The following is a 60,948-nucleotide window of genomic DNA, read 5'->3' on the forward strand; positions in this document are numbered from 1 at the left end:
TACACCCTCTAGTGACAATAAACACAAGAGGACTGTTTTCACATGGAAAATGGAAAAAACCAGTGCACAATTAAATTTGTGCTTAATGCAAATATCTGGCTTAAAACCCCTGCACTGGCATTCCTTTTGCTTCTGTATTTTGTCCTGCTGTGTTTATAATGAAAGGCAGAAGAGCTAGGCTCAGGAATCAGCCCAAGGTTTTAGATGATTGGAAACAGTTTTGCAAAAGACGGAAGACTGGGCTCCGAGAGGAGAAAAATTGGTTGATAGAAAAGGCAATGCTTTTAGCATTTTAGAGGCCCCCATAGGGGGTCACTCAACTTGGTTTAGTAAATGGGAGCATTTAGACAGAAGATGAGTGCAACAGTTTAAGGGTGCTAGAAAAGCATTTGCTACTTGCAAGGCAATTGTTGTGAATGTATGTTCAGACCATTCAGGCTCACTTCCTCCATGTGCTTTAACCATCCTTTTATTCCTGGGGAAATAAAAGGGGAGGAGATGGTCAAAAGAACTAACCAAGGAAGTCGTCTCTAAGTAGCATAGCAACTGCAGTCTTGCACACTTTTACTAGGAAGTGAAATCTAAAGTCCTACTGATATGCTAAAGGGGTTTCTCTCTCTAGTAAATGTGTTTAGATCTGCAGCTTGTACTATTTTTATTCCAGGGCGGCCCTTGGGTGATCACAGATAAGATGAGATGAAGATTTAATTGCTACAATCATAATTTGCTTCAAGACTTCAGGACAGGGCCGGATAAGTTATAAACAGACTTTTTCTGTTTTCTGAGTAAGGGAAGAGATTATAGCACAGGGGCGAAAATCAGTCGTTGCTTTCTGAAGACTTAAAAAGAAGGGTGTTTAAAGAACATCTGTTGAAGGGCCATTTTATCTTCTCTGGAAAAGTCCTTACACAGCTTTAGTAACCTAGACCGGGGCTGATCAATGGGGGATGACAAAATAGTACTCTTATGAATGGTAATTGCTCTCTTGCCATATGGGGGCAGGGTGTCTCTTCTTACTATGGGCTGTTGTATTACACCTTATGTAGCAGTTCAAGTGCATTAGCTTTTTCTTAAATTAAGAAAAAAAGGTTACATGGCAGCTACTAGCTGACCTTGAACTGAAAAGGCGAAGCAAGCTGGACCTGCATAATGCATGGATAGGAGACCACTGGGAAATCCCTCGGCTGTACACTAAATTGAGAAGTCCAAACAAAACAAAACCAGAAGATCGCAGTGGGAAACCATTTCTGTACTGCTGCCAAGATAACTATGGGGTGTCTCTATAAAGTCACCAAGAGTTGTCTTTTTGGATGATACAACTGATACATATATCTCATCCATAATTATGTATATCACATTACCAACTATGATAACAAATCTGCTAGCTTTGCATAACCCAGAAGAGCAGGAGTTTCAATTTACCCAATTTTGATCAAATATGTTTTGTGCAAATCCACAGCCAGAATAACTTCCCTATAAAGGAAAGACGTGTAGAGATTCAGTGCAGTACACAGCACTGGACTGGGACTGAGAAAATTCAGATTCAAATCTATCTCCAGCCATGAAAGCTCACTGGATGACTGTGGATCAGTCACAATCTCTTAGTCAAACCTACCTGACATGGCTGTTGTTGTAAGGACTACTTGGAGGAGGAGGAAATGTCATGAACATCAACTTGAGCTCCTGGAGAAAAAGGTAAATATACCCTCAGCTGGTACTTATCTTTTCCCATCTACATGGACACAATCATCCAAATTTACTGGCAATAATACATACAGGAGTAATTTGCCACTGCCTTCTTCCAGGATTTTTGAGGGGCAAAAATATGGAAAATTGCATCTAATATGGGCAGCATGCTCTGCAAAAAAAGGAGGATCATGTGTCCATTGATCAGGGCTGCTCAACCCTACCATAAACCCAGAGGGCACTATTTTAAGCAAGAGTGCTAAAGATCATGGCTCTATATAGCCCATTTCTGTGATTGTGTCTTTTTTTTTTTAAGTCAACAGGACTTATTCCAAGTAAGTGCATTGGCTTGCACTAAGCAGCCCAAGCCTACATATGTCTAGTCAGAAATAAGGGTTGTTTGGGCTTACTCAGAGGATGGAAATCCGGCAGCCAGATAAGACTTATCTTGCTCAAACAACAGACTAAGCCATTGCAGAATGTTAATAAGCAGCAAATGAAAGGGGTGAGATAGCACTGCAGTGCAGTTTGTCATCTTTTATTGGCCATGCTTGCATGACATGCCAAAGCACTGATTAACCAGCCACATTTGAGGCTTGGGTGTTGTGTGAAGCCTCCCACCCTAGCCCAGCTAACCATGGCTAGCTTAGGGTTCACTGCCTGGCACCAACCCAGAAAATCGGGTTAGCTGGTAAAGTGAGGTTCAGTTAAACACAGCTAAGCATGCTCTAGGTACAGAGCCTTGTGGCGTAGAATGGGAGGCACACACGGCCACCCAGTTCCAAAGGGTAGGACCCCGTTTCAAGCAAGTTTGCAGGGGCCTGCAAGCTGTAGCCAAGTAGCCCAGTTCCTCAGAGATGTCCTGTGGGTTAAACAGCCTTCTCAGATTGTAGAATCCCAAATAGAAAGCAATGCTTCAATTTCAGACTAATCACAGCAACACAGTTGCTTCCCAAGTAGCTGGCAAATGGAGCTACACAACCATCAAACTATTCCCAGCAAATCTGCTTTGGTCCAGCCAAATTTGTGGGGGGGTTTCCAATTATTTTTCTTAAGTGGAGGGCTGGAGAATAACTGAGCTGCAATTCCAGTCCCCCTACTGTTACACTGCCGGCATTAGCTTGTCTGCGGAAATGTATTTAAAGAAGTCTGGGAATAGGAGGCAATGTATCTCACAGTAACTGTAAGGAAGGGCTGGGGTGGGGGGAACCATATTGTACTTTACACATATATTTTCCAAAAGGTATCCTTTTCATGGTCCATCATGAAATATTTATGCATACAAGTAAGACATTTTAATGTTATTGGCAGTTTTGCATGGAATTGGTGAGAAGAATGCATTACGTTACACACAGTGGACCTAGCCCAGTCCACCTGGTCGTTCCTGCATCAGTTCCACTGAAATGAACCAAGCTCCCATTCAGTTCAGCAGGATTCAAGCAGAATAACTTTCCTGGACCAGAACAGTTGAGGATAGGTTACCTTATTGTAGCATTTAAGAATTCCTGTGATTAACCATTTTATACTTTAGTGTAGTCTGTTGTGTAAACCCAGTACTTATGGCTAGCCTTAGGGTTAGCGTGCTATGCACAACTCAAGCAATTATATTAAGTAAACTAACATTAAGGTGACCGTGGGTTGGCATGTCCTTGTGACAATCTCCATAAAGCTTCATGTGCACCCTCACCTGGTGGCATGAGCTTTTATGTCAGATGCATGGCATGAACAGAGAAAATCCATCTGCCTGCTTGAGGAGGAGGAGGACCTTAGTATTCATGACAGTTTACAAAGAACTGAAAATATAATACCCCAAAGCAGCCTTTCTCAACTTTTTGACCCTGGAGGAACCCTTGAAATATTTAATAAAGACATTTAACGGGATAGTGAAGATCTCAATCCCAAATCCTTGAATTGCCTGTGAGAGTTCTGAAGAGCAGTTCAGGTTCTGAGCGCAGTGGCCTGGTTGTAACCCTTGATGATTATAAGGGATCACTTAGGCCATTGAGCACCAGATTCCAAATTAAAGCATCCCAGACCAATAGTTTTCTAGCCTCTGTTTGAGAATATTCAATGAAGGGGAACTCAGACACTCTATGAGTAATTGGTTCCATTGTTGAACTGCTGTTATTATTAAATAGTTTTTTTCTAGGATTTTATTGTAATCTGTGTTCATGTAACTTAAATTAAACTTAAATTCCATGTCATGTATGCTGGGATGAGAAAGAAGAAGTCTTGACTTTCTTCTACGTGGCAACGTTTCAGGAGTTTGAAGAGTGCTGTTAAATCCTCCTTGGTCATCTTTTCTCAAGGTTATACTAATATCCTTCAATTTCTTATTATGCTATGTCATTTCTAATCCCCTGATTATCCTAGTTGCCCTTCTCTGAACCTGCTCAATTTCTCAGAATCCTTCTTAAACTGTAGTTCCCAAAACTGGACCCAATACTCAAGATGGGTTCTGATCAATGCAGAATAAAGTATAACAATAACTTCTTGTAATTTGGAAATTATGCTTCTGCGATGCATCCTAAAATTGCATGTACCTTTTTCCCCACTATTTCACACCAGTAGCTGATATTCAGCTTACAGTCAACTAGTATCCCAAAATCTTCACAAAAAGTTTGACCAAGCCAGGTATTTGTATACCTGCACACAGATACCTGTGTATTTGATTTTTTTTTCCTAAGTGAAGGACTTTGCACTTGTCTCTGTTACATTTCATGCTATTACTTTTAGCACATTTCTATAACTTGTAAAGAACATTATGATTACTATTTCTGTTTTTTATAAAAAGTTTATTAAACATTACAATTAAAAAGATAAAAATTAATACAAGCTTAAAAATAAAAGAAAAAATAGGAAGTGTAGAAAAGAAAAAAAGGAAAAATAGAAAAGAAAGAAAAAAGAAAAATATAGTAAAGAAAAAGAAAAGAAATATCTAAAGAAATGACTTCCCCCTTCATCACAAGTATAAACGATTTAGTAACTTATCACCTTCTCTTAAAATACAACGAACAATCTCAGGTCTCTTTTGTAAATCTAATATAGGAAAGTTATCCAGGTCACTCTCTTGGTTTGTTACTCAAGCTTCTGAAGGCTCTCAATGCTTTCATCACAATGAGTATCATGGTGTCACAGTGTCACAGTGCAACTTCCATTTCTTTGAAGCACATCATGATGCACATAGAAAAGGGGTGGGGCTTGCATCACAGTGCTGCAATGCCACTTTCATCAGTCTGACCCTTTTTTTCTCCCTGCCCCATGGATGCTGCTGTGGACATTTGAATATAGGGTCATTTGCTCCCCAGATGGTGCCAGGATTTCCCAAGCAAACCCCACACAGTGGTTAAGCATGACATCACATGATTGCCATTTGTGACTCCCTGCTGGCTGCCACATTGACTTTGCTTGTCGGAAGCCAGCAGCAAAGGTCGCAAATGGTGATCACATGACCGTGGGATGCTGCGACCATTGTAATTGCAATCCCAAATTGTGATCATGTGACCTCAGGGACACTGCAACAACCACAACTATGAGGACCAGTTGTAAGTCTCCTTGTTCAGCGCCATCGTAATTTTGAAAGGTCGCTGAATGAATGGCCATTAAGCAAGGACTACCTGTATGTATGCACCTTTTTCTCATCCCTAGCCTACAGCTGAAGTTAGCTAACTGGGTTTTTCCAGTATGACATAGAAGTAGTGTTTTCTATCTTTTCCTGTCATAAGTCTTGCCATCTACACAATTTGTGTAGCATTAGCAGCAACCGCAGCAGATTGGCTGCTTTCAGTGCTGTGAGCACAGCTATTCCTCTCCAGTCACTGCCAACTTCCCTTTATGGCCATTTTTGTTTGTGCTGCTGGACTGAGATAACACCAGGAGAGGAACAGGACCACTATCTCTAGAGGAAGTGGGAGACCAGGATGTCGCTAAAACAACCTATCTGTCTGAGAGACCCTGCTGTATAGTTTTATCTAGGGGCTTTGGCACTGCTTTAAGGAAGCAGAGGTTCTGCTCTACATGCTATCATCAAAGTAGCAGCAGATTGCTTGAGAATGTAGTAGACCAGGACCTTTCTAAAGCAGCCTGTCAGTTGGCACATTTTATTCCTACATGGGTCTGATAAGCAGTTCACATCAGGATTACTATGCTCTGTCACAGTACCTGCTTTCTGGAGATTCAGATGGCCCAACCCTGTTGGTCTTCCATAAAGCCCTGAAACCTGGCTTTCCCCCTGAGCATTGGGCCAGAGCATTGGATGAGCTTGATCTGTCACGGTTGGGGGATTGGAATATGCCTGTGGCTTGGCCTTGGTTGTGTCCTGATTACCAGGAAACACACTGAGACGAGGACTTGGTCTCTAATATTTATTAGTAGTACTTAACAAGAATCCTAACAAACTGAGAAGGCGTGGGAAAACCCAGCCATATAAACCCCAAAGGTTAAGGCGGTCCCGATCTGTGTCTCTTTGAATGGCTGAACAGTTCCTCAGTGCTACGCATGCGCTTGACAATCTGGGTGGGAGCCCCCTGCTCGCCATCCTTACTCATGACAGGTTGTGCTGTATTGTGGTATGTTTCTGTGTCTTCACACTGGTAATTTCGCTTTGATATTTCTAACCCTATGCTAGCCACCCAGAGTTGCTATCTGCGGGTTGAGTGGCCATGTAAATCATATCCATAAATACATCATTAGACCAGGGTATCTTACATTTAAAGGTTCTGACAGAAAGCTGAACGTGGTGTTCTAGCCATCTGTCAAGATGTGCCTCCTGTCCCAGCCTAAGTTAGGGAAAACAGGTGTATTCCTGAGACTTGGTTGGGACAATGATGGGAATGTTGCCCTGTGAGAAATCTGACTTCCTGGATTTCAGGTCCTGCAGCAACCATGACCCAATGGGCAGGAGAGGTAGCTATGATTGTGCGAGAAACGCTCACAGGGATCAGTAGCACTGCATTAGAGCTAACCAGCTGCAAGTGCTATAGATATCTGGAGGCTCTGAGAGACTGGAAGGGAAAAAGAAACTCACACTAAACCTTAGCAAGACAGAGTCGTTGTGCATCTATAGGTATCAGGGTTAGCTGATGGCATCAGACTTAGTAATTGATCTTGACAGGGTCATGCTTCTCCTAAAGGAGCTGGTGTGTGACCTGGGGGTCTTCCTGGAATCATGGCTCCTGCTTGCGCAGCAGGTGGAGGCCATGGCCCAGGGCACATTTGTCCAGCTTTGCCCTATCTGGACCAGAATGCTCTGGCAACAGTAACCTATGCCTTGATAACTTTGCAGTTTGACTAGTGCAAATGAGTTCTCTGTGGGTTGCTTTTGAAGATGATCTGGAAGCTGCCATGATACAAAATGCCAGAACCAGACTTAGTATTGCAGAGTCATGACCATCTTGAGGTAGCTGCATTGGCTACTGATAAGCTTCCAGTCCCCATTCAAAGTATCTGTTATATCTTTAGAGCCATATATTGCAGGGGGGGGGTATTGTTTTTTGATGCCTTCAAGTCAGTGTTTACCTCCACCTTCTGAAGGAGAAAGGTGTCCACAAGACAAGTCTGGAATTTTTGGATGGATGATGTTTGGTACTTCATCTGCCCATAATGATCTCCCAGTACTACAACCTCATGCCCCTTGGAAACATCCACAGTTTGTTTTTGTAAGTCCACATCTTCTGCTTGATTGGGCAGACAGTAGTAGATATCAACAACAGTACTGATTTTATTTGTTTCTGCACTAATTTTCACCCAATGCTATCTGCAGCATTGCCAGGTTTGTTCATTTCGCTTTCTGAATAGGAATAGCTATTTTTAACATGTGATGCTACTCCTCCTCCATTTCTTTTGCTTCTATTCCTTATGAATACATTATATCCTTTAGTTGGTACATTCCAGTCATGAGAATATCCCAACCAGCTCCAAGGTGGTTCTCGATAATATGGATCTATTGGAATCTATTCCCAACCCAGTGTCCTTCTGATATGTTAGACTACAACTGCCGTCATTCTAAGGGAATGGTTTTCTGATACATCTGAGAATGGCTGTGACAGATGATCGGTTCTCAAGGCAATTGCAAAAGCAGAATTTTAAAGCAACAAATGACCTACAGCAGAACCAAAGTTAATATACCTTAGGAGTAGTTATCATGGCCTCAGTGGAGCATAACAGTAAGCTGCAGCTGTTGATTTTTTGTATTAAAGACACAGGAACTCTGTCAGTAAGAAAGGTGGCAATTTGAATGGGGATGGACTCCAAGTGATGATCACACTGGGCGTTTTCCTGGACTCTTCAGCTTGTCTAGCAAGGTTCCTCTATTGATCTTTATCCAATTAGCACCAAAGTCTTCTAGCCACAAGTAGGCAGATCATCTTATCTCCGGGACAATGTTTAAGTGACATTTACCCTCCCCCCATTACAGTAACTGCAGGACAGTAAGTTCAATGGTGATGGTGAATGGTCCCCTGTGCAAGCACCGAGTCATGTCTGACCCTTTTTGGGGATGCCACTTTCACATTTTCTTGGCAGACTATAGCGGGGAGGTTTGCCATTGCCTTCCCCAGTCGTCACCTTCCTCAGCAAGCTGGGTACTCATTTTACCAACCTCAGAAGGATGGAAGGCTGAGTTGACCTGAGCCGGCTACCCAAGAATCCAGCTTCCACTGGGATTGAACTTGGGTCACAGGGAGAATTTTCAGTTGCAATACTGCCGCCTACCACTCTGCGCCACACAAGGCTCTTGTGTAAATTCAATAACTATCCCCAAATCCTATCTAATCTAATCTATTTTCATGTAATCTATACAACTAACCCATCCTATTGTGTGCCTCCCTAATCCCAAGAGTTTGGAATGGATAGCGTTTTGATAGCCTAATCACTAATGATTAAATAATCCACTCAAGGACTGCAAAAATCAAGAAAACCACCCAAAGGCAGCAAGGAGTTAGTTTTCTGTATCTCTTTGCTGCCATCTAGTAGATTGCCAGATGTTGCAGTGCAGGCATAGTAGCCTTGCCCTATTCCCACCTGATGGCTTCCAGATGTGTTGGCAGAATAACTCTTAGAATTCCCTAGGCAGCCTAGCCAACAAAGAAGCTGGCTGTGGGAGAACTGGTTTAACCATAACGTTCTCCCTGGTGACTATCGAAGTGTTCAGCATCACTTAAACTCTTACTGAAAAATGTTCAAGTCTTCAGAAGAAGGAGATTCCAAAGCTGATTTTTGTTTGTTTGTTTTTTAAGAGAGGAGGGGATAACTGACTTTACACATCTATTCAGTTTCTTATTTTGGTAAAGAAAATTGAAAAATCACGTCACTGAATTATGGCACTTGGCCACCAGATTTTAGCAGAGCAGCATGGACAGTTTGGGAAGGACACACAGTCCATGAGTCATAGGCTGCCCATCCTCATTGGATATGCATTTTTAATTGCAGAGGATGCTTAGATACTAAATTCTATAAGATGGGATGGGATGCTTCGAGGTCATGCCAGAACATACAAGTGGATGTTACCTTTTAGGAATGCTGGAAATAGGTTTTATTATGAAGGAATTCTGCAACATTTCAAACAAGACCTATGGCTAATTGTTCAATTAGAGACCTCCATGAGGAAGGTAGTTTGGATATACAAAGTATCCCATTCTTGAGACTTAGATTATCTATTGGGACCCCTTACACCTATACAGTTCTATTAACCTCCTTGGAAATATTATCTTGTTTTTTTCATTTACCAGCAGATAATAATCCTGTTTATTGTTATCTCTTTGCATCATAATGCAGTTAAAGGGAATTATGCAGGTGTTAGTTGTGTTTTTTATTGTTCCCCATTTAAACATTTTCGCATGTGCCAAAAACTATGGGTTCCAACTGTCTTAATGTCTTAGCTTTAACTCATAAGCAGATGATGATGATGATGATGATGATGATGATTAAAATCAGTCAGAGCATAGATTGTCAATATTCTCATTTATCCTTTACTTGATCTACCATTGCTTTGCCTCTCTGGATCACTCCAGTTGTTGTCAAAACAATTATTTCTTTTGGCATGTAAGTGGGAGATACAATTAATTCTTTTTAAAAAAGGTTTAGCTTCTGAGTAATGCTGAATTTTAATGAAAGGGAAGGAGAATCAAATGTATAAAACAGTGTATCATTTGGAGAAAGTGGGTAGAAGTGGGGCAACAGATATGGATTAGTAAGAGAATGTAAACTTTGCAATCCTTATGATGGGTTGATGACTCCCAACTTAGACATCTTTATAAGGGGGTAGACTGGGACCATCCCTAGCATCTGGCAGAGTGAAGCAGCCCACTCAGGTGGTAGACTGAGAAGAACTCTAGTTCAGAATCACCCTCTGAACATTTCCAGTCTCTCAACCTGGACAACCACCTACCTTACTGGATATCACTAAAGCCCCTTCAGAACAAGGCACTCAGATGGGCACCTGGCTCTCCAGAGTGGCCACCCTCTCTGGTACCTGCCTCTGGTGATTCTCAAACCAAGGCATCAAGACAAGAAGGCAGTCATTCTGAGATCTGTTCTGGCCACTCCATGGCCTCCTTTGGGGGCACCAGAGCAGAGGTGGTGCTGCTCATTACTGCCCTCTCCAAAGTTTTGGCCTTAGGAGACTCCACAAGGACACTAAGGCCAGGATGCACTCCAGTCAGCAACTACATCACTGCAAGTGCAAAAGAGCTGTTATTACTGTGCAGTAGCTCCCTCTGAAGGGTTCTCAGACTGAGGAATTGGCCAAAAAGGGGAAGAGGAGAAACAGTTAAGACAGATGATCAGCATGGCACATGGTGGGACAACAGCAGAATCTTCTGGGTAGAATCTTCTGGGTCATCTCAGCGCTAGACAGATTGATGAAGAGCAGAACTATCAGGGCAGAGAAATTACCCTGTAGTTTTTTTCAGTTTGATGAAAAGTGATTTTCTTTTAAAATTCCTCCATAGAAGAAAAGAATTCAGTAAGTGTCATGTTATTAAACTATTTACTTACAGGGTGGCCAGAGTGTGTGTTTGCATATCCTGCTCTTCTCTGTGCAGTCATCTTTCTAGCAATCTGGATTCTCATATGTCAATTCAATCCCAAGTAAGTTATCATAAGGAACTCTTCCCATGCTTCTCCAGGAGTAATTGAGAAAAATCATCTACCCAATTTCTTCGCCTACAGATATGGTAGAGAAGGTGGAAGGGCCATTTGTGTCCTGTTATCAACAGCTATCAGGCTATATCTTCACTCCAGGAACAGAAATACCATGCTTCTCCATACTAGTTGTTCAGGAATAGGAACAGGAGGATGTTATTGCCCTCAGGTCCAGGGAAAGCCAAGTTCAAGTCCATCTTCACTCATGGAAGCTCACAAGATGACTTTAGACTAGTCACTCTCTAGCCCAGCCCAGGACTGTTATTATGACCACCTTGAGCTTCCAGAATAATAGTAGGATATATTGACCACTATTGAAGGTAAATGTGGGACTGGCTTAGTCTTTGGTTTGATTTGGCACAGCTATGTTTTTATTAGGGTTATGCTGTGCTTTGGATTTAGGATAAAGGTGTTTCAGAGCATGCCTGGTTGTGAATGTAGTTTGATTCTGCAAGTTCTTAAACCAATTGAATAATTATGGGAGCTGTGGAAGCTATTCACCATTCCCACCATTCTGAGTCAATAAACACACCACAACTGTAATTTAAGCTCTAAAACAGACTTAAACATTGCCAAGCAGAGTTGGTACACAATCTGGGGGTCCTCCTGGACTCATGGCTCCTGGTCAATGAGCAGGTGGCAGCCATGGCCAGCAGGCCCTTTGCACAAATACATCTAGTGCACCAGTTGTACCTGTTCCTAGATCAGGAGGTGCTGCTCATGGTCACTCATGCCTTAATCACCTCCAGAATGGACTATCTCAATGTGTTTTATATGGGGCTGCCCTTGAAGAGCACTCTGAGGCTTCAGCTGGTCCAGAATGCAGCAGCACATGCAGTTTTGGGTGCATCACAGTATGTTCATGTAGCACCACTGCCAAGTGATCTACATGACTTCCAATAGGCTTCTGGGTGCAATTCAAGGTGCTGGTTGTGACCTTTACAGTTATACATAGCGTGGAGCTAGATTATTTGTGGGACTACCTATCCCCGATTATTTCCATCCACCCCACCAGATCTGGTAGAGTGGGGATGCTCAGGGTCTCCTCAGTGAAGCACTGTTACCAGGTGGGTCCTAGGAAGGATGCCTTCTCTATCAAGGCACTTGCCCTATGGAACAGCCTCCCCTTAGAGATATGGACAGCCCCAACCCTACAAGTCTTTTGGACGGCTGGTTCTTCCCCAGACATTGGAGCCAGGGTTACTGGAGCTTTGGTGTGGATGTTTGTGACATGTGTACTCTGAGATATTTATTGGGGTTGAGGGGGGAGCCTCAACTTGGTTTCTGGGTAAGCATTATTGTTTTATTATGTGTTTTTTCTTTTACTTTGTTCTCCACCCAGAGTTTCATTGGATAGATGGGCAGCTATATAAATGTGATCAACAAATTAAATAACTAAATACACAATTTAAGAAAAAAAAAAAAGGAAAACTACCCGCCCACTCACCCACCTCCAAAATAAAACCTGGTTCCAACTGCCTTATATTATATGATGCCAAACTCATCCATTGAAGCCCTCAGCTTACTTGCCAACATGGTGATTCTCGATCCCCTAAAGTTGGGATACAGTTAGAGTAGGAAATACTGGGATACAGTCTGACCTGACCTAAGGTAGTGTCTTCTGTTCTTCCTAATAGCCGAGGGACTTGCTTTCAAGGATCTTCTTGTAGTTCATAAACAAAGGAAATAGGGAGATAGAAGCAAAGTAGGACACAGGCTCTCAATATTAAGCTATGCAGTTGTCACTGAACTACAACTCCCAGTATTCCCTATCCCTAACTATATAGGCTGGGGCTGCTGGGAGTTCAGCATTAACTGGAGGGTTCCTCATCCCCTGATTGATTGCCTCAAATCACAAATCCAGCCATCCTGTACCTCCAGGAGATTATGCAGTTGCAGTTTCTTTATTTAACACCTTCATCCTGTGAATATATCAAATGCGGAACTACAAGGCTGAACAAATACACCTCCTGCCGTCAAATATCTTTGCAGCATCACCCCACTGTGCTTTTGGATCCTGAGCCATAAACAGAATTCAGGAGATAAGAATATAAGGAATTATAGGCAGGAAATAAAGGAGAAGGAAATGTGCACACATAACATTTAGGGGTTAATTGGCCAAACAGCAGCACTGCAGAGAAGTGATTTGGGAGGACAGCAGGTCACAAAATGAGCATGACTCAGTCAATGTGATCCTATGGCACAAAAACCATTTGTCCTTTGGGGCTGTCAGGATATATATTGTCCAGTAGGAAAGAACATTCCTTGACAAAAACAACAGGCCTTTGCTACAGAAGGAACACGGAGCACTGCTACACAACAGCATCCCACAGTCTGATGCTCTTTGATCCAAAAAGCAGAGATTCAGTTTTAGAAAGTGGGAATGTGGATTCTTTAAAGGTGCAAACATTCAAAGGAACAGAGTCATGGAATCATAGTTTTGGAAGAGGTCATTTAGGCCACCAAGTCCAAGTCCCTGCTCAGTGCAGGAATTCCAATTAAAACACCCTCAGGAGATGACTATCCAGTTTCTGTTTAACCATATCCAGCATGGGGAACCTGCTCCCCATCTAGGTAGTGGAGAGACAGCCTTCCCAGATTTGGAAAGCTTTTCCTACATTCAGCTAGAAACTGCCTTCCTGTAACAAATACATTATCCTAATGTGGAGTTCTGGGTGCTCCGTGAGCTTGGTTGTTTACTTTCAGACATTTCATTACCCATCTAGGTAACATTATTAGTGTGAGGGAGTGTGGTGTTTGCTGTCTTTTTATATGCAGTATCCTGCCCTGCCAGTTTGGGTGGGGACAAATCCAATACTCCTTGCGCTGATGATGTTACCTAGTTGGGTAATGAAAAGTCTGCAAGCAAACAACCAAGCTCAGAGAGCACCAAGGGCACCACAGTTCAACCCTGAGCTAGATGTTCTCCTCTATTGGATATTATTCTACGTTCTACACATTGGGCTTATACAGAAGAAAAGGTAGATGTATTAGGTCTCCTTGGTGGGGATTTAAAGTAATTACCTTGAGCTGGAGTTTTAAAAATGGAACCAATGTTTATTTTATTTTTTTTTAATTTTTATCCCACCTTTATTATTTTTATAAATAACTCAAGACGGCAAACATACCTAATACTCCTTCCTCCTCCTATTTTCCCCACAACAACAACCCTGTGAGGTGAGTTGGGCTGAGAGAGAGTGACTGGCCCATGGTCACCCAGCTGGCTTTCATGCCTAAGGTGGGACTAGAACTCTCAGTCTCCTGGTTTCTAGCCCAGCACCTTAACCACTAGGCCAAACTAGCCGCCCTGTACTGCCCACTATTTCTGTACCACTAACAATCCACACAATATTCAGAGCTGTAATGGTTCCACACTTCCCAAAGTGGGTGGACAGAAAAGAGACTGGAACCAGCAGATCCTGTGTTCCAGTCCATGACTTTAGTAACTCACTGTATTTTCCTTTTCCTTTGCCTCTCACACAGGCTTGGAAACTTTTCTATAAAATGGATAATATCCATCTATTTGGATTTGCCTCTTTAGTTAAGTAATATTGTCTGAATGAGGTACAGCCTTTCTAGAGAGGGAACAACCAGTTGTATTGTGAAAGTGAACTCATGAAACATTGCAGATTGAATAGAAAAACTATCATGGTGAGGATGATGATGATGATCCTCTTCCTCCTTCCTCCAGGATTTTACTCCATTTTTTTTTCTGAGAATAACCAGTCTATGGACTAGTTTGGCCTGAGAGACAGTGACAGTCAGCTAGTGAGCTTACATGGCTGAGGGTGCACTTGAACCTGAATCTCCCTGGTCCTACACCAACACCTTAGTCACAACTGTTGAATCTGACCAATGCAAATGGCTGAGAATTTCTTTCCAATTTGTTTGGGGACAAGGAGTTAATAACAACTGCGAGTTTTTTCATAAACAATACAGGAAGTATCTGAGATAAATTCACATAGAGAAGAAAGCAAAACTGGCAACTTTTCTTCCCCCCACCCACCCCGAGTATTGTCCAAATTCCCTATTGTGCTATTTCTCATATCACCAATATAACCTTCTCCTTGACCACCCATCTCCCACTGTAGTAAAGTGGCACCTCCTCTGGGTGCAACAATAATCTTCACCCAGTTTTGCATCCAGTGACCCATCATCTCCAAGGCTAAATTACCCACAGGTATGATTGACAGAACAATAAAAGCTTCCATTTCAAGCTTGCACCTTTGTGCATTCTAGCCGTGAACTCTTGAATCTGTTTCCCAAATTACGGCCCCATCGCCTGCTCTACTGTGCGTTATCATCTGCCATTCACCTGCTATTTTCATCTAATCAGGCTGTTAATCAATCCAGCCAAATATACATTTTGGCTATTAAAGGTAGACCAACTGGAATCTTTAGTCATCTTTTCATGACATGATTTAACAAGTTTGTTTAAAATCAATAAGTTCAAGTGGGAGTAAAGGACTGTGAATTCTTGGCTCCTAATCAACTGTGAGCAATTTTTATCTTAGCTTATCTCTCTCAAGGCTCCTTCCCAGCAATTGCAAAGAAGGTTGCTAAGAGGCAGGCAATGGCTGAATAGTATCTTTTGGAATAGCGACACATTACTACCCAGTGCAAAAGCTACAGTCCAACAGAGAGTTTGGCACCCTCAGGTGTACTGAAATAAAAGCTCTTGAAAGCATCTAACTCTCTGTGGGATTGGAGTCGCCTTACATAGTGTTGCCATGAGTCGTAAACGACTTGATGGCAACTAACAACAACAACATAGTGCCATTTCACTAAGCTACATTTTGTATTAACCATGGTTTACTGAACACACCATCATGGCCAGTTTACATATACTACAGAGCAATCAGCACAGTTTACCAATTACAATGTCTTTGCTCAAATGATAATGACAATTGACATTCTCGTTGTTCAATCAAAACAAAAAAATGTCATTCTTGCTAGAGTGGAATGACTGGCTATATTCACATGGCACACTAAACCCAGGTTAACAAACCAAATTAATGTATACACATACAGGCAATGCTATAGTATGGCTTGATGTGATGCCCTGGTTCATATACCACTTAGAGTTCTCCCAGATTGAGGCGGAGATAAATTGCATGCATTGCATGCATACAAGTGGCTTGCTAAGTCAATGGTTGAGTTCTCAATCTTCCTGAACCACAAACAACCCAATTACAGATTTGTCTCATCCAGCATTTCAAACAAATCCCACTATTATGTACAAAGTAGATAATTCTGCTCTCTGACCAGAAAGGCCATGAAATGTTACTATTGTTGTTGTTACTATTATTGCAAAGATCCTACTTTGGTGCCCTCCAGATGCGTTAGAATTACCATTCCACTTTTTTCCAGCTATTGGCCACATAGACCAGGAATTCAGAGATTTATACACATGTAACATCTGAAACACTGCATGCATAGTACCCATATTAAGCAAGTAGAAGCAACTTACCTACATTTTACAGAATTCTACTCAACCCGGATTTATTTATTTATTTTCTATCCTGCCTTTTCCTGAAGAATCTGTATAACGACCAAGTAGCAACAGTAAGAACAGACCACGGAACAATAGACTGGTTTAAGATTGGGAAAGGAGTATGGCAGGGCTGTATACTCTCACCCTACCTATTCAACTTGTATGCAGAACACATCATGCGACAAGCTGGCCTTGAGGAATCCAAGGCTGGAGTTAAAATCTCTGGAAGAAACATTAACAATCTCAGATATGCAGATGATACCACTTTGATGGCTGAAAGCGAAGAGGAACTGAGGAGCCTTACGATGAAGGTGAAAGAAGAAAGTGCAAAAGCTGGTTTGCAGCTAAACCTAAAAAAAACCAAGATTATGGCAACCAGCTTGATTGATAACTGGCAAATAGAGGGAGAAAATGTAGAAGCAGTGAAAGACTTTGTATTCCTAGGTGCAAAGATTACTGCAGATGCTGACTGCAGTCAGGAAATCAGAAGACGCTTAATCCTTGGAAGAAGAGCAATGACAAATCTCGATAAAATAGTTAAGAGCAGAGACATCACACTGACAACAAAGGCCCGCATAGTTAAAGCAATGGTGTTCCCTGTAGTAACATATGGCTGCGAGAGCTGGACCATAAGGAAGGCTGAGAGAAGGAAGATCGATGCTTTTGAACTGTGGTGTTGGAGGAAAATTCTGAGAGTGCCTTGGACTGCAAGAAGATCCAACCAGTCCATCCTCCAGGAAATAAAGCCAGACTGCTCACTTGAGGGAATGATATTAAAGGCAAAACTGAAATACTTTGGCCACATCATGAGAAGACAGGACACCCTGGAGAAGATGCTGATGCTAGGGAGAGTGGAAGGCAAAAGGAAGAGGGGCCGACCAAGGGCAAGATGGATGGATGATATTCTAGAGGTGACGGACTCGTCCCTGGGGGAGCTGGGGGTGTTGACGACCGACAGGAAGCTCCGGCGTGGGCTGGTCCATGAAGTCACGAAGAGTCGGAAGCGACTAAACGAATAAACAACAACAATCCTGCCTTTATTATTTTTATAAATAACTCAAGGTGGCGAACATACCTAATACTTCCTCCTCCTCCTATTTTCCCCACAACAACAGCCCTGTGTGGTGAGTTGGGCTGAGAGTGACCGACTCAAGGTCACCCAGCCGGCTTTCATGCCTAAGGCAGGACTAGAACTCTCAATCTCCTGGTTTTTAGTCCATTGCCTTAACCACTAGACCAAACTGGCTCTTGCAGGGGCATCTGTGGAGGTAAAAAAAGTCAATATGGCAGCCAGGACCACATGATCAAAGTTCTGTCCCCTTTTTTATGCAAAGTTGCCGCTGCCATCTTGACTTTTTTTTTACCACTCCTCCCTGTAGAAACCCATGGATACATGCATAACACTGATTACTTAAGGACAATTTAGCTTGGGGAGGAGGCAAGCGGGATTTGAGCCAGGTACCACACATGGAGGAAGCTCCCCCAAAGGATGGTTTCATATTTGAAATGATCAGGTGGATTAATACTTTCACTGAAGGTGGTAAAGCTAATGGTTTAAAATTAATCCTAATAATGTTCCAATATTTTTGGTTTTCCCACATGTTCCTATTTGCTCATCCACTGACCTCTCAATGTACCCCTGCCAACCCACCTCCAAATCTATCTCTAAACTGGTTCAGAATCAGAGAGGAAACAGGGCACAAGCAGGGGCCAGGAACCTGCCAATTGGGCAGGGGCATGCCACCCACGGTGACCTGCCCAGCCCTCCTTTCCTTCTGACCTGAGTCACGGCACCTGATAACCATGGGTGACCAGAGATTCTGTGCAGGCAAGTCCAGATGCTGTTGGAGTTTTGCTCCTCTTTCACCATCCTGTTGGGTTGTCATACCAGAAGAAAGAAGTCAGATACCCTATCCTCCAGGGTATCATGGAAACACAGCAAGCTGGCAGGAGAAACATGTTTCCATGAGTTGCTGAGAAGGAGGGAAGTTCCTTCTTTGCACCCAGCACAGAAAGGCAGATTACTAACATTTGAGAATTCAATACTTTTTTTTTTGTTTGCTTGTTTCTTAAGCTAGCAAGTTCAGAGGCTGGTTTATGAAGCCAAATCTTGGTTCTCATTGGTTGCTGGAATTCTTGCAAGGAGGGCTATACTAGGTGAACCATGGTCTGATCCAACCAAGCAATGGCAATATTCTCTTTTTTAAAATCATTTTATGCTATTTTATTATTTTATTAACAGATATTTTAGAGCACAACCAAGAAGATGGCAGAAGAAAGGACAAACAAAAAATAAATAAAAAGAGATTTACAAGCTGTGTAAAACTGAACAAGACTTTCAAAGTAACTTCATATAAGATGATCGTAAAGTGTTCTTCACTTGGCCAAATGTGATCAGAATCATTAATCATAATAGATAATTAATAGGAATTGTTACCAAATAAGAAAGTCCATCCTTGTGATAGCAAAATAAGAAAGGTCTAATGTTTTAAAGCCTTATGTGAAGAGAAACCCAATTTTGGATGTAGTAAATGTCCATGGCAATAGCTGTATTCTTATGCAAGATATTTATGTAGGCTCATTTAACACAATTGATGTTAATTGTAAAAAATATAAAAAATCCTAAGTGTATCCTTTGCTTTTTCAGGATGTGAATTGTTGACTTGTTCTGTTATCTTAGGCTGCAGGGCAAGAAATAATAGTCAAGTTACATACAGTCAGATATGAGTATCTAGAAAAACATCCTAATGGTAATGGCAGTTTGATGGTGGAACACAGTTACCCATAGAGTTAGTAGACTCCTCCTCTCTAGATGGATTTAAGCAGAGACTTGAGAGCCATCTGTCAGGGATGCTTTCATATGGATTCCTCAGCTGACCAGAAGGTTGAATTTAATGGCCCAAACAGCCCCTTTTAATGCTCCGATTCTACCACATCAATACATTAGGAGATCATGCTGTTTGCTGTAAAAATGAGTGAACAAATGGGTAGATTTTGCAATGCAGAAACAAGGGCACCCTGGTGATGCTTTTTATTGATGGATTGATTGACTGAGATGAAGGAGAAATTCATTCATTCACAGTGTGTGCATATGTGTGTGTATAGTTATATAGTTTAGTGGCTGTTATACTTTAGTAGCATTCAGCGGCTTGATGATTTTACTCATCTCATTGGAGACATTGCTGTTTCTGATAACCTGTTGTTATGTTATATCAGATTGCTGCTTTCCCTATTTTTATGTCAGTGGTTTGAAAATGTGCCATAAACTCCACAGATATCCAGGGATAAGCTATGCCGAACACAGTAATTGGCACAGTAATATTCAACAATGAAGCTTTTTTTTTTTAGTATTTCAAGTACATTGTCCAGTTCTTGGGAGATTTAAAGAGAGATGTGATAGCAGTTTCTTAATACCTGAAGGGCTATTCTTCATAAAGCCATCAGTGGACAGCTAGGACCACTGAATGGAGCAGAGCTTAACACAGTGGAGAAGCTGCACACAGAAAAAGAATATTATCTAAAATAGCTTTCCTCTGTTCCCTAAACTTAATGAACTCTTAGCCCTCATAGCTAAGAGCTGCATGCGGAAAATGGGAAAAATCCTTCTTCAAGGCCCAAGCATGTGGCCATAATGGAGAGAGAGAGAGAGCAGCATGCATGCTGCCTCCTCGGTCGGTGGAAGAAGGAGGAAGAGAGAGAGAGGAAGTGGGAGTGGCAACAAACAGCTTCCTCACGTATAAATATGCTAAATGAGGCATGCTGATTTGTTAACATCTCCAACACTTCAGAAGATGGAGAAGTCTGTTCTTTATTGGTCCAGACAGCAGAGCTAATGGAAATATATTTTTCAGGGAAACAGATTTTGACTAAATATCAGGAGAAATGTCCTAGGGGTATAAGCTGTTTGACAAGCAGTCTAAAGAGGTACTGGATTGTAGATAGAAAGTAGACAGGAAGTCTGCCATTTCACGACTAACTTGCAGCAAACAGATGCAATACATGCATACATACAGTACATACATACATACCTAAAGCAGTTGCTGTACAAAGCCAAGGTGGGGAATTTAGCCATTGCATTTTGCAGTTTAGGTCCTGTACCAGACTGAAGGAGGGGGATCTAAATTATTTCCAGGAATGTTTTATTTCTGCAACTTCACTGTCTTTATATAGTCCTTCCTTCAGAGACAGCTGTGAGGCTCTGCCTGGTTGGTATCTTCAACATGGTTTATCAGTCCTCTCTTAGTAGCCATCAGCCTCCCCACCTCATATGACTGAAAATTCTTCATCTAGGGTAGAAAGTGGGCATGGTGGAATCAGAACAGCCACATCAAGCATTGCCTTTATTTACAGAAGTGCCTCCAGGCCCCATAAATGAGATAAAGACTCCCTCAAATTGAACTCAACTCCTGGTGACCTCAACTGACCAGGGTGGCCAGACTTCCAGAATTATGAAGAACCGTCCTGTTTGTTTGCTTGTTTTTTCCTTAGTTTCCCCTCTATCTATTTCCACCCTCTGGCAGTCTTACTTCCCCCCCTTTTTGGGGGGGGCTAATCTGTTTCTTTCTCTCCCACAGAACGACCATATCAGGGTTGCAAAAATTCAGGAAAACCACTGGATGGCAGCAAGAGATTAGAGTTTTCTGCTTGCTGCCCTCTAGTGATCACCCATTTTAGCAGCCCCCAGATGTTAGCATTTCTCTCTGATCTCTCTGAGACTCGGGAAAATAAGAGTACACACAGGCACAGTACTGAACTGGGCCTCAAGGAGTCTGAAAACAAAGGAGCAGGGCAGGAGGGAAGCTGGTGAGACAATACAAATGGCTGAGTCCTGGGACACCCTTCCAGGACTTTCTTCTTTCTCTTGGCAGCGGCCAGTGCAAATTTTTAGCATTCATTAGGAGAAGAACCGATACTGCCATAACCTGCTAGTAAAACAAAAAACAAAAATCCCATGTGTGTCTGTGTGTGAGTGAGGAAGGTCATATGGAGAAAATACAGAAAATTATACACTGTACTTGTGAAAGGAACTGTATGTGTCAGTGGGGAGAGATTGTGCAGGTTTGATGAATATACATTTAGCACTATTCTTTATTGTTACAAGGTTTTTTAGTTGGAGATCCATTAGTTGTAAAAAAGCATCAGTCATCAACACTGTCCTGCTTTCTTTCATCATGTCCTCTTTAGATTATTTTAACTGTCATAAAAGCTGAGGACAGTTAAGCTATGTCTAGTGTTTTTAACCCAGCATGGAGTCTTAGAATTGTGGAGTTGAAAGACACCATAAGAGTAATCAAGTCCAATGCCCTGCAATATGCAGGAAAACCAATTAAAACATTCTCAAGAGATGGCTGTCCAGCTTCTTCTTAAAAACCACCAGAGATGGAGAACCCATAACCTCCGTAGGTAGACTTTTCCACTGTTGTACAGATCTTATCATTACAGGTTGTCCTCACTTAACAACCACAATTGGCACCAGAATTTTGGTTGCAAAGCAAAGCAGTCATTAAGCAAATCCAACCTGATTTTATGACCTTTTTTGCGGTGGTCGTTTAGTGAGTCACATGGTTCCCCACTAATTTTGCTTGCCAGAAACTGGCCGGGAAGGTCAAAAATGGCAATCATGTGACCACGGGATGCTGCAACGGTCATAAATGCAAACCGGTTGCCAAGCACCCAAATTGTGATCACGTGACTGTGAGGACGCGGTGACAGTTGTAAGTGTGAGGACCAGTCATTAATCAGTTTTTTTCAATACCATCATAAGTCTGAACCATCACTAAATGAATGGTTGTTAAGCAAGGACTACCTGCAAGAAGTTTTTCCTTATGTTTAGATGAAATGTACATAGCTACAACTTATACCCTTTATTTTTGGTTCTACTTTCCATGGAAAATATTTCCTGACCATTTTCCCTATGGCATCTTTTTATGTAGTTGAACACTGATATCTTGTTTCCCATCAGTCTTCTTTCTGGACTTTTCTTCAGACTGAATATCCCAACTTGCTTCAGCATTCTATAATGGAACGTGAAGCTGTTACAGTAGCAAGGAGTATTTAGTTTCAATCCCTCCTCCTACATCCGTCTAAAAAACTGTCTGTTTGGTGTAGTGGTTCAGGCTCCAGGCCAGAAACCAGGAGACCAAAGCCACTGGACCTTGGACCAGTGACTCATTCTCAGCCCTAGAAAGGAGGCAATGGCAAACCACTTCCAAAAAACCTTGCCTAGAAAACTGCAGGGACTAGTCCAGGTAGCCACCAGGAATCAAAACTGACTCGAAGGTGCACCCATACAAAAACAAACAAACACAGCTAACCTATAATGTTTTCATAACCTTGCCTTTGACCAAATCCCTTTCCCCATTGCAACTTGCTCTTTGCAGAATCTTGCCTGATGAAGAGATTTGTAAATCCCAAAAGCTTGCACATTTGTACAACCTTTCATTAGCAGACCTAATGAAGTCATTGTTTTAATATTGATCTTGGAACAAGAATATCTGATATGCAGCCTGTTGTTATGTTAGAAAATTAGTTCCAAATGTCTCCATCTACCAGGAATATTATTAAAAAAGCACATTTCCTGATGTATTAAGTAAGAAAACTATCTTTTTAACATCTCTCTCCCTGGGGATGAGCAAATAACATTGTTGTTTTGTGCATGCTGCTTTACACAATGTTCACTTCAGTGCTTTAGCAGCAGTGAGGTAAGATTATAAAGACTTTATAAGCGATCTGTCGATTATAAGCAGAATTTCCCTGCTTCTAGGCAGGGGGCACCTTTTTTCAGTCTTCCTGTCAAAAGGCCCTGAACCTAGTTGGGAGTCATTGTTCTCCGCATTCAGTGAATTGCAGCAGAGGAATTTCACAAAAGAGAAAGAGACGGAAAGAGAAATGAAAAGAACATATTCTCATGAATACTCAACACAATTTAGCCTTTTTAACAGTCTTGGCAGAAGGCTTGCCTGGGGCAATTCTGCTAGATTAAGTGAATGTATAATTGCACAGCGCTTTCTTCCTGGATTGTTATACAAATGAAACAAGCTGAGAAGGAAGACATCTTCCACTCGCATCACCAGAGACAGGCTTTCCCTCACAATGGCTACAAGTCATTCATTGAATGTTACTCTTTGCAGAACTTGCTCACAGATTTCTTGTGTTTGCAGTAATGCTGACATCTCTCTTACCCTTCAAATCCATCCTCACAGCAAGCCTTGTTTAAGATTTGCTGGCTTAATTTTGGAGTCACCAGACCAAATTCAGCTGACCAAATGACACAGCGCGATGTTCCAGTTACCAACCTTGTAATCACAAACATGTGGAGGAAGAGATGTTTGTAGAAAGCTACAAAAGGGTCTGTTCATGAGTAGATGAGCCACTGGGCCTTTGGAAACTGAAGAGGTCTGCTTGATCTAACCCAAAACTAGTAGCAAAGCAGCCTCTGAGAGATTAACAAGCAAGATTTACTGATTGATTGTATTAGGTTTAAGGCCGCCCAACCCCAGAGCAGCTCTGGGCAGTTTACACTATAAATAATTTTAAAGCAATAATAAATAAGATATTGACTTCAAGACCATTCCTTTTCCCTCTGGAATATAGAGGTATATTGTCTCTATATAATAAAGTTCCATTTAGCTATTATACTGAATATTCATAGATCACTCCAATGGAAGTCTGTCTAGTTCCATTTTAAGGCAATCTAAAGACTTAGTTATTTCCCACAAAATAAAAGCTATAAACTCCTAGGAACTAATCTCTTTTGCTTCTGATTCCATATGCCATTGCCAGTTTTTTATAGTATCTTAATGGCTTTCAAGATTATATCTTTGCAATACGGCTAAGGTATCTGGGCTAGAAACCAGGCGGCTGTGAGTTCTAGTCCCGTCTTAGGCATGAAAGCTGGCTGGGTGACCTTGGGCCAGTCACTCACAGGGTGGTTGTTGTGGAGAAAATAGGAAGAGGGAAGAGTATTAGGTATGTTCGCCGCCTTGAGTTATTTATTAAAAAAATAATAAAGGCAGGATAGAAAATAAATAAATAAATAATAAAATAAACATTTTAGGAATTTTGCTAATTTGAAAGCCAGTAAGATACTGAAAACCTAGTGAGGATGATGTGTGATGGGTATTTGTCTATTGGGGTGTGCAGTGCTTCAGAGTAGTTTTTAAAAAGATGCTTTGGAGCATTTGAGATGCAAATGTAGCACCTGTCTGCACCTTTTAAAGTAGCTGCATTGTTTCCTGAATCACGCAACAACTGCAGAGAGGGGCTATGTTTGGTTTTTGGGTGCTCCAAGCATCTTTTCCAAATATTTCCAAAATTCTGCACAGCTTCTCTCTCTCTCTCTCTGTATAAAATGAGGGAGAACCACACAGACTGTCTTGAGCTCCTGAATGAAAGGTAGGTAGGTAGGTAGGTAGATGATAGATAGATAGATAGATAGATAGATAGATAGATAGATAGATAGATAGATATGAATGAGAGAGCTGGACTAGAAGAAGGGATATGCAGACACAGTAATTCAATATGATGCGTTATTAAACTCCCCAATAGATAGGGGATTATTATTATTATTAATATTATTATTACCAGCATAATTGGATGAATTTACCTTTATTACTTTTTTATTTAGAGTCATGCTGTTTTATTAGGACATTGAATGTACATTTACGTATATATATATAGAGCAGTGCCTTTCAGGTGTGAACCAATCCTTGCATTCACACAACATACTTAATCAGATCAAAGACTTAGAGATACATTTGCCCAGCATGGTAACCTCAGTTAGTTTTAATGGCTTAAAGCACATACCCCCAAACCCATGGATTAGTTTCAGATTCAGTGATTAAGATTCCAGTTATATGAACGAGCCAGTATGTGGCACCTTCCTTTTTCTGTGCTCAAGTATTTTCTCAGTAGTGCAGGCTAGAAATGTGGAAGCTAAACAAACAAACAAGCCAAAGCAGAAAAATGACAAATGAAGCAAAACTCACATCTCAGTTCTTTGTTTGCTTTTAGATTCAGTTCTTTTCAAAGGGCTTGAAGTATCTCTTCACTTCTGATGGTCCTCCTGTTTGAGAACTCTTCCCAGCATGGATAGGAATTTTTTGTGGATATATTTGGCATTTTAAGAACAGGTCAAGGGTGCCCTTACAAAATGGCTTCTGCGGGATGGGGGAAGACTTGCCTGTTCACAAAGTGGCTGCCGAGGTGGTCAACTAGTCACCATGTGTGAGTTGGGTGGTCGTATGCATTTATTAAATAAATGAATAAATAAATAAACAAACTAGTGAGCTTATTTCCTACCATCTTCTGAAATCCTCCAGGATGCTTGTTCTCACCTCCAGCTTACTTTTGTTTTTCTGAGGAGGTGGGCATAGTCCCAAACAAAACACTTCCTTGTAACCATCACCTTTTTATTTTCTAAAAATTCTATAGGAATGTTTTGGGGACTGGCATATTTGGCATTTTAAGAGCAGGTCAAGGGTGCCCTTACAAAATGACTTCTGGGGGATGTGGGGAGACTCATGTGGAACCAGAAGCATTGTTGGAAATAGAGGTGATGCTGGAGGATAGTATTTAGCTTGGTATGTCAGCTTCCTGAGTATTTTCATGTTAATATTTTAATGAAAAAAATCAGTTAATAAAAACCAGAGAGCAAGGTGCCTTGCAGGCACCCAGAAAGGTGGGTGTTGGCATGGTGGTGCCAATGATAGCACATTTCCAAGCTTTGTCTTACTGGAAATGACAATTCCCCAATTTCTTCTCATGTAGCTTCCAACGTGACACCATGAGGATGCTATTGTGGGGCGTCATGTCATTCTGCTTGCTTGCCTATGCCCTCAGTGACTGCCGGAAGGACTGCCTGAACTGCCACAGACATCTGTACAGCCACCAAGATGACTTCAGCCTTCTTGTGAGTAATCCCAGAAATCTTTGTTGCTTACATGTTCATGTTCTATGCATGCCACTGCCAGCTGGGCAAGCCTTTTTGTAATGCAGCTAGTTTGGTCTCAGTACACATCCCAAAAGAATCTCAGAGACTAGGGCCTCTTCCAGACAGGGATATCATCCTGATAGCAAGGTAAGATGACTCTCCTGCCATCATTGATCAAATGACATTGTAACTGAGTGCTTTCCATTGTGGTAATTCTGAAATATCCCTGTGCCATATCCATTGTGGTAGTTTTGAAATATCTCTGTGTTCTGTCCACTAACAAAGAAGTGTTATTTCAAGCAGTAAATTCTAAAAGGGGGAAAAGATGTGGGTTTAGGCATGAACATGGGTTGTGATGAAGCACTTGTCATGAGTGCCGTTGAGCTGAAGTCATCAGCGCAATGGCACACATGACAATAGCAAGGAAACAGGAGAAGGGGCTCAAGATAAGTAGCCATCAACTCACAACGACTAACGGCCAACAAACAATAACTAAACGGATCACGGAGCACACCCAAGCCATCAGCGCCAATACAACGGAGATCGCCCAGCTGACAGCAATCACCGGATGAATAGAAAACCCGATGATGGGCGATCCCGGAACGCCAGCGGGGCCTCACAACCCCTCACCCACCGGCAGGGCAACGTATTGGACAAAGGGGGGTGACGTGACCGCGAGTGAGGGGTATTTAAACCCCGCGGGGTATTTAAACCCCGCACCGGCGCGCTCCTGTCACTCTCAGCTTTTTTCTTCCGACGCTGTAACTGCGCTGTGAATAAACCAGAGCCTGATCCATCGAACCAGTGTCTGAGCATTATTCAGAGGCAGGCAGCGCATGACAGCACTGTTATTAGCCAACATGTTACAAGTTCTGCAGACGTGCAAAAATGCCTGATTTTCAGTAGGAGGAAGTGGAGGATACCTTACCCCAACTTTATATGGGTTATTTACTGTTCTCCATCATGGCCAGCTGGCATGGTGGCAGAGGAGAATCAAAATTTGCCAAATCTGAAGAATACAAGGTTGGAAAAAGTTGGTTTACTGGCAATCTGCCATCTTTTTCATCCTGAGGACCACCTTTCTAGTCAGTCGCATCGGTAACAAACCACATGTGTATGTCTGTGCGTACCTTCAAGTCAGTCTTGACTCTTGACTCCCGGTGACTACATGAAGAAGTTCATGCAGTTTTTTGGCAAGATTTTGGAAGTGGTTTGCCATTGCCTACTTCCTAGGACTAAGAGGCAGTGACTGGCCCAAGGTCACCCAGCTGTCTTTCTCCCTAAGGCAGGACTAGAACTCACAATCTCCTGGATTCTAGTCTGGTGCCTTCACCACTACAGCAAACTGGCTCTCATGTAACAAACCACAATTACATCAAATGGCAACAACTTGCATCATGACTTCATCACACAAATGATGTTATTAAGTGACATCATGACCATCTGACATAGATATGTAAGTCACCCTGTTTGTACAATGACACTATCAGAGACTTGTCATACGTATCCCACCTTGCCGCCCGCCCTGGACACCCTTGATTTTGGCTCTAACATTATTTAACATTTTCCTGCACGCTGGCTGCCATTGGTACAGGAGGGCCCTAAAAAAGTTTGACAGAAAAGCTTGAAGACCTGTAACCTTCCACCCCTAATCCCTTTGCTTATTCTCTTAACCTCACACCCTGCTTCTGATTAACTTAACACCAGAGATGTTCCCTATAAGGCTCCAGCTTGCTGGGGAAGACAATGCTGGAGAAGTAGGTACAGCAGTGATACTTTCCCATCACAGTAAATAAAGGGATATCTCTAAAAGAGGATTTTGCAATGCGCTGCAGCCATTAACATGCTTCCAATAAGGTTAAATCATTCAATTGGCCTCCAGGCTGGTAAGCTAGACAGGCAGGAAATGCATTTCTCTTTATTACACCTTTTTCCTCAACTGTTTACCAGTAGAAGTACTCTGATAAATGTATTTGCTTTCTCTGTTACTATGATCACTCCTCCTCTTTTTTTTTTTTGATGACAATTGATTTCCCTCCCCTTCCCTCTTTTGCTTGTTTTCTCATTGAATAGAGCCCAAAAGATGGATTTCTGCAGAAAGTCTTTATATTCACATCACCACCTGTGCCACCTAGAAAATGCATTCCAGCAGGAGCATCTCCTGCCTTCTACTGGGTTCAGAATAAGCCTATTTAATGGATGGTCTTTCCTTCTTCTCTTTTGGAGTCCTCCATAATTTTTAAAAGTGGGAAGGGGTCCTGAGAGAAAAAAAGCTTAAGAGACATTGTTCTATGGTATTAGCTGTCCAAACCAATTTTGTATCGTCATAAAATTTGATAAGCATTCCCTCCACCTCATCATCCAAGTTGTAAAAATGTCGAACAGTAAAGGTCCCACTACTTAAGGCTTAGAGTTTAATTTCTTTAAAAAGGAGAAAATAATGTACTGCTGGAAAATGCTGGAAAATTTTATTGGTGTAATCTTGGAGCGGACTGCAAAACTGGATCTGGAGACAGAAGATAGACATGGCACATGGACATAGATGTTTGTTTGTTTGTTTGTTTGTTTATCAAATTTTTATCATTGCCCATCTCCTCAAAGGAGGGACTCTGAGCAGTTTATACTAAAAACAAAGTTAAAATTCAAGACAGTTCTAAATACAATAAACATACAACATGACAATAGTGGTAGGGTTGTTTTACCCCTTTACCAATAAAACAATATAAATATAAATAAATATACAGCATGATAATAGTGGTAGGGTTGTTCTACCCCTTTACCAATAAAACATAGCATGGAATTTGCCTTTTCCACACACTACATATGGTTTATTCAGGCAAATATGTTATGTGAGCATAGTAATGGTATTTTGTTAAACAGGTTGAGAATTTAGTGGGAGGAAAATGAAAAGCAAATCCAACTCAGCATGGGTAAAGGCCTTTATAAAAGGTTATCTCATGGCAATAAGAGTGGCAAAACGTAACTATTTTTTCATTCTTATCAATTCTGCTGATAGCCAGCTAGTGGCCCTCTTTGAGGTAACCTGATTCATCCTGTGTGGGGATGGATCTGAGGAATATCTGCAGGGCCACTGAGAAGACTGTCAGATAAAGTCACTCAGATCTGCTCTGAGCTGGACTCTGGATCTGCAGATCCCTTGAAGTTAACTGAGGCACAGTGTAGCATGATTAGTGGGAAGAGCTTCAGCCTGTGGGTCCTGATGAAGTGGACAGGTTCCTTGGGGCTGTAAGTGTGACAGCCTGTGTGTTAGATCAATGTCCCTTCTGGTTTGTCAAGGCTTCCCAAGAGTTGGCATATACTGTAGTTAGAGCCAGGCAGAGGTGAATGCATCTTTGAGGGAGAGGGTGGGTTTCCACTGGCTCTTAAGAGGCAGTGGTCCATCACCTCCTCAAGAAATTATCTCTGGATCCAAGAGTTCTGAACAATTTTAATCCTGTCTCCAATCTTTCCATTTTGGGGAACTGTGCCCCCTGGATTGGGAGGACCTGTCAGTCACCTCCTGCTTGGATTATTGCAATGACCTTTACATGGGGTTATCCTTGAAGACCATCCAGAAACTACAGTTGGTCCAAAACACAGCAATGCAAGTAGTTATTGGTGTATTACATACACCCATGTAACACCACTACTTTGCAAGTTGCACTGGCTTCCTATAGGCTTCCATGTGTAATTCAGGGTGCATGTTATCACCTATAAAGGCACAGAGCTGGGTTATTTACAGAACCACCTATGTCTGATTGGATCTGCTTGTCCCAAAAGATCTGACACAGTGGACATGCTTTGGGTTCCCTTTATGAATCAATGTCTTCTAATAGGATCCCAGAAGCCTGCCTTTCCCTGTCATGTTGCCTGCCTTTTGGAATAGCATATCTCTGAGATTCAGATGACCCAACCCTGTCGGTCTTCCCTAAGGCTTTGAAAACTGGTTTTTCTCCCAGGGACAAGGCCAGCCTATAGGGTGAGCCCATCTAGTAAACCATTTGAGTTATTGAATATGTTCTATTTGGCTTAGGTTTGTGCTATTTTATGTTTTGCTTTCATGGATTTTATGTTCACTGTTAATCTTTTTTGTGAATTTAAGTCCAAATTAGCCACCAAAGCCACAATTTGCAAAATGGATGGATGGATGGATGGATGGACAGGCAGACAGGCAGATATTGTGTGCCTCTAACAAGTGGTTTGAGATATGACTATCATGATTCTTCTTTCGGTTCATTACTTGTAGTTCAGACTAACATCAATAAGATATAAGAATGTAGTTGTTAATGCTATTCTTGTTGTTAATGCTGTTCTCAACATTAAGAAATGTAACCCTTCATCTGTAACTTCAATAGCTGATTTCCTCTCTCCTGACATGGCTGGGCAGTTTAAGGGCTAGAATGGATGAATAACACAGGCTAACTAGACCAGTCTCCATCCTGCTGGCAGTAGAACCTCTGTACAGTTAGAAAATGCAATTGACAGATCATTAAAATTCATTGGAATAGCCTTTCTGCTCTGTGCCATGCCGTATGGCCTCCTCATTACAGAGCAATAACAAATTTCCATAATTGGCTCCACCTTGAATCTACTTCCAAGGGCACTGCAGAAGGAAGAGACCTTTTGCAAGCTGTCCACTGCTGCTGCGCCCAAGAGACTAAAGACATGAGGACCATGCCAAAATGGCTGGAAACACCTGACCTTTCTTGATCTGAGTCTGGACAATGATCCCTCAGGAATGGTCAGCAGATTACATGAGCCAAAAGGATCTCAAGGCAGGTTCATCCAGGCTGTCCAAATGAGACTCTGAAAGCCTACCAACAACAGGTTTTTTTCTAGATGATCTAGAAAAAGATACTTGTTTAAATTTCACCTTCCTTGAGCAGTCAGAGGTTCCATTCTCCAGCCTTTTGGTGGTTGCAATCAGCAAGAAAATCTTTGAGAATGAAGACTGCATGGATGGGATGAGGCCAACACTGACAGGGAATTTGGAGGAAAAAATGGGAGGAATTCTTTGCTCTTATGGAATATGTTAGGATTAACATTACAATGTTTGCATCAAATTTTGGGCAACTGATTAACTGGAGTACATATAGCATTCATGTTTTAGATTGGCCACAACTACATGTCAAGCTGAGCAGAGGAGAGCAAAGATGCAAGCAAGTCTTGCTAATTCCCAAAATGTTTGTTCCCTTCTGTAAAATCATTTAGCATACCACCACAGAGGCTGGGAGTACACAACACTGTAAACACTCAAACTTGTGGTAGTCACAAAACATGTTATGCCCACATAACTAAACCATATTATAGCTTAAGTGAAACTCCAGAACTGATTTCCCCTTGCAGCATCTACGCCTTGCTCCTTCTCACATCATTCCACACTCACCAGACAGGCCCAATAGATAGGAGTGGGCTGAAATGAGAGGACAGGGATCTCTCCCAATGGTCCTCACCACCCTTACAACAATTGGACTCTTTTTTTAAAATAATAATATTTTTTATTAAAGTTTAAAGAAACAAAGATTACAAATACCAACTAAGAAAAATGTAAAAAGAAAAAGTGCAAAGAAAAAAAGAAAAAAGATGTAGTAAAGAAAAAAGATACATAAAAAAATGACTTCCCCCTTCATCACGACAAGTACAAACAACTGCAGTAACTTATTGCCAACAGTTGGACTATTTCTGAACACACATGTTGGGCTCTTCTGGAAGAACCCTAAACCTGACAAAAATAGCCTAGTTATTTTGTGTACGTGGCACAGGGACACAGCATAAAGCAGGATAAATCGCTCCCAGGGCAAATGAAGATATATTCTACATAGATTGAAGACAAAGAGTTTGAAATCTTCCAAATTATGAGTTTTGTGCCAGTTTAAAAGCAGCTCCTGACTTCTGTCACCCCATGAGAGTAGTTTCAACGGAGTAGCTGAAAACATTGCAAGCTAGTAGTACCTTCTGCAAGACTTTGAAATGTTTCCCTCTTTGGAAAGGAACTGTTACCCACCTCCCATTCCTGGGCTTCAACTGCTCTAGCAAATCCTTTAAGGAGAATGCAATGCCTTGATTCACCCTTCAATAGTCCTGGTGAAATAACATGGGCGAGGTTGACAGGTTGGTTGGTTTCCTCCTTTTCTTTGACAAGGGACCAGCAGTTGCAAAGGGCCAGGCAGCTTTGCTTGTTCTTTCCCTTTTGTATAGATCTTTTTCTCTCTCTTTCCCCTTCGTAATTTGGGGCAGCTCAGGTTCAGGAAGTGATGGCCATTCCTTGATGTTTGAGTCCAAGAAGTGAAGACAATTGCTGGTAATTTTCAACTGTACCTGAGAGATCACTGAGTGAAAAAGATCATGGTGCACAAACGCCCTCAATTATTGACATTCACTCAAGTGGTGGCACTTACTATGCACTCCAGAAGATCCCAATTCAAACATAAGGCCTGTTATTTTTCTTAATGGTGACAAAGAAGACCTCTTCTGACTCTAACTCATTTGAGCATCTTCTCACTACAGAGCTAATTGATCACAAATAGTCATTTAAAGAGGTTGTTAGTATCTAGCAGAAACCAATTGTGAGGTGGCAGCTATGGCTGGCACTTCCCTTTTCTTTCATTCAAAGGGAATTGAATTTACAGCAAGAGGTTATTAAAAGCCAAGTGTGATCAACCCCACTTTCTTTTTTCATGCCCAGGTCGCTAAACCATTCACTTTACAGTCGTGCTAGTGTTTCTAAAGGCAATTGTTTTCTTTGTTAGCAGTTGGATTAGCTACCTTTTAACGGTCCAAAAACTATTGTTCTGATTATTTTTTTGTACATCCATGCACATTAGTTTCACACAAACAGCCTCTCCAGAGTGGCAGAAAATCTTGTGATTCGATTTGATGCACTTGTTTAGAAAAATATTTATGGAGCTTTTACATAACTTTATTGAAGGTCCTTGTGAAATTGGTGGCATATACAGTACATAAAGAATATAAATAAATAGTCCATTTTTAAAAATAAGGATAATGCAAAATCCATCATTTGACAATACGAGTTTTTGAACATGCTTTTGAAGTCTTTAGAATTCTTTATCTGGCAAAATGGTACAAAGAGCAGAAACCCTATTTCTGTTTTAGAGATGTAATAAGCACTTCAGTTGGGGATTCTTATGCTTGAACCCCTGGAGAACCATTACCAAAGAAAATACAGTTTTCATTGTAGAGACTAATGGAGAGTATCAATGTGGGGTTGATTCCAAGAAACAATCCTCCAATCCACAGCCAGGACCTGGTAGAATCAGTATCCAACAATGTTCCATAGGAGTTCATGCTTGAAGGTCTCAAATGGCTGCATAGGTTACTATGGTTCAATCCCTCAAGGTACTTCCCTGGGACACCACTGCCTGCCTGCCTGCCTGCCTGCCTGCCTGCCTGCCTGCCTGCCTGCCTGCCTGCCTGCCTGCCTGCCTGCCTTTCTTTCTTTCCTGCCTGCCTTTCTTTCTTTCTTTCTTTCTTTCCTTTCTTTCTTTTCTTTTCTTTCTATCCCACCTTTATTATTTTTATAAATAATTCAAGGTGGCAAATATACCTGATACTCCTTCCTCCTATTTTTCCCACAACAACAACCCTGTGAGGTGAGTTGGGCTGAGAGAGAGCGACTGGCCCAAGGTCACCCAGCCGGCTTTCATGCCTAAGATGGGACTAGAACTCACAGACTCCTGGTTTCTAGCCCAGCACCTTAACCACTAGGCCAAACTGGCTCTCTCAGTGCAAATAGAGTCAACCTCCTGTTCCTTGTCACCTGCATCACAAATCCACAGTCAGTATAGATTTCAACATGCAGAATAAGTGACCAATGTGAACGTCTCAGGAGAATTCCTCACAGTTCCAGTGGCAATAGTTGCAAGTATAACAGAATCATTATTTATTAGCGTCTGCAACACAAACAGATGCTCAGTTTAGATCTCCATTAGTGGAATAGGTGAGCAAGGTGCAGTTCTTTTCGAAAGTGCCCAGGGTGCCAATGGCATTAGTGGCAAGTGCATAAACCCAAAAGTACATGCAACCTCAGTATGCAGAATAGGTGGCCAAATGGAAAGCCCTCTTTGTAAATCAGAAAATGCAGATGTGGAAGTTTGATGAATTCTCCCTATTTACCAGGTGCCAATTAATCCTTATGGCCTGAAACCTGCCTTTCCACAATGGAATACCATGAAGGGTGGTGGCAATTGGTGGTCTACCCTCATGCTCCTCTAGGATCTGAAGAAATTGTCTTCAATCACTTAAATATGCTTCCTATTTGGTCATCAGTGTTCTGAACCCCTTCTGAATTCAACCTCCATGCAATAGTGGATCCCAGAAGCAAAATCACACTTCATTGCCCTATTGAACTGAATGCCACACCAGCCACTATAGCAATGGAGGAGGAACAACAGCAAGGAAAGTGCTGCTAGAGCATTGTTTGGGTTCATATATTTTGCTAAGTTATGAAATGAGGGCTTCTTAGCATACTGCCTCAACCCAGCTATTGTGGTTTATAAACCATGGTTTATCTTGTCATGCACCTCAGCCAGCTATGGTTTTTTCAGTAAACTATTGTAAATAAACCATGTCTTGGTATAACCTGACTTCCCCATATTCAAGAATGAGTTCCTTCATCCTGAAAAAATTAATGAACAGTGTTACATGTGCAAATGCAGCCCAGGACTGTCTGTGGCAAGTGAATCAACATGGGTATGCTTGATTAGAGAAGTCTGGATTATTCTCTTTATTTTTCACTATGATATCACTTACTTTTTGTATCTGGTAATATAATACCACGCTTAAAAGTTCTTTGAAATCTGCTTTCCTCATCACCACCCAGAATTTAACATTTCACGTCTCATCACACATTTAAGAAAGAAAAATATTTTTTTTAAACTCAAGGTAGTCGAACTGGTATCCTCCATCTGTTCTGGATTGCAGTTTTCATAACCCCTTGTCACTGGGCACAGGGCTAGGTTTGACATTCTTAAAGGGGTACTGGTGTGTCTCCTCTTACTGATAACTACCATCAGAGAACAGTCTCCCCATTTCTGACAGATCTGGTGATTCAATAGCAACACAGCCTGAGCATCTGGCTTCTGAGAAATCTGTATATAGATCTTCTTCTCCATGATTGAATCCCCAAAAGAATGAGCAGGACCAAGCCAAAAACAACAATGCCAGCACTTCATATTGGACTGGAAAAAAACCAAAAGTCGTAGCAGATATTTAAAGATTGGTGGCAGTTGCTCCCCATGGTCCTAGTAAGCAATTGAATATTTCCATTTTGAATGGCAGTTTCTGATCAGTCCTCAGTTACCACTATTCATACAACAGGAGCCTGATTTGAAACTATCTTCTTTTGTTTCTACCACTACTACTGTTACATCATCATCATCATCATCATCATCATCTGACAGATCATTAAAAGATGCATAGAATGGCATGACTAAAGATTCCTGGTGAATTCACAGCTGAGGCAAAATCCAAACAGATGTCCTGATTTCTGAATTAGTCTAAAAACCTGTAGGATTTTAAGGAAAGCCATAAGGAATTTCCAGAAAAGAACTCCAGGAATTAGAAGAAGGAAGACAACATATTTTATCTTGCCATCTCTATTGCAACCATGGATTCTGAAACCTATTCTTTGTAAATTAAGCCATTTGTTTGACAAATAGAAGAAAGGGAATTATTTTAAAGCATAACCTACTGTAATATAGCCCTTCGCTTGATTTTCTTCAGTAAAGATTATGGTTTGTATCTTTCCTCACATTCAAAAAATGAAATATATCATTAACTGTCCTTACTTTCTCCCTATAGATCTGTGTCATGGAGTGTGAGGGGAAACTGTTTTCCAGTGCTACCTGGGGACTCTGCAATAAAGCCACCAGTGGAAAAGGATCCTTGTCCCTAGGCCATAATAGCCTGGAAGAAACTAAATGGCCCTTGGAGATGTGGGATGGCAGCCTGAAAGGAGGCAGAAGCAATCTGAAACATCATGGTGACCTGACCAGAATGTTGGATCTCAGCAAGGGGGAAGATAAGCAAGTGCCCAAATTGAGTGGTCTCATTCGTCAGCCAAAGGCAGAAGACGACACTAGTGATGGAAGCCAAATTCCACTTGGGGATTTACATGATCAGCAAAAGGTTCCCAAGAGGGTGGGTGACTTCCTGACTGGGCCATTCAGCTATGGGCAGATGGGTGAGCCTGAGGTGCAAGAGCTCCAAAAACGATTTGGAGGCTTCATTGGTGTTCGGAAATCAGCCCGGAAATGGCACAACCAGAAAAGGTTCAGTGAATTCCTGAAGCAGTACCTTGGGATGTCCCCACGTTCCATTGAGTACGATGGCTTGGCTGATGACCTGAAGGAACAGAATGAGATATAGACAAATGGACTTTTCCTGGATTGTTGTCGTTGTTGTCGTTGTCGTTTCCTTCTCAGATTATCAACATGTTGTGAATTGATTTCAGAGCTGCCATGGCCAAAGAAGCCAACCCCCATTCCTACTATTCTGCTAGGTCAATATTCAGCCATCCAACTTTAGCATCTGAAGGGAAGTCTGTTTTCTTTGAAATAAAACTCAGAATTGCTTTGTGTAATAATATTTCACAATTTTTACATTTATATGAATAAATGTCAAAAATCTACACGTAGTATGACGACACGTAAGAGAGCAGGTTATTCTAATTCTTTCCTTCTACTGTACTACCTTTCTACATTTAGGAAAAATCATTTTCATTGGGGGAGTGGGCTTTCAAAAATGCAACCTTCATTCCCACCAGCAGTTTCCAGTGATCCAGTTCAGAATCCTACCAGCATGTTCCTTAGAAGGAAATCGAGTTTTGCTTCCTTGCATGTATGCTTGGGGTGTTTTTGACAACTTGGGAAAACTAGATATGAAACCAGATTCTTACTCCTGGTTTACTGCTTCAGTTTTTTTAGAACTGAGATTTACCTAGAAAAAAAAACAATCCTTGATATGCTTCCCAGTGGGGTTGACATCTTTGGTATGGCAGTGCAATGGTGTTTGTGGATTTTTGTTATCAATTTCCCATCTTCTTCCTCTCTCCATGGCATGTATTTTGTCAGACCTGCTGTCTCCATGCTGTCATTTTCAAAGATGTATTTTATTAATTGCCAGGACCAGGAGTAAGTGAATTCCTCTCCACTGCTGCCTGATAACAATTTTCAGACAAGACGCATGATCGATAAAGAAATGATGTAGCTGGGTTGGGTACTTTTCCTCTGTTAATTATTGAATGTTAAATATCTAAAAAGGGAAACAAGACACAAATTCTGTTCTTTTGGTTTCAGGCACAAAGATTTCTCCATTAAACTTGTACATAGCAAAAAGAAAAAGAAAAGATTAATAAATTAGTTTTCTATTTCTACTGTAGCATTGTGATCAACACACTTTCAATGGCTACATACTTTCTCATGACCACTTAAAGCTTCACTTGCACAGCTGATAAAAAATATGAGTCCCCAATGCCAAAATCCAGCCTATATTTAGACTGCAAAAAATCTGGAGGACCACTACCTGGTAGCCAAGAAACAGAGGAAAACGCTGCCATCTAAAAGTCATCTGGGTTGCTGCTGCCCATAACTGAAAAAACAGCTTTCCCTAACTTGGTGCTCACCAGATGCACTGAACTTCTAGTATCCTGCCCAGCAAGATGAATTCAAGGAGATGTAGCTTTGCATCATTGAGGTTACCAGTTTGTGGAAAACTGCCATAAAACCCTTTCACAGGTAGCACTCCATTTGAGGTCCAGCTCCCCGTCATTCCTGAACAAAAAATAATTTTTAAGCCACTTTTTACAGGGAGCCATTGAAGAAAAAAATATGGGGAATTTAGGCTATAATTTTAAGCCTTAAGTATGATGGGGTGTCACTCTTGCTTGGTACTTTATTCTCCTTTTTTCTGTTTCATTGCCAACACTTGGAGTCCCATCAATGATATAGGTTTGATTGTACCAGGAGGAGCTCTCCTTCTTGAGTATTATATTGTAAGTATGCAGGAAGGGTGAACTTCTGTTAGCACTTCGAGAAAGTCCAGACAAGAAGAATGACAATGAATACTAGCTCTATGTTTACTGTAAGGTTACGGTAACAGAATCTTGCAAGTCTGAAATTACCCTGCCCATCCCTTACTTTTACTCTCCCAAAAACCAGGGAGGGTCCCTTCTGAGATGCTTTCTTCACCCCTCCTCCTTCCGACTCAAATTTCATTTATCAGACTGTTGTCTAGACTGCAGCTCTTCCTCCTGTCTCTCAAGGTTCCCACATACCATTACATCTCCTGTTCCTCAATTTTTTTCTTCAATTATGAAAGAAATTTTTATTTACAAAGTAAATAAAACTGCCCAGAGTCCCCTGTATGAGGGAGGTGGGTGGTGATAAAAATATGATAAAGAAATAAAATAAAATAAAGAAATTGTCTGAGGTAAGCCCATTTGCTAATGCAAATATTGCTTAAAAATTTCTTTACATACAGGTTCATATTAAAATACTTCAATCCCCTGCTCTCTTCTGAGCTTTTACTTTAATATTCTACTATTCTTTTATTGTAAGCTACTATTGTTTTATTGTAAGCCGCCCAGAGTCCCCCCGTTGGGGAGAGATGGGCGGTGAATAAATTTATAAAATAAATAAATGAATAAATTATTCCCTTTCTTTTGTTTACAAGCATACTCCCATCCCATCTTTTCATTACCAAAATTCACTTCTCCTCCAACTGTTGCAGGGACTAGAACATGTGCAGCTGTGTCCTACAATATATATGAATGTGTAACTGAGTCTCTTCTGGGTCAAATCCAACATTCTGACTCTATTTTCACAACATGCCTATCAGAGTTAATGAGGGGGCTAAGATATTATAGAAATACCAGAAATGGATCAATTAACCTAGACAATTAATTCCCAAGGGTTAGACATTGTAGGAGGAAGTGTGATAAAAAAAATCAGGAGTCTGGCAGCACCTTTTCTGACTAACCTATTCTATTAAAAGGCATAAGCTTTTTCAAAAGCTTACGCCTTTCAATAAAATGTGTTAGAAAAGTCGCTACAAAACTTCTCCCAAGGATTAAAGTTAATTTAAAACAAGTTAAATTACCTCCATTAGTTAGTTGTGTTAAGGGAACACTTAAATCAAGTCAAGTGAGAACTGTGTTTGTCCCAAATGATGATTTTTGACCACGTTAAAGTAATTGTGTGCTAAAATACAGAGATTTGACTGAATTTGTGCTGACTGGCATGCTATGGGAACAGGACGTCTGCATATAATTGGTTGCAATACAGTTATTCCAACCAATGAAAAGTATGTTTTACTTCTCTGGAGTTCATTGCAGACTATTGAACTTAATAAGATTTTTGCATGAAGCAGGTATGTCTAGGACTGTATTATGCTGAGGGGGAAGGGGTCTTCCTTTTTTATTTTAAATTATATGCATTGAAAATTATTACTAAAATGGATAATCTGTGACCCACTAAATCTTGCTAAATTAAAGCTCTAGTATTCCTCACTATTGGGCATGCTCACTAGGGTTGTTGGGAATTCTAATTCAGTAAAATCTGGGATTTGGATAGATACAGTTCTCCCCACTTAATTTACAATTATACAAAGCAAAAATTAAGGGAACTTAGGCAAGGAAGCAGGTAATACTAGTTTTCAAATGGTATGGCTAGGTTTGTACAACCTGCTAGATTAGACTAAAATATTAAAAAAATAGAGTAAAACAGAATTGGGTAAATTGAGGTAGTCATCCATTGTCTTAGCATGTTGTAAGAATCGTACTAAGTCATAATATGGCTTACTTCTTAGGACACAGCACATTATCTGAATGCAGCCATTTTGTCTTGTGCTATACTGCTAACCCAAGACTTTCCAAAAACAGTAATGCCCCCTTGCAGATCCCCTTGTTTACAGCCAGTTGCAAAACTGTGGCTAACATTTTAAATTCAGTGAACAGGGAAGAAACTCCATTAAACACAGTGGGACATATTTTGAAGCATATATGCTCCAAATTGCATCAGGCAGCATTTCCCACCTCTTCCATGGAAGGTTAAGGCAGCCTCAAGTCAAACTGAACTCCTGTTGCCTGCATCCATGCAATTTTCTTGGCTGCTGTTTTCTGGGTTGCCTCTATAGAAAACTGCAAACAAAACAATGCCTCCTTTTTTTTCCAACTCCCCTTTTCCCAACTAAACCATGTGACATACAGAGGAGTTACTGAGTATCACTTTCAGGTAGCTAAGCCTTCAAACACCTGTAGATAAACTCTTTTCCCCTATGACAGCCATCTCTAATGCACTGTTCTCAAAATGGCGGTGTTGGACTACAACACTCAGAATGCTCAGTGATGAAGCTGGGTGGGAATTTTGAGAGTTATCATCCAGTATCTCTAGAGGACACCAAGTGGGGAAGGCTGATACCAGAGAGACCACTCAGTCTTAAGTGTTAAGAGCTAATTTGCACAACAAAATAATCACTCGATAATAGTATAATCATAAAGGTATTTTGAAAATTTTGAAAATCCAGAAACTAGCAGGTATGTAGCAGAAATAATTCTTATGATGTCATAGTGTGATGATTGTAAACCTGAACCAAATCTCTCTCTCTCTGTCTCTCTCTCTCTCTCTCACACACACACACACAGAGAGAGAGAGAGAGAGAGAGACAGAGAGAGAGACATACCCCATCAAGTTACCTGGAGCAGCTAATCTTTCAACATTCGTAAACCTATATTATGTGTTGCATGACATTACTATCATCCTTTTTAATCTCTTGCATTTTGGAGAAAGGATTATATCCATCCCAGAAGAAATGGTCTATTACAAATGCCAGAAAAAGCACAAACCAAGATTAAGAACTCGATTAAAAGCAGTAGGCAACACCTCCAGCAATGTTGTCTTCCTCACAGACATTTATTAGAACTTATCTCCTGCAGGCAGACATTGTGGAATAATGGCAAGATGAGTTAATCATAACATTTTCTCTTAGCCAATCCTTAAATTGGGGGCTTGTTGGAAATTGATGGCAGTCATATCATCTATCCAGAGATGCAGAAGATAGTCCACTCCAAGGGAAGGAATTTTAAGGTGTTTTGATGGTGGATAGTGCAGTATCTCATTATTACCTTTTAGCAATAACAACAAACCTAACAATCTAGACATTAGGCAGGGGAGAAAATGAGTAGCTAATATTTGAGCCATCAGGTCTTCATTTAATTATCCACTTAACGGGGACATTTGGATTATACTCTATTTTATGCTACGACATTTTGGTTTCATCCACACCAGAATGTGCAGCGTTTTATCCATTCTCTCTCTGAAGGTGCACAATCCCCAGCCCACCCCACCTTTTTTTTTTCCTATTAATTTCCTCCTTATGTTTGCCTTTGCTTCTTCTTCATACAGGGTACATTGCATTTCTTTGGGTATTGTGCTGAATGAAATAGTTGAAGACCCCTGGTAATCAGAATTCTATGGAGGCCTTACTCCAGCTCAGGGTCAGCTGGAGATAGAGGGCAGGTATCAAAAAATCAGATGGTGTCCACAACCATGTGGTCAAAGCGCCATCCCTTCTTTAGATGTGTTGCAGAGTTTCGAATGTGTGGTTGCAGGCTTCCTCTTGACTTTTTTGACCCCTCTGCAATGCCCCTGCTTCTGCTCCTATAGGGAGCTGTTTATTCAATTAAGGGACAAATCCCATAGCCCTATAGGCTGAGATGAATAATCATTCAACTCTTTCCTCTCCAGTAAGAACTGTGGTCATGTATGTGATATTAACTGGGATATATTTTACCCTACCTTCAGGATCACTTAATAAATAAATACCTCCAAAAAGGATTCTGGTAGTGATCTTTCCCTGGAGGGTACTTAGACCTGTGAGGATAAAGAAGCAAAGGAACCATGACTCTTCTTTCTTTTCTGAAAACATGAAATCCACCTGGAATCAAAGTCACCTCCATTCTTAACAAAACAACATTTTCTTGAAAAGAGAAAACCAAGAAGGGGTGAGGGTGGGAATTAGCGTTCTATATTAATGAACCTGGAGATAATGTCAGATGGGATATCAGATTTTTTTAAAATCAGTAGAAGCCAAATTGGATAGCTTTAGCAGTTCATTCAGAGAATACAATCAGCTTCAGACAGTATAAAATTCTATTTCCTCTCACAAGAGAGAACTAAAAACTTTATGAGACTTAGCACTGGTGTACTATATTAATTGGTGTGCTATTTAATTGCCAATTGATTCAATCCAAACCCAGGCAGAATTCTACAACATGCTTAATCTGGTTATTTAATTAAACCTTTTTAAATGCACACAATGCATTGAAACCTAAACTAACCAATAGGAAATAGGCTGTGTTGCCATAGTAAGCCTAATCAAGCCTCATATTCACCAACCTTGTGTGAATGCATCCTTTGTGTCATGAATGGCCACTACAAACAACAGTTTGAAGTATTCTGAAACATTAAAATGTTAAATATCAAACAAAATAAATATATCCCCACCACCACCAAATCTGAATCTGATTTACTGCCTCAACAACCAAGTAGCAGTGAGCATTTTCTGCTCCAAAGTCTACCCCTCTTTGAATGAAACTATCCTGCCAAGTATCCAATCATATATATTGCAATACTCTTGCTTGAATCACATTAAAGCAACCTAATTTCCTCACTCCTATACTCAGAACCATCAGCAGAAACAACTACAAAGCCAGAGTGACCCTTTACCTTCCTTTGGGATCCAGAACAGAACTGGGTGAGACCAAATGTAGATGGATTGAATTATTGCAACAACAACTGGCAAATGCAGTTTCATTAGTAATGTAAATAAACAGCATTAATTATCTACTACGGTATCTGTATAGATAATATAGAGCAAACTTTTCACTTTCGTAATAACATTATTTGCCAACACTTTGCTCTCACAGACTAATCACAGAATTGTATCTAATGGCCATACACATTCTTCTACAACAAGTCTGACTGAATTTAGATGCACATTTTTCATCCTAAGCTATGTTTAAAATACAACTGGATCAGAGGACTTGACTGTAGAAACTTGGGTCTCATGTAGATTTTGCGTGGAAGGCACTGTAGTTCAAAGGACAAATAATCTTCATTCCAGAAACACAAAAGCCCAACCCGTCTAGAAGGTACCCTGAGGGTGAGAGCGCTGCTGTACCTTAAGAATGGGGAGAATTTACCTACAGTAAATCACCTACTTCAGAGAACACCAAGGACTCCACAGTTCAACCCTGAGCTACATATATTCTCTTCTATTGAAAAGGAATATCTCTAAAAATGCAGTCATTCCATCAGTGACCAACCAAGGACCATTTTATTGTGCTTTGTTTAGAATCCAGATCTAAGTGGCCAAGCATTCCTTGGTGCGCAAAAAGTCCCAGTTTCTCGTTAATGAAGGATAGGTATGAAATGAACTCTTTCTGCCTGGAGAACTATGCCAGGCACAGCAGGGAAATCTGAACACAGTGGACCAGTAGCATCTTTTTAGGTTCTTCAACACCGTGCACACAATAGAAGCTCCACTTATTGAGCCCTGGTATCATTTGCCAACACTGTTCAAATCAGATAGAACCAAGAGGATTAGCAACTTGTTTTTAAGTAGAAAAGGTAGTTAGGAAAGCTCTTGTGTTCAGAGTTGCCTTCAGTTGACCATATCCTGGCCTACATGACATGCAAGGTGGACTGCAGAAGGACAGATGTTCAGTGCTCCAAGTCAAGGACATCATTTCGTTATCTATTTTTAAACAGTCTTATATTAACATGTAGTAAAGCCAATGGGCAAATGCAGGTACATTACTCAATGAGTTTAGCACATTGCATAAAATATTGGTTGGACAGCATTGCTCTACAAAGTAGATTATGCTATGTCTTGCAATTAGTGCTCCGATAGATTTTTTTTTTGATGTTCAAATCAAAATTAGGGGCTACTGTAATTTAGTAATGGATTAAGAGGTATACAGTCTCAGATGAAAGACCATCCAAAATTCAGGGAGAATAAAAATGATGAACAAAAATTTGAACTGTCTCAGAATAAGGTGTTAGCAGGTACAGATTAGAATGCGGTGATGCAACTGGGGAGAGTGACATCACAAGGCAGGATCAGAACAGGCTGGAGGCAATGTTCCCCCCACCTCAGAGCTGTTTTACATATCCAGCTTGCCTGCACCTATAAGAAGAACAGACCGGAAGATATCTCAGTAGCAACATCTCATCCATAACGTTTGAGCTGAAAAGAAGACCATCACCAGGCACTGTGCTAATTCCAGAGGAGAACGTCTACCTCCAGGCATGCAAGTTACCTTTTCATAAAAACACCAGAATATCCATGCATCTGAATCAGACCCAAAGCCTTCCTCATCTAACATGTTGTTTTCTGACCAGCAACATGTTTCTGGAAAACCCTATTTTTTCCCTCCCATAATTAGTACTGCTATTGTGAGATTCAACCAAGAGTACCAAGCTAAGAATAAGCTGTATCCTCAACAAGTAGGACTGTTGGTCCAATCCAGAAGGGTGCTTATACCCTTCTCAACTGGAGATTTTGTTTCATTGTGGAGGCCACAAAAAATGAAGTCTGCCTCACTTTTTGCAGATGTGTGAATGGATCTAATCCTTGATATGAGTGGACCAAAATGTTGGAATCTGTCTTAAATGTAAATATGCACCAGCATTCCCCAACCACAATGTAAGCAACCTCAGTCCCCAGATCATGTGCAGCTCTGCTCCCTCCCACCTAAATAATATATTTTTAACAAACAAACCCAGAATCCCTCCCCTATCAGTGGGTCAAAATGTCCAGATGTAGGCCATTGCCATGTGATCAAAGCCCTGCCCATTCTGTAGTATGTGGATACCCCTCCCTCCCCTTGAAGAAAAGTCCTCAAGAAAATATGGACCCATCTACCTACTTCGCATCATTAATTTGCACTGCAGCCTCTGGCTATCCAAAACAAGTTAACTGCAGTACTCAGCCATGAAAAGTTTGCTCATCCATGTCCAACCAGAAGCTCTTCTGCTATGTTAGCTGTGCTGGCAGGGGAGAGTGGGAATTGTAGCTGAACACATTTGTAAACAGCTGCTTGGCCTGTTCACTATTAACCTGGGCATTTTATCCCATCCCAACTGGAACAGTTGGAATTACATTGCCTTGAAGTTGGGAGAAAACAACTCTAAGAAGAATAAATGGCTGTTTTTCAGCCATTCTTGAGAGAAAACCAGGTCTCTTTTGCATAGCTTCTTGTCAAATAGGGTCCCCCCAGTTTCTGCTAACCAAGTGAGTCCCTGTGCCAAGCCTATTGGATTAAAAAGAATCCTATTAATGCTTCTCTTTCCACATCTCTGGGCCAGGAAAAGGAGAAAAAAATCCTTCACCTGCCACATTGCTGCATATCATGGTGCAATTAAACACAGAGACAAAAGGTAAGTAAAAAGATTACAATCCCTATTTTTCCAATACCTTCACTGGCTTTAATTTTAAATAAAGCAGGTAGGGTGGCAAATACAAAAAGATTCAAAAAAATCTAGTTACGTTTGAGCAGTAAGGTTGGCATTTAACAAGAAACTTGTAAAGTTCTGCAACTGGGTAGGAAAAATGTAAGGCATAAGTATAGGATGGAGAAGACCTGGCTTGGTAATAGTACCTATGAAAAAGATCTGGGTGTCCTTCTTGACGCCAACTTAAATATGAGCCAGCAGTGTGATGCAACTACTAAAAAAGCAAATGCTATCTTGGGCTGCATTAACAGGAGCATGGAGTTCAGATTGTGGGAAGTAATTGTTCCACTCTACTCTGCCCTGGTCAGACCCCATTTAGAGTACTGTGCCCAGTTATGAGCACCACAGTTCAGAAAGGAGAGTGATAAACTGGAACAAGTTCAGAGGAGGGCTACCAAGATAGTGAAGGTTCTGGAAACCAAGCCCCATGAGGAATGGTTAAAGGATCTGGTTATGTTTAGTGTACAGAAAAGACAAATGGGGGGAGATGTGAGGGTAGTCTTAAAAAATCTGAAGAGCTGTCTCCCCAGAGAGAGATTGAACTTATTCTGTATTGCCCCACAGGGCAAGATCAGAGGGCTTAATGGATTAAACTACAATGAAGCAGGTTCAGGACAGACATCAAGAGGATCCTCAGGCTGCCACATGAAGTGGTGGATTCTCCATTACTAGGGGACTGCAAACAATGGCTGGATGGTCTAGTGGATCCTGCACTGAGCAGGCGGTTGGACTAAATGACCTCTATGGTCCCTTCCAACTCTGTGATTCTATGATTCCACAGCAAAGGTATTTACTTGTTGCATTGAGCTCACTGGGGTTCCATGTAAACATACTTAGGATAGCAGCTTTATTCTCATAGCAAATCTATAATGTTTGGCAGAAAGAAAGAGAGATCTGCTATGGTGGATCAAGTAAGGTAGGACTTGAAATCAGGCCCATCACAGTCAAACTTCATCTGGAGTCCCTCATTGTGATTAACCTCTGATAAGGTTAAAAGAGTTCCAGTCAGCTTAAACTGTCAAGCTAACTAGGCCTGATCTGACCTATCTATTGGACAGATGGGATTTTTGTCATGGATAAAAAGACAAAATTTTGTCCTGAGCTTTCAGAGGAGCTCCAGCAGCCAACCTGGACCAGACAGAGAAACTCACAAGAAAAAAAAGGGTCATCATCATCATCAAGGTCATTCAGGTGAGTCAAAAGGATGCTCTGTCCAACCAGAGAACTTCAGCTGCAATCCTTTCTTTTAGTGTATGGCTATGTCATATTAGACTGCAGAAGCAATTGATAACTGTATAAGCAAATTGCTTTACCACCTATCACCCCAATTCAGAACCAGACTGCTTTGTACCCAAACCCAGATAAGTTATTTTGGCCTATTAGATGGAAAATCCCCCAAGTCCTGATGGTACAAAAGCAGTAAGGTCAAATTTAATAGTGCATTGTTTGCCATCCCTTCAAATTATTTAGGTATAATTTGATAATCAGAGTCACTCTCTGAGTAAGATGGGCGGTGAATACATTTGATAAATAAATAAATTTAAAATCTGTGGGCCAGACTGATCATCTCAGTTTGCCTAAACATAGAGCTGGCCCAATAAACTATATTATTGCTGGACTTACTAGTTTTAGCATTCATGCAACTCTTTCAAATGTAAGCAAACTCTCACAGCAGCTTTACATATTTTTAAAAACCAATACAGACGAACAGAATGAAAATAAAAAAGAGCAATAAAAATGTGTTTATAACCCAGATAAAACCATCAGTCCATACCTAAGGATGGGTTCTCATACGTCACTAAGCCAAAATGTAATTTGCTGGCTTTTGGCTTAGCATATTGTAGAAACCCAGCCTCTGTACTTTGTAAATCTTGACTTATGGCTCAGCATCTTGTATAATTCCAGTCAACCATAGTTTATTTAATTAGCTTAGAATAATGTTGAGACCAGGTCTAAAACATACAATTTACAGACACGTAAAGGTCTGTCACTGAAAGTTAATGGAATTGGCATGAGGCAACCTGCCGTAGAGAGTCCTAAGGGTAGAGAAAATGTTGAAGTGAAGATCTTAATGTTCAAACCAGATCAAACAGGATGGCATGTCTTTTGAGATCTCACAGGTTCCTCAAGACAGTTGGTGGTAGCCAGTTATCTCCAAGAGACAATAATAGGGTTTATAATAACCAGTTGCAGAGTAATTATAAATAATGTAGTGCATTATGGAGAAATGATCAATATGACCATCTTTGCGTGGTGTGACGTACTTACAATGCAGTTTCTTTTATTTATTTATTGAATTAATGTATATAGGTACCCCTCTCACAGTTGTGACTGAAGGTGTGGAATAGAGGATGAAAAGCAACAAAACAAAAATTATATGTAATAGCTATAAAGAACAATAAACACAATGATAGCACAATGGCACCTGAGGGCAATCAGACTTGATCCACATAACTACAATAATGTCAAAGAAACTACAGTAATGGGCTCACCCAAACTATAGACCCCATAACTGGAGGAACATTCAGGGATTTGAGGATTTATGGAACACCAGCAGGGGCATGGCCAAACAAATTTGGGTGGGTATGATGTTTCCAAAGGGCAGGTGCTGCTACAGAGAAACCTCTTCCTGGATCCCACCAGATGACACTGCTTAATAGACATGACCCTGCTGGAACTAGCAGAACTGGCAGTAACAGAGAAAGACAATCCCGCAGATAACCTCTTGGGCCATCTATGGTATCAACAAGGTAGGTCAGCTGTTTTGATTCCCATTTGAGAAAACCTGGGAATTGTAGTTTTATGGTAACCCCTAAAAGGCTTATTGGAAAGCAACCTGACAGTTAACAAGGCACAACAGCAATACTGCTATTAAGAGTGTCAATAAAACTTGTGTGTTCATCCAGATAATTGCGGGAGAGGGTGATACTGCCTGCCTTGAAGGAGGTAGTGATGTACCCTTTCTTAAGAGGCCATCCTTGGATTCAACTGTTTTAGGCAACTTTTGTCCCGTCTCCAATCTTCCCTTTTTGGGGAAGTTGAGAGGGTGGTTGGTGCTCAGCTACAGATGAAGTAGATTATCTGGATCCTTTACAGTCCAGGTTCAGGCCAGGATATAGTACTGAGATGGCATTGGTTGCTCTTGCAGATGACCTCTGGAGGGCTCAGGACAGGGGTGGTGCAACCATCCTGGGCCTCCTGGATCTCTCACCAGCTTTCAATAGCATTGACAACGGTATCCTTTTGAGTCAACTTCAAGGGCTGGACTGTTAGGCGCTGTTTTGCTGCATTTCTTCTCTTTTCTCCACAGCCGGTTTCAGTTGGTACTGGAGGTGGGAGAGGTCAAGCCCTAAGCCCCTGCTATGCGGGGTGCCTCAAGGCTTGGATCTCTCTCCTCTTTCACATTTACATGAAACCACTGGGTGGGGTCATTCACCAGCAGGGATGTGGTGTCACATGCCGATGATACCCAGTTATACACTCCACTCCCAGCTGGGCAGGAGATACTATCCTGGTGCTGACTGAGTGCCTGGAGGCTCTAAGGGTCTGGATGGGGAGGAACCAACTACAACTCAACTGTGACAAGATGGAGTGGCTTTGGGTTTTTGGCCCCCCAGGATCTGGTGGCATGCCAACTTTGACTCTGGAAGGGGTGGCATTCCCCTGGATGGAGCTGATGCACAATTTGGGGGTCCTCCTAGACTCATAGCTCCTGCTTGATGAGCAGGTGGCAGTTATGCTAGGGGGGCCTTTGCACTGATGTGTCTTATGTGCCAATTGCACCCTTTCCTGGACCGGGAGACCTTGCTTACAGTCGCTCACACCTTGGTCACTTCCCATTTGGATTCTTGCAACATGGTCTACATGGGGCTGCCCTTGAAGACCACTCAGAAACTACAACTGGTCCAGAATGCAGCAGTGCAGTGGCTGCATTGTTGGCACCCCCTTGGTTTATCCATATTACATCCTTGTTGCATGAGTTGCAATGGCTCTCAGTTTCTTTCCAGCTGCAATACAAGGTGCTGGTTATCACCTTTAAAGTCCTACATGATATGGGAACAGGTTATCTGTGGGACCACCATTCCCTGAGGTTATCTGCCCATTCCACTAGAGCAGATAAGGTAGGCATGTTCCAGATACCTTCCCTTAAACATTGCCATCTTCTGGGTCCTCAGAAGCATGCCTTTTCCATTGCAGCCCCTGCCCTATGGAACACTCTCCCCCTGAGATCCAAGAGGCCCCCACCATTTTAACCTTCCAGATTGCTCTTAAGACCTGGCTCTTGCCCCAAGCATTGGGATAGGATGAGGTTATTGTGGGAGAGAATGCGTGGGTTGCACCAGGGAAGTATGGCTGTGGTGCCAGGTTTTTCTGTTTTTTTGGTTATTACTTTTATTGTTTTTGGCTTTTTTATTATGTATATGTTGTTTTACTTTTGGCTGTAAGCCACCTAGAGTTTGGTTTAAGATAGGCAATTATAAAAATGTTTTAAATAAAAAATAAATAATATGTATACATAGTATGATTGCTTTGATAATAATTCTTTTCAATAGCATTAAGAGATAGGGGTCCTATTCCCAATTCATGGCTACACTTTTGAATTTCTGTTCTGTCTAAGTGTAGCAAGGATAGAATGGAAGTATCCAACTAGAGTCCCATTTCATTATTAAATCAAAGTATAAAATTAGTTACCTCTATATTAGCAGCTCATCTCAATTCATTTATTTCACATTATGTTCATTCTAATCAGTTTGGCTTTGAAGGGTAGACAAATTTCAGATCTTATCGGAAGGCTATTAAATATAAGAGTTCATAGTAAAATTACCAAACATCTTTTGACAATCCTCCCTCTCTGTGCATATAAACCACTTGATTGTCTTAATCTATGCTCTTTAATTAGAATGGGACTTAATATAATAAATAAAATATAATCTAAATCATTTGCTAAGATTAGAGTTAATGAAAGAAATTCAGCATAATTTAGAATTCCTAGTGACACTGAACATGGGTGATCACTGTTCACTCTATCATTTCTACTCTGTTTGGAACCTTTGGTTTTTACATTAGAAAACAATGCAGAAACTAGAGGTTATACTATAGATTGAAATTCTCAATTGGTAAACATCTTTGCAGAAGATATAGTCTTAATGCTTTCCAGTCCACACCAATATTTTCCAGTTGTAATCCATTTAATAGAGCTGTATGGCTCAGTAGCTCATTTTCCTATTAATTATTCCAAAATTGATTTATGTGCCATCAAGTTGGTGTCAACTCTTAGCAAGTATTTGAGCACTTGAGGATCTGACCTCGACCTGACCCTTGAGGTCTTCCAACAGTGCATGCATTTCCATTAAAATTGAGTCCATCTACCTTGCTGCTGGTCATCCACTTCTTCTCTTTCCTTTCAGCTTTCCCAGAACTACGGATTTCTCAAGAATGTTGTGTCTTTGCATAATGTGTCCAAAATGTATTTTTTTCTCCTAAAAAAAGTAGAACTGATACAACTGATAATACCAATCAAAGCGAATATTTGTAGCTCAGGGTTGAACTGTGGAGTCCTTGGTGCTCTCTGAGCCTTGTTGTTTTCTTGCAGACATTTCATTGCCAGACTAGGCAACATCTTCAGTACAAAGAGGGAGTGGGCCTTGCTCTCTGTTTATATACTGTGGCTTGGCCTGCTTGTGTTGGTGGGGGTGTTGTTCTCTCCTTGGGAGTTCTTTGATTGGGCTGTTGTTTGCTGCTTGGTTGGTTGCCTGAGTTAATAGTTCCTTGCTTAGGGTGTATTGTGCTGTTTGATGGTTCATCTGGTGTTAATCCTAGTGTCGATTTTTGCATATCTGGGTGTTGATTGCTGGCAAGGGAGTGTTCTGGTCTTTTGGCTTTTCTCTTGTCTCTTTTGAATGGTATGTAAATGTTGTTTACCTCTATGTGTCTGTTGATGGCTGCTTTCTCTATGTGTCTGCTTTAGCCAGGAACTATTCTATATATTTCATGGGAATGCCCTAAAATAAAATAAAAAACTTCTGCAATAAATCAAGAGAGGAAAGCTGCATTATCTTTAAACCATTTGTAGCAGAAGTAAAATTGTATTTGTTGTCTATCTGTTCCGAGCCTAGTTAAGAACTATATCAAAAGACATGTTAATTACCCTGCTTGTATCAGTCAGATTGTCAATAATTCAGTGCTGGAAATCAGATTCCCCACCCACTCATATCACTTGGCATATGGTAAAATATGTAAATGGTATCTATGGAAAAATTAACAAATAAAATAGAATGTTTTAAAGGATACACAGACCCAAAAGGATGTGCCATCCTTTTATAAATGTAATTAAAGATAGTAATTAAATATAAGATTCTTGAGGACTATAGAGTACTCTGGTCAAATATTTACTCCCTTAATATCATATACTAGTACTATGCTTGTTGACTATCTCTTTTCATGAGTTGTTTTATATAAAATATAAAGAATAAAAAGAGTGTTGACCAGTCCTCTGTCTTCAGCTAGATAAGTAGAATCTTTGTACATAGGATGATTGTTTAAGGCTCTGATGTCTTCTTTGCAGATAGCCCCGTCCTGAATCTCTTTCCCAGGACTGAGCAGAACATGGATTTCACTTCTCTGGTCCAAGCCTCTAGCGAGGCAGTTCTGCAGAAGTACCTTGGGAAAGGAGAATACCCTTCATTTCAGTCTGTTGCAATGTTTGAAAGCAGCTTTGTCCAGGTAAGAACAAGCCAGCCTCTCCCCATCTGGAATCCTCTGGTCGTGTTCTACTGCAATTTTCACCATCCCCATCCAATGTGACTAACTGGTGGTGGGATGCGGACTATAATACACCTAAGAGAGAACATACTGGGGAAGATTGCTCCAAAATTTCCAGGTTCTTCATGGAGTGCTGCCATTTGGAAGGACATTAAAGAAATACAAATAGATCCTGGGTCTATGTGAAGAGAGGATACATTGGCAAAATTGTTCTTAACTTGGTGCAATAGATAGTTAGTATGCTGCATTTATATTTCAAAGGGACTCAGGTAGGGTATATGAATCTCCTTTTTATCTTCCTAAAAATCTTGTTAAGCTTATCAGACATATTTGAACCTGAGGCCAACCCCCGGATAGTCACTGCACCAGACATTGATGCACCATATTAGACTTAAGTTTCTTTCACATACTAGAATTATACTGATCTGAAATTAGTGCAGTTGTTTGTGCACCCACAACTCTCAATGGTTTGCATGGGACTTGAGAAGGTAAAATTATTAGTTACTCTGACTTACCTTCTGTTCTAGAAGAAGTGCTTCAAACCGGGGCAGGCCATTTCATATTGGTGGGAACTCCTACCCTGCCCATTTCCCAGATCCTGAGATTTCATCCTTCCTTCAGTAGCCAGTGCTCCCTCCATCCTCCTCAGTAGCTTGCCTTACACAATAGTTGGTCCCCTTTCCCATGAAAAGCACAAGGTTTTGATGGGTGAAAACAACAGCATTACCACAGGAGGATTCTGGACCAGTTTGATTTATTTTCCCACTCTGCTATGGTATCACCAAAATCAATGCAGAGCTAATTTTTGTTTTGTTTTAGATCCTGAGGCTCCATTTACCTGCTGGGGGGAACTTATACCTCATTCCTCCTCCTAGCTCTGAAGCCAGATCCTGTATGCGAAATGCTAGATGGAGCATTTGCAGGTCCTCCTCAGTAATCCAGACAAATCAATGTTTAGACAATTAACCTCTTCACTTCAGTGAAGCCCCAGTCTTGCTTTTCCCACCTCTTCCTTCCCTTTTATGTGGAGTGTGTGTGAGAAGATTTTTGTTCCTGCAAAATCTATAGAGAATTCAATTACTGCTGAAGGATGTGGTTAGTGCTCCTCAACACTAGCCAGATTATATTAGGGTTTTGCTACATAACTACATGTATTTGCATCTCAGCAAGTGAGAACATATTATGCTGAAAGTGTCAGTTAATGTGCTAGCAGTGATATGTCAACAAATATGAAACAAGGTTGCATGGCCTTGACATTGGAAAAATGTGTGTACATACCTATAGACAAGAAAGGCAAGAAACTGCACAGATCATCAAGTGACTGCACAAGTTCCTCTTGCAGTCAGACTTTTGCTTGAAGTCTTACAAAGAAGAATGGAACCAAACAGAGAGAAGAAAATGCCAGATGAACAGGCATGTTTTCTGCAGCAATGGAAGAACATGAAATCAGATAACTAATACAAGCTGGATAATGGAGAGAGCAAAATGATATGAAAAGCAGGTTCAGATTTGCTCACTGAGTATAGCAAGGCTTTTGAGTGTAGAACAGGCTAATGGCTATACCAGAACAACTGATTGTTTTTCTGGGGAATCTTTATAATGAACAAGAACTTACATAAAAACTGCATTTGGAGAAGCACAATGGTTCAGAATTGGAGAGGAAGTGAGACTTTGGGAAGGCCATAATAGTTAAAGCAATTGTCTCTCTGTAGTAACATGTGGCTATGAATACTGGACACTGACAAAGACCAAAAAGAAAGAGGATGGTCCATATTACGGAATTGGAGATAGTTATGAAGAATACTGTAGACCTGAAGAACCAACCAATCAATCATCTAGCAAATAAAGGCTTGCTGTTCCTCTGAAGGGAAGATCAGCACTGGACTAAATCAAATGACTATGCTTGGCAAGATTGAGAGAAGTAGAAGGAAGTGAAGATAATGAATGTGGATAGATTGATCAAAGAGATTACTGAAATGATCTTGGAAGGTTTTGAATTATTGCTAAGGACAGGTCAAGATGGCAAAAGTTTGTCCTGCAATCACCAGTAGCTAAACCTAATTTATTAGCATCTAAATAAAACATTTCCAATGGCAATGATGGTTACCTCACTTAACACTGAGCCCAGTTCAAAGTACTTCCCACTCAGAGGATGTCATGTGGGGAACCACCTTACCACCACAAATTAGGCAACATGTTGGTAGAGTCTGTGCAATTTTCGAGATTAAAGTGAAGTTAAGATAGTTCATGGTTCAGTGTGTTGTAGGGATTCAGCCATTGACTTAACATATTGTGCAAAACAGGCCATCACATTTAAGATATAATGTGGTTAAATTGTTGGGTGTAGCATGTTAGGGGAACTTAGCAACCATGTGTTGTAAACCCAGCTTTAAGGTTTAGCATGTTGAGTAAACCTAGATCTTTAGATCTTTTGATGGTGCAAAATAAACAATAGATGGCATACATCTGAATGCCAGTAGTGTAGAACAAATTACTTCAGTGGAGCTGTTAATTATCCCTCCCACACATACTACCCTTGTTTGTGTTCTTCCCTGAAAAAACTTGCTGACCTTAGTGAAGAGAAAAAGAATGGTGGGCCTTCTGGTTAAATGATGTTCTTTAACATATGCTTTTGGTTTCTTACATCCCAGGTCACAAGAAGAGGCAGACATGTCTTCATCCACAATCACTGCAATGAAGCCATAATAGGTATTGCATCCACCAACAGCAAGCTGCCATTGCCCAATCTGATGTTTATTGCTCGTCCTGTTGCTGAACAGGTCTCCTCCCCAGGCTCAGAAACAGAGGAACTGAGACTCACCAGGTAAGTTACGGAAGTAATACAACTGCACTATTTTGAGTTTAACAGGATTATAGTGCTAGAGAGAGGAGGAAATAAAGAGATTACCATTTGAACAATCTTTGGTAAACTGGACCCTTCTAGATGTGTTGGATTATAGCTCTCGCCATCGGCCGATCACATGCTAACCACAAGAAGATAGGAGCTGTAATATAACACAACTAATGAGTCCCAGATATTGATCCAGATATGCATGATTATATATTGCTACTTAGCTTCACCACCCAAGTGATTACTAAACATTATGCAAAGAGGGTGTTTTATGACAACTATTATGAATATCAGATTGTTATAATTCCTTTACACAGAGGAGAAGCTATATGGTGCAACTCTCAAATGCAAGAACAAGAATGCATGTCTTCTCCAGGGGACACTAAAATAAGTTTTCCCCAAAGAAGGAAACATTCAGCCCTTTTTCTCCCGTATGAATCAAAGAATCATAGAGTTGGAGGGTGGCATTTAGATCCAGTCCAATCCATGGCTAAGTGCAGGAATCCAATTTGATTCTGTGTGGAGGTTACACACAGAAGAAGACCCTCTCCCATACTGAGCTTCTGGCAGTGGGGGTGGCATTTTCAAGGAGCCTGTCCTGCTGATCTAAATGATCTGCAGCAGAGGTGGTCCTGCAGATCCTTTATCCACGCCTGTCATGTTCACTGTTTCAATGTGCACTGTACATCGTAACGTTTCACATGCCATGGCGCTGACGCGCATTTCTGTTGGGAGGGAGCTGCTGTGAAACCTTGTACCAAGCTCTGTATCTGTGTTCATTACAGTGGAATGCATTTGGGTTATGTTCTCTGTTCAAGGACTTTTCCCACAGACCATCAGCAGCCTTTAGGAGCACCTGGGATTGTGAACTTGGGAAGATTCTACGGGGGGAGGGATCTCATTTGCACCAAGGGTTTTTAGTTTGCATTTGGCGCGCTTTTATCATTCTCAGCTTTCTTTGTGATCCTGCACACTATTCTTTAATAAATCAGATATCTCTGAATTCCTGCTCATGAGTCTGAGAGTGTTTTAGAATAGGCACTCATTACATAAAGCTGAGAATCACCAAAGTTGTACCGTTAGCTCCTACCAAGATCAGTTTCTTGTGAGGGAAAATAGTTAACTATGGCCGAGTCCAAGCTCACGACCGGGGGACTTGAGGAGATGGCTAGCTTGATGCCCGAGTCGACGGTCAAGAGTGGAGAACTGAGCCTCACCCCAGAACCTTCAGATTTCCAGCAGGATTTGAGTTCCAGCCCTGAGGTGGAGGAATCTGACGATGGGGGAGAACCAGAGCAACCGGCACCCAGCGAATTGCCTGCAGAGTTGATCACCTGGGATGAAATGGGAGAACCCCAGCCAGGGACGTCCCAGGCGTCCTGGAAGTATCGGTTCTCGCTGACCCCAGACGTAGAATCTACCATGGTATCAACAGAGAGACAGCCTAACATGCAATGGAGTGAGGAATCTCAAACCCCTGAAAAGCTAAGAGTGGTGGAGGCCAAAATAGAATTGATGGAGTACATGTTAGGAAACCTGTCTCTATCATTTGGGGGGCAGGGGGGGGCGTGACGGAGGTCCCAGCTTCACGCAACCATCCACCATCCTCCCACCTGGATCACCGGCGGAGCAGGGCCAGAGACGGCTCCGGGATGAATCTCCACCCCGCAGGGCTCGACCACCAGTGTCCCCACCCCGAAGAGGGAGAACTACTGTAAACCTGGGGCCCAACCACTCAGGCAGCCGCCAATTCTGCTCCAACAGGAGTGGGGGTGAGAGACTTTTCTGTCAAGTTTGATGGGGATCCAACCAAGTTATCTTTCTTTCTAACCAATGCTAAAAGTTACATGAGGCAGTTTGGAGCATACTTTCCTTCCGAAGAGGCTAAGATAACTGCCATTGCTACCAAGTTGACGGGTCGAGCGGCTGACTGGTATGTTCAATTAAGTGAGGCTGACTACCCTGAACTTGAATATTTCGAGGACTTCATGGGGGCGTTAAAGCTGCATGTTGAGGATCCTCTGGCCAAGGCAAGAGCTAAGAAGGCGCTGAAGGATCTTACCCAGGGCCAACTGTAGCTGATTACGCCCTGGAGTTTAAGGCTTTAGCTGGGAAAATCCCCAACTGGTCTCAATCAACCTTAATAGAACGGTTTAAAGAGGGACTCAACTGGGACATCCTACGGTGGGCGTTGTATAGAGACGACTGAGAGTCATTGTACAAATGGATCTGTCTGGCCGGCAAGGCTGAGCATGCCCAGCATACCTTCATGCAAACCAGATGACCTGAAAAACCACCAGCCACCATGAGGGGACCCCGAAGTGCTGCAACTGCTGCCCAGCCAGGCTATAGAGCCTGGGAAGAGGAGAGAGATCGCCGCTATGCAAGGGGTCAGTGTCTCTGATGTGGAAAGGAAGGGCATCAAGCAGCTGATTGCCCAAAAGCCAAGGCTGGAGATCGAGCAGGCAAGCTGCCGGCCAATCACACACACCCCTCACGGCGGATGACAGCAGCCAAGGGTGCAGCCGACGCTGAGGAAGTATTCTACTTCTCGGGAGAGGCTGAAGATGACTCTAAGGAGCCGGCAGGAAACGCCAGCCACCTGCCATGAAGAGCGCCTGAGGGCAGGTGGAGGAGGATGGGCACAAGGATGCTATGGTGAGTGCTGACTGTCCCACTTTAGCAGTAAAAGTGAAATTGGGCTCCCGCACAAAGACTACAGAGGTCTGGGCTTTAGTTGACTCTGGGTGTTCCAGGTGTCTAATTCACCCTGATCTGGTTGCTGCTTTGGACCTGCCTAGCTTCTGCCTCCAGCAGCCTTTGATCTTCACACAGTTGGATGGGTCAGTGGCAGGGGGGGGGCCAGCAACCCATTTCACTGGAATTGTCGCAATGCAAATGGGCAGCCACCGTGAGACTTTAAAATTTGTAATAGCTCCTGTTGGCAATCCCTTGGTAATTCTGGGGATCCCCTGGTTGACCTATTGAAGCCCATATATAAACTGGGAACACAGAACTGTGACTTTTAAAGATGGGTTTTACCAAGCTCCTACAGCAGAGAGAGCTTCAAGTGCAGAGGTTGGAAGGGCTGCAATCGCCACGCCACGCCCTAGCTTGGCACATTTAGAAGGCTTGCCCAATTGATACCAAGACTTTGCCAACGTTTTTGGGGAAATGGAAGCAGATCAGCTACCCCGCCCCCCATCGGAAAACTGACTGTGCAATAGAGTTGGTTCCCAATGCTCAATTGCCCAAGCCAAAAATTTATCCAATGACTCAGAAGGAGCTTGAGGCATTACGGGACTTTATTGACAAAAATCTGTCAAGGGGGTTTATTGAACCTGCAAATTCCCCAGTTGGGGCCCCTGTGCTATTCCGGGAAAAGAAAGATGGCACACTTCGACTCTGTATGGACTATCGGGGGTTAAATTCCATCTCAATTTGCAACAAGAACCCTCTTCTGCTCATGATGGACATGTTAGCTCACTTGTCTAAGGGCAAGATTTTCTCCAAGCTTGATCTTTGTGAAGCCTATTTCCGCATCCGCATACGAGCTGGAGATGAGTGGAAAACCGCTTTTAATTGCCCACTGGGTTCATTTCAGTACAAAGTCCTCCCTTTTGGGTTGGCAGGGGCGCCCGGAGTCTTCATGCAATTGATTAATGAAGTATTACATGGTCATTTGTTTAAAGGGGTCCTGGTTTATTTAGATGATGTTCTCATTTAACTTCTGCTCAGTAGGCAATGGGCAGCCAGTACAGATTTTTCAGTACAGGTTCTGTGTAACCCATGTACCTTGCACCAGTTAGCAGTTTGGGCACCCCATTTTGAACCAACTGCAATTTTCATCCACTTTTCAAAGGCTAGCCCACATTTAAAAAATTATAAACTTTCACTTTTAAATTACATATGAACTGTATACAGTGTTGTTCATTCAGACATTATGGTTTATTAATAGCATAACATGGATGAATTTGACCCTTTTTGTTTGTTTGTTTGCACCATTGTTATGTTATCATATTAGTATTGTAAAATAAAGCACAAATACATACACAATTCTTCATGCATCTGGAATGAAAGGTTCTATACTTTTACTTCTCTGCTGTAATTTCAGACTCCTCCCTTTGAAGTTTGTGCGGATCTCCATCTACAACCCCAAGAAGCAGCTCATCAAAATCCAGTTGATCAATGGGCGCTCTTATTACCTACAGTTTCAGGCATCTACTGAGGAGGAGGAGGCTCTGTTTGAACGCTGGTTATCACTCGTCTACCTTCTCCATCATCCTCCATCTTGCTACCTGAGCCCTCAGCCCACCTCCTGCACAGTAATTGACAACTTAAGCATTCAGGTCATCCCAAGCGAGGAGGAAATTGTAAGAACAAATATGGACTTACGTAATTTGCCACCCTAGCCATAAGGCAATGAAAATGTGGTGGGGATGATGGGTTCTGAAAACAATGTCTTAAATCTGGATCAAAAATTAAACGAAAGTCTAGATTCAGTTCACAATATTTCCAGCAGAAGAATCTTAGATTAATAATTTACCTATACCTGGCTCAATTATTGGATAGCCATTCCTAGCAGGTCAACAAGCTATTTAATATTTATTTAATTTTCAAAAATAGACCACTTCTTCATTAAAACTAACTACCTTTAAAAGTACTCAGTGCTTTTAAATTACATTTTAAAATGAGAAAATTAGGAATTAAAAAACAAAATGGGGCAATAAAACCATTAAACTAATTTAGAAGGCTGGCATAAAAATATGTTCCAAGATCTTTTTAAAAATTAAAGCAGTGGGAGTCAATCATAGCTCCAAAGAGGTTGCTATGTATAGCATGGGCATGGCATAGGAGAAAGCCCTTTCTGCGGGAAGAATTTATTTATTTATTTGTTTATCCAGTTTGTCCCCGCCCATCTCCTCCCATCAGGGGACTCTGGGCGGTTTACAATAATCAATTAAAACAACAATAATACAATGAATAAAATATACAATATAAAATTACAGCAATAAATAATATAAATAAGAGTAAAAAATAAGAAGTCCAAGTGGCAAAAGAATCTAAAACAGTCCAAGTATGGGAGGAGTGGTCTATAGCAGCCATCCCCATGTAGCTCTATTCCCCTCTCCACCCCAAGCAAGTCGGCAGAACCAGGTCTTCAGACTCCTCTGAAAGGCCAGGAGCGATGGAGCCAATCTCACCACCGGGGGCAGCATGTTCCACAGGGCGGGCACCACTGAATAATGTCCAGTTGATCATCTGTCATCTTTCCTCCTATCAATCTCGACAGGGCACAGTTAATCCAAGAAAAAGTCTCTCAACATTCTGACTGGTAATATTTATTAGAAGAGAGGTGAAAGTTACAACACAAGAATTCCAGCAAGTGTTTTACTTTCAAATGAGGCACCTATATATAGACAATTTGTGGCAGCAAAACCCTTTTCCATTTTCTTGTACTGTTACAGTGGGGATTAGGGTTGTGGCATCAAGTCAGAGTCAACTCTTAGTGACCACATAAATAGATTTTCTCCTAGAGGATTTATCCCCA

The 60,948-nt window shown here is 41.4% G+C and overlaps 2 protein-coding genes across 2 annotated transcripts; both read left to right on the plus strand.

Annotated features, from left to right (window-relative positions):
• The first annotated feature begins 26,105 nt into the window (after positions 1-26,105).
• Positions 26,106-36,991, plus strand: PNOC (prepronociceptin). Its single transcript, XM_063309418.1, has 2 exons — positions 26,106-26,231; positions 36,072-36,991. Exons 1-2 carry the CDS (start codon positions 26,106-26,108, stop codon positions 36,636-36,638), a joined length of 693 nt encoding a protein of 230 aa, XP_063165488.1. The 3' UTR covers positions 36,639-36,991.
• An 11,455-nt stretch (positions 36,992-48,446) lies between these two features.
• On the plus strand, positions 48,447-59,809 carry LOC134499413 (Golgi-associated RAB2 interactor protein 6-like). Its single transcript, XM_063306464.1, has 5 exons — positions 48,447-48,534; positions 48,933-49,019; positions 52,350-52,507; positions 55,198-55,370; positions 59,512-59,809. Exons 1-5 carry the CDS (start codon positions 48,447-48,449, stop codon positions 59,807-59,809), a joined length of 804 nt encoding a protein of 267 aa, XP_063162534.1.
• The last annotated feature ends 1,139 nt before the right edge of the window (positions 59,810-60,948 follow it).

This window comes from Candoia aspera, chromosome 1 (assembly GCF_035149785.1).
Source record: "Candoia aspera isolate rCanAsp1 chromosome 1, rCanAsp1.hap2, whole genome shotgun sequence".
In the NCBI taxonomy this organism is placed as follows: domain Eukaryota; kingdom Metazoa; phylum Chordata; class Lepidosauria; order Squamata; family Boidae; genus Candoia; species Candoia aspera.

Bases quoted from the DNA above. Each gene is read 5' to 3' on its own strand.
- PNOC (XM_063309418.1), top strand. From the start codon at position 26,106: ATGAGGATGCTATTGTGGGGCGTCATGTCATTCTGCTTGCTTGCCTAT. The intron at 26,232-36,071 runs GTGAGTAATCCC...TTCTCCCTATAG, and splicing joins AAGATGACTTCAGCCTTCTT to ATCTGTGTCATGGAGTGTGA.
- LOC134499413 (XM_063306464.1), top strand. From the start codon at position 48,447: ATGACCCTGCTGGAACTAGCAGAACTGGCAGTAACAGAGAAAGACAAT. The intron at 48,535-48,932 runs GTAGGTCAGCTG...TTGCTCTTGCAG, and splicing joins CCATCTATGGTATCAACAAG to ATGACCTCTGGAGGGCTCAG. The intron at 49,020-52,349 runs GTATCCTTTTGA...TCTTCTTTGCAG, and splicing joins TTTCAATAGCATTGACAACG to ATAGCCCCGTCCTGAATCTC.